The sequence below is a fragment of the Rhipicephalus microplus genome, chromosome 3, assembly GCF_043290135.1.
Source record: "Rhipicephalus microplus isolate Deutch F79 chromosome 3, USDA_Rmic, whole genome shotgun sequence".
Lineage (NCBI taxonomy): Eukaryota > Metazoa > Arthropoda > Arachnida > Ixodida > Ixodidae > Rhipicephalus > Rhipicephalus microplus.
The window spans coordinates 141681305-141753393 of NC_134702.1; the positions used below are offsets into that span (position 1 = coordinate 141681305).

Genomic DNA, 72089 nt, shown 5'->3' on the forward strand with positions numbered 1-72089 from the left:
TCGGCCGGGCATGGAGAGACGCCGCGGAAGGGCGAGGTGGAATGCTGGTGATTGACGGGTTGCTGTATCACCGAGAACAGGTACTGGGTCAACCGATCAAGCAGTTAGTTTTGCCGACCACCCGGTGGGCTGGTGTGCTCAGCCTGGCGCATGAGTCGTATTGGGGCGGACACCTGGGGTTTCGTAAGACGAAAGCGAGAATTAAACTTAGTTTTTTTTGGCCAGGTATAGAAAAGGACATTCGAGACTACTGCTATTGTTGTCACGCGTGCCAGATCAGGACTGACAGGAGGCAGACAGACAGAGTTCCCATAGCGCCCCTCGTAAGGCCCCGATACCCCTTTCAGAAAGTCAATATCGGCGTCATAGGACCAATTGAGCCGCCGACAACTCGCGGTCACTGCTACGCGTTGTGCATGATAGATCTCTGCCCCCGCTGGCCCGAGGTCATAGGTCTCAAGCCATTGACAGCTAAAGCTACCTGCGACGCAATGTTGGACATTTTCAGCCGCAGCGGGATACCAGAGGTAGTATGTTCAGATTGCGGGACCAATTTCACCGCCGCGCTGACCCGCGAATTTCTGGCGCGCCTCGGCTGTTCCCCTCGGTTTTCGACACCGGACCACCCAGAAAGCAACGGAGCGGTCGAACGGTGGAACAGAGTATTCAAAAACATGCTATTTCATGTGATATCTGAACAGGGGCGACAATGGGACAAGTTCGTGCCACTTCTACTGTGGGCATATAGAGAAGTTCCTCACGACACTACGGGCGTGTCCCCGTTCCAGATGATGTACGGCAGAAAACCCGTCGGTCCGCTCGCGATCCTACAGAGGGCTTGGACGGAAGAACAGGAAATGCCCGTGACAGTGGCAGACAAGCCGGTGGAGTATATGCGAAAACTAAAGCAACAGTTGGAGATAGCCGCGGAAGCTGCTAACGTGACCGCAACTAAACAGCAGAGGGCAAACGCGACGCAATACAACCTTCGTGCGAAAGAAAAGGAGTTTCATCTTGGGGAGCAGGTGCTTGTTTTTGATAGCAACCGTTTCAGTAAGATGCGACCGAAATGGGTAGGTCCGTGCAGGATTACAGGAAAGTACCGCCAACACTCTTATTACTTAGAGACGCCGGCGGGTAAGCGTATGCTAGTGCACGCCAACCACCTGCACCCGTACACGTGCGGTGTCGCTGGCATTGGTGTCATATTCCATGACGACCACGAGTTCGGGGAGGTAGAATACGTGCCGCGTCCTGTCACCTCGCACGACAGAGCATCTATCCTACCGGCGAGTAGCTTGGTTCATTTGCAGCCCCCTGAGAGAGTGTTAGTACGGGAGGTGTTTGTACGCCATGCGGCCTTTTTTATCAGAGAAGTGGAGATCGCGCAAGTCGGCGAACATAAGATAATGCTTATGCAAGGGGCCACGCCGAAACGTAGCCGCCCTTACCGCATGCCAGTGGCCTTGAAGGACGAGGTTTCAAAACAGATAGCGGAACTGCTCGAGCTTGGTTTAATATACCAGTGTGAAAGTCCTTTTGCTCACCCCCTTGTGTGCGTCCCAAAGAAAGATGGCACGGTGCGCCTGTGTGTCGATTACAGAAGCTTAAATGCCATAACCGAACCAGACGCATTCCCGATGGGATTCCCGCAAGAATTGATTATGAATGTAGGTCAGGCTAGTTATATAACTCTCATTGATCTTCGATGAGGCTACTGGCAAATTCCCTTAGCGGAGGGGTCGCAGCGCATGACCGCGTTCGTGTCGCACCTTGGTAAGTTTGCTTGGAGGGTAATGGCGTTTGGGCTCAGGAACGCGGCAGCCAGCTTTCAGCGGAGTATGAACCAGCTGTTAGCACCCCATGAGGCGTATGCCTGTGCCTACTTGGATGACACTGCGGTTTTCAGTGGGTCCCTACAGGAGCACGTCCGGCACCTCCACGTTGTGTTCTCCGCCCTAACGTCCGTAGGTCTACTAGGTAACATGGAAAAATGTCAGGTGACGTGTGCGTCTATCCGCTACCTCGGACATATTGTGGGATCGGGAAAGCACGGTCCGGACCCCAGCAAGCTCGCCGCTATTGAGGGGCCGCAAGTACCCCAGAATAAAAAAGAGTTAAGGAGTGTTCTAGGTCTGTGTTGGTATTACCGGGGTTACGTACCCAATTTTGCTGGCATTGCCAAGCCCCTTACCCAATTGACGGCTAAACATGCTCCTAACCACATCCCTTGGACGCCCGAGGCCGACGAGGCATTTGCAAAACTCAAGGGTGCCCTTTACACCGTTGTTGAATTAACCACTCCAGACGTTCACAAGCCGTTTTGGCTTTTTACGGACGCTTCTGCTATCGCTGTGGGAGCTTGTTTGGCCCAAATGGCCGATGACGGTACCGAGTGCCCGATTGCTTTTGCCAGTCATCGCTTCACGCCTGTCCAGATGAAATGGTCTACGATAGAGCGCGAGGCGTTTGGTGTCATTTGGGGACTCAAAAAGTTCGACACCTGGGTATTCGGGGCCAAAATCTTTGTCGTCTCCGACCACAATCTACTCGCGTACCTCACTCAAGCTTCGCCACAAGGGGCCGAATTGATACGTTGGGCATTGGCTTTGCAGCGCTACGACGTGGTAGTGCAACACAGAAAGGGTACAGCGCATGCTAATGTCGACGCGCTTTCCCGGCTGACAAACCAATGCTGGCAGGAGGTGCAGTAGCCTGAGAGCCCCGCAGCGGCGATCAGTGAAGGAGGGGGATCGAGTGTTATGTGCCACGGGACTAAGTGACGGATTTTTGGTGCAAACATGGAAATAACACTTCAGAATGGTGATGGAACTTTTGAACATCATACAACAGTGTGTGACAATCACCAAGTGTAGTGGTGTGAACTGCGTGTGGTGTCTGTTTGCTTTTACGTGCCAATATTTTTTGTTGCGTTTTTTTGGTATGTTGGGTGGGGCAACAGCGCCCGATTGTTCTGGGGCATGTGTTGCAGTGTGTGTCATGTTAATGAAAACTCTTGCAGAGTGTTCAAGGAATTGCCCACGGCAGGGAATGTCAGATGTTGCATGCATCATAAGCGTTTGGTGGAAAGGCGTGCGGAGCGAGCAGCTCTGGCATGTTTGGTCGGGTCTACTAAATACCGCGATTTAGCCACATGATGTTTTGAATAGACTCGCTATATTAAAAGAGCAGGGCAGCTCACTAAGTAGCTTTGTCATGTCAGCTGGCGCTGGAGACTGGTTTGTTTCATTGTTTTTTTTTTTAACACCGAGACCAAGTGGGGCTCTTTGCGCGCTTCCTTTGCAGGAGAGAATTTGCGCATGCTGCTGCCGGCCAGGTGCAGCGCAATCACTGTGTAGTGGGTGGGACAACCCAGCCGTTGGCTGCAGCTGTTAACCCGCCATACACCCACTGGTTGACCGCGGTCCATTTTTTTGTGGGTTTACTTCGGCAACACTGTAGGCAAGTTGTTGCGAAGTCTTGGATGGGGGGTGTAGGACCGTGGTAAGAATCGGTAGCGCGGCAGTTTTTGTGTGCTTTTATTTGCTTTGCGATGTAAGCTTGGGAGGGCATGCCAGTCGCGGGCAGCCAGCGTTGCTTGAGTGACAAGCGGTCGAAGCGCGACCGACCGGTTTTGCCGCGAGCGCAGACACGCGGCGCCAGCATATTACACTGCTTTGTTCAACGCCAGAGGGGGTCGAGTGTTTCCAGTTACTACTAACTCAAGGAAAAGAGAACCAACCGGGGCAACGAAAGGGGTGAGATTACAAACGTCGGTGTGACTGCCCCCTAATTGCCTCTCGCAACGGGCAGTCGGCGCATCAACGGGCCTCTTCCGAGACCCCGCGCACCGCGGTGACTCCTCGCATCGGTTCGGCGTATGGCCCGGCCACGTACTGTTTGCGCGCCTGCAGAATCGGCGGCGCGCGTTGCGAAAACTCTGAAGTCACCGACGACCTTTTCTGCCGGTCCGGCTTTGGTCCAGTAACTCTCAGAAGCGGGCTCGCGACACGGGAAATGGTGACGGCCGCTCGTTCGACGCCTGGGTTGCCTATTGTTGAATCGGGCATGTCTTCGACTGCGTCCTCGTTTATCTGGGCAAAGGAACTCTTAAGCAGAAATATGCGCGGTCAGCAAGCGGTTCTTCGTACGGCGCACAGAGGCAAGAGGATTATAGCCCCGTCGTCAAGAAATTGACGTGGTAGAGGGAAATCGCCCTACGGCCGCAATACCGAGTACGGCTAGCCCTGTCTAGATAATTGTGCGCCGCGAAGCTGGCCCTGGCCTCTATGCTTTTTCTAGTTATGTTTTATTTACGTTTTGGTTGTTGTGTTGCTTGGGGAGAGTGCATGAGTCGCACGTGCACGAACGCGGGATCCTCGTGGCGTTTTTTTTAATCTACCCAATGTACTGTCCAATCAAAGGACAAGCAAGTGACTATGTGCCGAGAGTGTGGTAAGGGCGGAGCGCCAGAAAGGGATAAGAAGAGGCTTCGTGGCTCCGCCGGGGGTTCTGAACCGAGCTTGCGGTGTGGAGGCACCATCGGCTTCGCTGAACCCCGTAGGGTCGCCCTACAGAAGTCGGTTCATTTCCAAGTTGTTTTTCTTTTCTTTTTTTGTAACATTGATGTCCATATTTTTGTAAAATCTGTAAATACAAGTTTTTCTCAACCATCTAGAACTTCTTCAGCGTTGCTTCTGCTTCATCGTCAAGCGACCAGCAGGCCAATAGCCGCTATTGGGATAGCGGCGTACGTTTCTTCTCCCCCTTTGCTACACCACCGCGGGTGGTGCGCCTCGGGTGCCGAGTGGGGAGAAGTGGTTTCTTCTACATCAAGGAGAAGAGAACCTGATTTTACTGTCGGCATTACAACCAGCTGAGAGCCAGGAGAACCGACTGTGCGGAATGCGCCACTGTTGAAGCAGAACTCAAGCAAGAGGCACCTGAGACCTCAAAAGAAAGACCCCAGAGCTCAGGTGCGCCAGATGCGGATAGCCAACCCGATATGGATGACAACCAAGTTGGAAATGACGTCAGCGGTGACAATCAGATAGCAATAAAGAGTCCGATTCTGGCGAAAATGTGTTACGTCGATCCATCAAAAGCCGACGCCAGCCGGATCACTACCAACCTTAAGGGGAATGAAGGCTGATGCATCGTCATTGGCGCATATATTGACACTGCACACAGTGTATGCGCATACCCTCCAGAGGCAATAAAAAGCCTCTCTCCCGATAAACCTTCTTCAGTGTTGTACGCTCGTGTCTGTAGTCTTCAGTTCTAGATGCAATTGTTGTCAATGGTGAGCAATAAACCACACAAATGAAAATAGGCATCTTTATTTTGCGTGTATTCATTTCAAGCTGTGTCGAGCTGATGCATTACCGGCAAACCTACCACCACATAGTTAGAGTTTAGTGCTGAAGATGTTTTTTGGCGTGTAATTAGCCATCGCAACGCCCAGAACTCCCACCGCAGCGGCCAGAAGTTTCGCTTTCTTGGCGCGCTTCCATTGTTCCATGATCGCTGCGCCCCTCGCTTCCACCACAACGGCCGGACTCCGAGCGGCCTTCGCCACCGCACGCAGCCACACCTGCATTGAGTGAACAAAGAGTTTCGGAAAAACGAAATTATTGGCAGAATTAAGATACGCGCGAACATTTGAAAGTACACCACCTTGTTCGTGTTTGCGAGAAGATTTGTGCATTATATGCATTAGCACCTACGCTGCACACATGAATGGACAATGCGAGTAGAAATACACATCTTGTGACAGTACTGCAGCAATGATGCTGTTGTAGTTTACTGCATTAAGGGCTGCCAGTTGCACAGAAGCCGTTGGGGGGTTCGAAGAAAGAGTGCTCTCTCTAGAAATGTCTCGCGGTGACAACCTCTACAATGTGTAATCAGTATTCTACGAGTGTAGATTGATGATCTATTTTTTTACCGCAATAAGCAGAAAATTCGAGAGACAAAGTTGATAGCTGTGGTTGACTATACTTTTTATTGTTCCTGCAGCCGTTGTTTCTCTTATGCTACTCATCAACAAAACTTCGGCTATGGCATGCTGTGACGATCAAATAATTAGGAGAAACATTGCAGTATGTGCCATCGTATAATTTTGACGAGCGTGAAAATTTTATCCTAGCCAAGTTCTGAGTACGCCGATGCTAGTAAATTTCACCCAAATGCAAATGCGACTGTCGCAGTCATGTTTTGAAAGTGCATCCTAGCACTTAGCAGAGCTATGCCTTACCCACTAAGCAATCAACGCGACATCGTACTACGTTATACCTAAACTCAGACCAAATATAGGTACACAGCGTTGCGATTGTCGTAGTCCCATTGGCATGACCATCTCCCAGTGTGGAGAATCCCGGCCTGCTGTACGGTGCTGTGCTAAGCCTGTCGCTTCTTTACAAAGCACAACCTAAATCGCAAACTGATTTTGCCACTTATATCCTTTAATCACCTGTGTATAACGAATCATATGAGATCGTCAGTACTACATTGTGCAACAAAGCCACTGGTACGAAATATCTGTATTACAATAAAAATATGTTCATTATGCTTGCAAGCAGTTGCAATTTCCTTGTATTCATCTTCTTAAACACGAATACTGTATTGCTTATCTTACGCATCATGGCCTTTAGATGGTCATAAGTAGAAGAAAATTCACTGATACCTTTACAACTTCTGGAAATAACTTATATCTAGCTACACTGATTTGTTATCTGAAAGAGTAAATATTGGATAATAAATCTTTGGGGACCAGTCGTTGATTGGATATAACAATGGAAATCAGCATGCATGCTCAAATAGACAGCAATGCGTACTGCTCGAAGAAAAATTCTGGCGCGGTAAGCAAACATAGTTGCATCGGAGTGAAAATTCCTTCTCTAACGAGTTATCCATATAGCGTGAAGTAAACATTATAAACAAGTTCATATAGGATCGTTATTACTGTAGCTTTCTGCATAATACGTGTCTATAGGACAAATCGTGACAAAAAAATGCCTTGCTTAGTTTGAGTCACAATATTGTTAATTTTTATTTATTCCTGCCAATATTACAAAGATCATAGAAAAAACATAATGCGATGCATTGAGGTCGCCATACCAACCTGCCACTAAGATGGCGCAGACCATGAAGGCAATCAGAAAGGTTTTGGCGTTCATTTTCACCTTGGAGAGTTTCTGTACGAAAAAGTATTCAATCATCAAACTCTGCAGAGCTGCAAATTTTTTACATGTCAGCGTTTTTTCGCGACCCTTTAGTCTCAAAATTCGAAATAAATTATGCCAAAATTATAGGTTATGCCAACTGCGTTATATGGATTTAATAGTATCAGGTGTGATGTTCATTTGAGAGGCATAAATGGGTGAACTAAATCAGGGGCAGCTTGTTTAAGTGGAAATTGTTTAACGAGCATGGTGTACAAAATATATTAAAACATAGTAATCTTGCAAATCAATTCTTCGTAATTTAGAGTACTTTTGAATGAAAACCTGAGGTATTGGAATTAGCATACACGTACTTTCGTTCCTGCTTTTTGAGGTGTTGTTCTACGGGCTTAATTTCGTATCGCTGACCTACATGTAAATCGACATTAGTTTTCGACAACAAAGATTCTTAGCGGTGTAGCACTGTTACAACAGCCTTTTGCGAATATGATTTGTTGTACTAAGCGCACAGATGTTGTGTATCGCTGCATGGGCACTGTGCTTGAAAAAGACTGGCGGATCTAACAATCACACCCAAGAATTTTCAAGGAATGAAACTATTTCACTTACTATCGGTCGCTTTCAAATCAGCAACAAAATCTTGTGGTCTTCCCGCTAACAGAATCGCCTTTTATACAACGTTGTCGAGCTAAAAATTAAAAAAAAAGATTAGAACGTCTTTATTTTACACAACGCTGTAATAAATTTCCACCTGCGAAACTGCCAGGATGGTATCTGAAAGTGCAATATATTCACTGAGCACCCGTATCTGAGGCATTATTAAGTGCTTCCTCTGGAATTGCGTCTGACAAAGCGAGGTGTTTGCAGGAATGATGTACTACTGCGGTGTGCACACTTATCTGCGTTGCTGTGAGAGATGTAAAAGTTGAAGCTAGAGGTCAGAGGATGCATTTTTCATTCTATACATGAATGTAAGCATAATGACTAATCCCAACAAGTTCGTAAATTTACTCCTTCTTTCCAGTGGCATAATTCATTGATGACTCAGGGTTATGTACAGATAATCGTTTTCTGTGCAATCCCACTGCGCTTGACGTGTGTCAAGAAAGCATAAACTATTAGCATCTGCTAAAAGCTTCAGTTTATTAAAGTATATTTCGAAGCCAAATAACTTTATAGAAAGCTTTTATTTTTTCTTGCGTTAGGTTCCCGTGCAGCTTCAATACACACAACACAAAAATTAAGAGCCGTGATTCCTTCACGAAGTCCAGGAGTGACCCATGACTACGGCCATATCTATTTACATGGTAATAAAAATGAGCATGCTCAAATATTTATTTATTCATTTATTTATTTATTTACTTATTCACGTTACCTTACAGGTTCCCGTAGGGACATTGAGTAAGGAAGGGGGGCGAGAAAAGAAAACACAAAATATAACAGAAGAAACAGAGTACAAAACATTACAATGTGGTAATACAACATAACTTACAGAGGAAGGGCATGCAAAATCAATATAGTTACAATGATGGTGTCTAATACAAAGTTGAATAAATGGCAGGTACTCAAAATAATACCAAAGTAGCCGATGTTGGAAGTGCAATTCGGGAACTGAAGCAACAATTAATGAGTGGTACTCATGGTTATTCACTATTTACCAAGTTATATATATGCATAGTGTAAAACAAACATTATAACCACGAGAATATTGCTTCATGTGCACTACAGCCTTCCGCATTTACCATGATGAAGCCATGATTAGGACCGTATGTATGTCCATTGCTAGAACATTAGCAGTCTGAGATGGTGAACGTCCACAGGCGAAGAAGCATAGACAAGCCGCTTGAAGCCCGGTTCACATGAAAATCTCGTCACGCACGACGTCAAACTCTTTCTTCCACACACGTGTGGCACATACTCGTATGCCAGGCCTATGCGCCACCGCAATTTTTTTTTAATTGACCACGCCGCCACTGCCAAGACGACATGCGACGCACTGATATTAGTGTTTTAGCTTAATCCGCACGAAGAAATGGGAAATAAAATACATCATCTTGCCGACGAATTTCTTCTGGATGTATTTCGCAGTGGCCTGTTCATTTCGGCGGCAGCTGATTGCTGAAGTGTGGTGACCAGTGCCCCCCCCCCACCTTTTTTTTATATTTTCTTCCTAAACGGCGTCATTTTTTGTTTCACGAAGTTTTCAGAAGCTTCAAGAGTAGTATACGCAACGCACTTCAACGAAACGAATCACACAAAACATCCAGACATCGGCTTTTGGCCGTACACTGGGGATGTCGTGAATAAGGTGACCAGACGTCTTGATTTAGACGGTACATCTCCCGGTTTTGCGGCTAGGATACCACCGTCCCACCAACCTGTTCACGTGATAGTGTTTTGTCCTTATTGCTGCCGAAAGCGGGTCGCACTGGCGGTCAGCAAACCCGGCCGCCACACCTCTTTGATATACTACACCATACATGGCCATGAGCTGCTGTATTCCTCTTTTTATTTCTTCATTTGTACCTCTCTTATTCTTTTTATTTCTGTCTTTCACACCCTCCGTGTATCTTTTTCTCGTTTTCCCGTGAACTAGCGCGCCTGGTCAGCCGTGGGGTTGGGGGAATCAGCTTCCGATTTGGGAATCGGAGTTGAAAATCCGCCTCGAAATTTTATTACACTTTATTTATTTCTTCTTCTCCTTTTCGCCTTTCTCTAGACTTGGCTGAGCAGTGTCCTTACCTTAGCTTTGAAAATAAGGGTGATAATAACCACAACACACAAGCACAAAGGAGACAGGAAAACGAGCAAGCTCTTATGATCTAGTTTTTTTTTTCGTGTTTGTGTGTTGTGAATTATGTGTTGCGTTTTTTTTACATACACAAACTTGCGCCGATTCGCCCATCTCCTTCTACTAGTTCTTTTTCGCGGCACTCCTCTCTTTACTAGGCTTTGCTCTTCAAGACCACCACCTGCAACGTCCCCGTAACCTTGCTCGCTACACTCTCTCTAATGTACTTGCCTTCCCTCGCACCGGCAATACTCGGCTGTGGGCGATACACGATCCAATTCGTGGCGATACACGCCTAATTTCTTACGTACACCTTACGGACATACTACTACAGTCCCTTTCACTGTTTGCAAACAGAGCTCTCTGAAGACATTCGGTTTTGTCCCTCAAAATTTGGCCGAATCGGTGGACACCAAGATCTTTAGAAATAGCCTGCTGGTTTTCTACAATTTTTTTCCTTATTTCACAAAATGTATTCGAATAAAGGTTCTTTCGAGCTACATAAAAAAATTAAGAAAGATTCTCTTGTACTTTATGCACGTTCCTTTTATGTGAAAAATGAAAGAGAGACCTTTTTTATCTTTGAAATGTATAATAACGATGTATAATAACGATAAGTATATTAACAAAGTTTATAATAACTTACGTGAAAAAAGAAAACAAAGTGAAGAGGTGAATTTCCAACAAAAAAAAACGCGTGAACTCTTTTTTTTCAGGGTGAGGGCCACTTCTGCTCCGACCCATTACGTGTTGGTGGCAATATCATTGCTATCGCAATGGTCTGGTGATTTGTGGCGTAGTGGGTACTCTGCAAGTGCCCTTGTAGTAGTTGCCCAAAGAGTTGCCGCTATAATTATCTTCATTTCTGTTTCTGACCAGATGTCTTCCTCCAACGATCGATTTCTTATCCAAAGAGTGTTTATGATATGTTTCATAACAGACGCTCTTACAGCATTCTCTCTAACTGGGCCGTGTTTTCCACACAGACCTGGAGGTCTTTTTCATCATCTGCTTCACTCTCACGACACGTGTGCCCATTTTGCCGGCGGGAACTACAATACCTATATTAGAGGACTCTGTCACGTGACTAAGGTCTCTAAACACCACGTAACAGATAATCACATGATAAAGTCATGTAACACTTGGTCACCTGATATATTCAAGCCAAGAACATGTATCAGCGTATTATGGCACTAAACACGCTAAAGCGAGTGAGGTGAGAAGTTTCTGCCAAAACCACGTGAAACTTGTGTAGTGTGGGGAATCGACCGAAACCGGAAAACAATAGCCAAGTCTAGTCATACTTAGTACTACTAACAAACAGTATTCTTCTCTAGCGAAAGCTTGGCATTATCAGCAAACACCTAAATATAGGTCGAGCACTATAGCACCGCTGTTGGCTCCAGCCTTCCGCCTCAAGTGAAGGCTGCGCACATTTTTCCGGAACGTTTTCTAAAACGCTGTCATTAACACGTTTATTGGAGTGCCACTCCTATAACAGTGTCATCTGGCTAGCGACACCCAGTTTTGTAAGTCGTGGTATGTGCAATAGAGGGTTTTTTAGCCGTGGCCATAGATGTCTCCATTCTCGTTGTCTCTCTCCAGTCATATTTGTCGCCACACCATTAATGACGACTGCCCCTACGTTCGTGGAACCCATATTATCATCATAAATTACCCTTCACGAGATACTTGTCTTCCATGAAAAGCTCCCTCCATTTAGAGGAAGAAGAAGATCGCTTGTTGGCCTGCAGGAGATTTTTAGTGCTGTTGCAGCGGCAAGCTGAAATTGTGAGTTCTATCTGTTTACTCTTGAGTGCCTTATTTCTGTATTCAAAATGCAGCCTATATACATACCACCCTAGAAGAGCTTTTCGTGAGCGCTTCACTGATTGAGTATGAGTGTAGCAGGAATGCAGCTGGTGTCAGGGTAGTCGCAGTAGGCCTTGCACAGAGATGAAGGAACACCATTTACTATGCAGGACCATAAATTCTTGTGGGATTACTACAGCTTAGGCAGACAAACAGCCGCAGCATTTCGAAATAATCCATTCGATGATTTATCACGAAAAGCAAAGAAACACGCAAAACAAACCAGTACTGCTGTCACTTTATTAACCCTTGGTCAGAGGCTTTATTTTTTTTCTAGCCTCGTTGGGGGTTGAATGGCCTAAATATTTTCATTTATGAACAACCCGCCCAGTATTTGTGTAGTCTTTCTGAGAACCATCATCCTCATTCGAAAAGCAAGGGATATGTTTTTACCCATTTACAGCTTGAGTGGAATGGTTACGCATCGCGCCAGTGTATAGCTTTTCGAAGTTAACGTGGAGTAGGTCAATCTTCAGTATCAGTTTCACAAGAGAGTAGTGCCGAATATACAGAAGTGTAAGTAAGATAGGGAAACACTTTGCATGTCGCATCAGGTTAAAAAATCTTTATTCAAACCTATTCAGTAATTATTCAAACAATGAGAAGGCATCTCCGGTGCCGTAATTCTAGACCAGTTCATGGAAGGCGATTATCTTACAAATAACTGAAGTAACCACGAATCCGTGGGGTCCAAAGGTAATAAATTTTCTTCCAATCACCAGAAAGTGGGAACATTATTGAAAAGATTCATCTCAAAGAAATGATACTTTTAATGCATCTTCGTTTTTTTTCTTGTGACTACATAAAGACTTCTAGACTTTTGTTCCACATCACCATGAATAATACCAGCTGATTTGGAACTCATTGCACAAAAGGAGTCCAGACATTCCCAAATAGTTATCACTATGAGTGATTGTTGTTCAGAAAAACCATTCAGCTGGCATATTAACTCGACATACTAACTTGGGAGGCAGGGAATGTGAATTAACAAATATAATTACTGCCATTGTTCAAGATCTGTGAAATCATAAAAAACAAAACCTATGATTTACTCAAAGCCCACCATAGGAACAGGAAGAGACTGCAGTCTTTTTAACAAATTAAAACATTGAGCAACACTTGTTTAAAAAAATATTTGAAGCAGACGATGTAGCTTGACATTCTTTCTGCATTGTTGAAATAGTGAGAGAAACTGTATCTTACTACGGCTTGTTTTGATGAACATTGCTATGAGCAAACAACACGAGATCTCCTGCCAAGCCGCGGCTGCTCACTGCACCCTTAATATACCTATAAGAGACCTTAATACAATAATGTTTTTTTCTGTTATATATATTCTGTTTGCTATAGCGAGTGAGCCATCTTTGCAAAATATATTCCGAAGATAATAGGATGTCATGGCTACAACTTCAACTCGGTGGTTACTCGTGTAGTTCCGTACTTAAACAACGCTTCCCATAAAAGAGATGCTTATGCTCGAGTAGAGTGATTACGGAAGCTGAGGGGGGCGGGGAATTATCTAATAACCCGAACCTGGCACTTTCTCGCAAACAAAGCATTCTAACGCGAGAGGCTCGGGAGATTCGAGTGATTACTTCACCAGTTCTACGAAGGCAATCAACTCACACTTGATATGCAATAGCACGCTATAGTCTAAACACACGAGTCTCACGAGTCACGTGCTGTGTGTTTTGCTTGGCACACCGCAGCGCATAATCACGTACGATGTTCGATTTATTTGTACGAGAGTTCGAGAAAAATGTAAAGGAAATCGGGTAGAAGTGCATGAATTCTGTCTCTAAGCGATGACATCACAAAGAAGGTGCAAAGGAATTGATGATTCGACGAAGCGTTCAAAAGACAAAGCTGTTCGTTCCCACTTTCTTTCGTGGGTGCTGCAAAAGGGGTGGCGCGCGTGTCTCGCTTCCGCGAACACGACAACCATGATTTCAATGCGCATGAACTTTGAAGCTACATCAAGTGTGACGGTACACTGCCTTCTATGCGTGCAGGCAACACACTTCCGTGGCTATGGATGTCACCGAAGCTTGCAAGAGCGACGAACGTGGCACGACTCGTGAGCCTCAAGTTCATTCATTGAGGCTCCACTCTGATCGACCGACAACTACTGACGGTTTTGCTTCATCGAGGCTGGGACGCCGCAGAGGCAGCCGTATCTGCAGCACCGCAGAAGGAGTCGAATCACCGGCCTCACAGAAAGCGCAAGACCATGCCAATGACGCACAGAAGGCCCTGTAAGCGTGAACGTAATGTGGAACGGGGAATAACGTACTTGATTAGATTTATTGCCTAAAGAAAGTCTCGCTCATTCTTTAAATGATAAAAGTGATGGTAATAAACAGTCACTGCTGTTTCTTGTGTTCAGAAAAGTACATACCTTCATAGCACATTGTGTAAGCTAGCAGGAAAGATAAATACGTTATCCCTCATACACATAAAGATACAAAATATGACGTTTGTTTAAGAAAGAGACAGTGACACACACGACACCAAGTACTTGTTTCTCGCGTTCAGAAAAGCACATAACTTCGTAGCACATTCCATAAGCTAGTAGAAGAGATGAATACGTTGTTTCTCATGCACTTGAAAATGCAGAAATATCACGTTTGTTTAGGAAAAAGACAATGACACACATTACACCGAGTGCTTAGTAATTTGGGATGGGATATTCGGTTATTTTAAAACTTAAGTAGGAGCGCAAAGTTGCCTCACCACGAAAATTTCGATAAGTTACAACATAATGTAGTTCCCGCAAGCGTTGTGGTTTCCTTTGTACTGAGAAACCGCGCATATGATTTAGAGTACAAGGGGAAGGTGATGTATTCAGAAGAATTGATTGCAATTCAAAGTACTAGGTACTCTACTATGTTTGCAGAAAAATTGCCTCATCAAGGAATATTTGTTCACGACTATGTGAAAACTTCTGCTGCATGCAGCCATCCTAACTCGAGTTTTTGTGAAAGAGTTAATGCAAGTTACATGCTGGCTTAGTGTGACATTTAAATCACACATCAATTCAGGTGACGGACTATTCATATGCAGATTCCATTAGTATCCTTAGCAACCACTTCGGCCACACGAGAATTATCGAGCAGGAGTATTTGGAAAACCTCAGAACCTTCAAGCCCATACGATGTTCCACTGACATGGCCGCCATGAGAAACCTCGCACATACTGTGACCATAGACGTGACAGGTTTCAAGGCTCTTGGACGATCGGAGCTTTCAGACGCCGCGATACTTCTTGACATTTTGACCAAGGTGATCCCCAATTGCGTTGTGGTGGAACACTACAAAAGGCAGAGCTCATAAGAAAAGCCCAACGAGACACAATCACCAGAGATTGAGCTACAGCAGCCGTTGGACCATCTGCGACTTGAGGTAGAAGACCGCGAGAAAGGGGCGCAACATGAGTCCAGTGTTCGCGACACACCTGAAGGAAGGCGTGTAAGGAGGCCCATGGGATGTCTACCATTTTGGTCTTGCACAGTGACTTCAAGATGACGGCGAAGAACACCAGGACTGCATCACAACCGCCCAGACTGCGACAGCATGAGAATGTTGCTGCTGCTAGGGTGAACGAGGCAAAGACAAGAAAAACAAGCGAACTCTTCTAAAGGGGCTGCAGGAGAACTTCGCAGAAGAGTCGGCATATTGGATCTTTGTGCCAACGGAAACTGAACATGTAAAGCACAAGTTTACCGAAGTGGACGCACTCAGATACATGAGCGTGGCACAAGCATCAGAAGCACCAATGGAAGAGCAAGCGCAGGAGGAAAACCGGATTGTCACAGAGAGACCTGGAATTAGTACAAATACTTGTGAAAGAGGAACATGTGCTTAGGACGTGGGAGCATCACAGTTCTTCACTGTCAGGCATCACCTCTTAAAAATGAGATAGTTTGGTCATGTTAACTAAGAATACCGAATCACTTTCAGCTGTTCAGGCCTCTACAAAAACTGTACCCTTTAAAGATCGCCACCTCAGGCCCTGGAGTGTGTTGAATATTAGAAGAAAAGAAGAACAATGATTGCACTAGCACGCGGGGCATGAGGTGCGAGACCGGACTGAACTGGATCGGCCAAGAAGAGACGCGTTTATACAACGGTGCTCTTGGCAATAAAGTCACTCTGTTTTCAATCCTTCCAACAAAGACGCTTCCTTTATTCTACAGTACGTTCCTGCAAGCATCGACTTGCAAGCTAGTGGTGTATTTAAAGCGCTGTATAGTGAGTGTTTAATAGTTTGTATGGAAAATTTCGGTTTGTTACACAGCTGTCATGATGTATTTCATTGCTGAGGTACAGAGCCATACACTTTCTAGTTTTATTCTTTTTACTTTTTATAGCTGAAGCTTCTAGTGAGATCCTGCTCGAAAATTCAACCTTATTTCATCGTGAGCACATTACATAAAAAAGCCCCTACATATGTTGCTAAATAAAAGGATTCTGCGTTTCAGTTATATATAAGCTGGCAATCTCAAATTTCCCCTGAACTCTATAGTAGTACAGCTCATTGTGCAGAAATGTCGTTGCTCCTGGCAAAGTACAGCGGCGCTTCATTCAAGTGTCTGCGAGCCATGATGATAAAAAGCCCGGTTAATTTTCTTCTTTGCAGTACACCCAAGCCCGATGATCAACCTCCTGTCATCGCCAGCGAGTAAGTGGGCTCAACCATAAGTGGCCAGGTTGAAAACATGCTGCGGACACACAATGAACGCACCATACTTACACTCAGCCTAGGTTAAAGTGCTTTGCAAAAAGAAGGCCTCTTTTAATAATCTCTCAATAGTCATGACTCCTTCGAGCGAATTCAGTCCGCCCCCCCCCCCCCCACAGGATTATTTTCCTTTACTGGCCACCTTCCTCAGTTTTTGTTTTACTTGCCATGTTATTGAATTTATGTTAACGTCCTCGGTGGAATCGCCCTAAGGAATCTGGCATCAGCAGCATAAAGAAAAAAACTATTATTTCATGTCTACGCTTGTTGCACACTAATGTAGTGCAGAACACTGGTGTTGAAATGATGCGAAGAAACTCGTAGTTTGTCCTTAGTACAAAATTTTACGTTGTCATATTCACAATAAAATGCTCGGAATGCTGTGGACTTAGATATCGCTTAAACCACAAAAAATGCTGGCACCACAATTTTCAATTTTTCCACTCACATTATTACAACCAACAAAACAGGCATATAAATTCGCAGCTTCTTCGTAACTCTCAAAGTTTTAGAGGTTTTCCAAAATTCTACTTCACTGTATTAGGTAGAATGGGGGCATGCTGTAGTATGCTAGTGTTTTCGCGTTTTCTGTGGGCACTATTATGTGATGTTGGATGAACTGTTGATATATTGTAATTACGTACACGGTTCACTATTTCAGTTATTATTTCCTTCAACTCTCTCAAAGTGATGTGACATAAACATGAGCCATTTTCTATGGCCAACCCACTCATTCGAAATTGTTGCCACTGGTGACTGTAGGGCTGAGAAACGCATCATATTTTCTTCAACAAATTTGAATAGGACGTGGTGGTTTGCAATCCAATTTGAATTGCTAGCAGTCACTTTGGCTATAGTGAAGGCAGTGCCGTTGCTTTTCTTAGAAGTAAACGTGCTGAGGTGTTACTTGTTTAGCCCCGAAGACAAACTGTTAACTGTTTTCTTCTTTCTTGCAGTACACCAAAGCCATACGAGCCGACTCCCATCCCCTCCAGCGAGTTAGTATGAGGCCACATACGTGGCTTGTCAGTAGAAATAGTATAGATAAGAGAGATAAATAAAGAGGAAAGGCAGGGAGGTTAACCAAGCTTGGCTCGGTTGGCTACCCTACTGTAGAAATGAAATGGTATTTCTGTAGCAGCTAACCGCGTATAATTTGACACTTTTGCAGGAACCGCACAAAGGAAACCGGTGCCAGCAGTGAAAAACATGAAAGGTAATTTCTGTGACGTCTATGCCCCTCTGCTGCCAGTGCCATGCAGCATATCAGGGCAAACATCATGCATGTACAACCGTAGCTTGTCTTTGATGTAAACATTGGCACCGTCCTGATTTGCACTGCGCGAGATGGAGTATGTTGAAGGTATTGCATGATTATTCAAGTAGAAGAATAATTAGCTTATATCATTCCTACCAAAGAAAGTATGCGTAAAGGACTCAGTTACGCATTGGAATAAAAACCGTAGGAGCTAACTCTAAACTTATAATATAACTCGAGGCAATCAATATACAACCAAGTGTAGCAGAAACAAATCGAGAACCGATTCGAGAAAACATATTGAAATTGATGAGTTCACACTAGAAAACGAGCTGTCAATTTTTCGAACATATACTCTAAGCATTAGTCAACAAGTGAATTCATTTGTGATTTTGCTGAGCTGATATTAGGACGTTTTTTGGAAGTATGCATTCATGCTTTAGTATATTGGGAGAGTGTTCTGCTGCATGCTAAAAAACCAGATTTCTTTCAATAACCTAACATGGCATACTTGCGAAGATGTGATGCAATATTTAATACTGAGGTACAAGGATTGCAACTTGAACGTGTATCTCCTTTTCATTTGCAAAGTAACAACTGATCTCCTTACCGAAACTTCAAGAGCACCCTTTTTATTCTACACTCTAACCAGGTTATATCGAACTCACGAAAAAATACAGTGATGAGTTCGATGTATTATATAATTCAAAATAGGACTTTCGAAGAACATGCCTCATTCGCGATGGCCCATTGGGCTTTCAGGTGGGCTTCTTAGCAATACATGAGAATAATAAAACGAAGCTCGCTTACATCAATTACTGGGGATTTTTCAGAACGTATGCAGTGGGGGAAGTGGGGTACATGCTGCCGTGAATAGTGGGTGACGAAGAATAAAACAGCGCTGCAGACTTGAGCAGATGGTAAGAAGAAACTTCGCTAACCATGAAAGGAGCCGCTTGACGGCTCGTAGCTCGCGGGAAGCCTGTGTGCTGCCTTGGCATATGCGGTGCCATGATTTTTGGATATCGTATACTGGCGACTTTCTTGGCATGCTGTAGGTCACGGCTATGCCAGGCTTCTTTTCTCCAAATTAGACTGCGTTTATTAACGACAGCATTGTAGAAAACAGCCAAGTTCTTCTCTTCTACGGCAGTGGTTTTGTTAAATAAGGTCGTTGAGAAGTGAATGCCTACTTCGCAAGAATGTCATGAGAGGTGATCATGAGAGGACTCACGCAACGGCCAAGGATAGTTTCTACTCACCCTGCGTGGTGGCCTCCTAAATACACCACTCACTCTTGCAAATTATGTAAAAATGTCTTCATCTTTAAGCAAGACCCACTTTCTTGGGGCTGATCACACTTTACGATGTTCGATATAACAATTGTTTCGATCATATGAGGTCAATGCAGTCGTAAGGTTTCCTATACACAAACGTCAAACGCCAGTCGTGATCGAAAATATTTTGACATAAAAGATAATTCCTTCGACCGGAGTTCGCTATACTTTGTTGTGCGCTATAGCCGCGTCCACTTCTGCCTAGAGCCCGGGGTCGAATATCCAGGGTTCAAAGGGTTCAAATGAACCTGGCCCTCCAGTTTTAGAGGGCCCCCCAAGGGCCAGAAGAAATGGCCGACTTCGTTGTTTTGTTCGAAAAAAACTAACCCTCCTGCTGGATCCCACAGGCAGAAACAGGTTATCTATTTCAATAATGAATATATATGCCTCCAAGATGTTTTTCGTTACATAACGTGCAAACTAGAAGTCACCTCACAGTCCTGCTGTGTGCGGTAAAAACGTTTTACTCGCCCATTACCATGCATCATGCAGAGGTAAGGAGCTGATCTAGCGGATGGACGCCCAGAGGAGCCTAACGAAGATTTTAGCAACTATATACAGTCCAACACGTAATACGAAGGCGCCTAGAGAGAGATTCCTCTGAGATATCGTTTGATGCGCAAAATGAAAATAACCGGTATGAAGCTGACGCCCAGGTATTCTATAGTATGCTTTCATTATAGTGTAAACAACGCAGCATAAATACTCTTATGGTGCAAAACTTCCCGATCCTGCAAGGAGTCCGAAGGAGTAATGTTATGATTCTTCGCTTCTGGCATTGCCCTTCCATCTTAATTCTTGATTAGTGGTTACATAGGGAAACTTAAGAGACCATCACTTGGTAAAGGTTGTGCACAGGAATTATCTACAACATATATCCCCTATTTGGTAGCCAGCAGACCGTCATCCAAATTGCTTGAGCTTAGTACAAAGGTGGGGATCTCCGGAGAGGGTTCGAATAAATATGGCTTGTGTTCTTTGCAGGTAAATAAAAAAAGCATCGTCTGAAGCATTACCCCAGATCACAAAGTGGGAAGAAAGGGAGCGGGGGGAGGGAGAGGGGCCGCCTTAATATTTTAACCAGGCCATTTGCACTGTTATTACGGCCTTGTCTAGAGCACTAGAGTACCAGGTTTTTCTCTGTGGGGCGGCGCGTTGTGGCACTTGCGGGCTCCGACTTGGTACGCCCAGGAGCATGCATGGCCTCATATACGTGAATCTGCGCATAATGTTTGAAACGAAAATGATGTTGCTAAGCACCTTTGTTTTCTCAGCGGTACATATAGCCCGAGGTTTTCACTTTGCATCTAACTGCGTATATTAAAACAGCCAGAAAGCGTGCGTGGTCTCTTCTTAAACAGCCAGGTGGGTGTTGTCAGCTCCAACACTTCATTCCGTAGACGCCACATGCGCCCGATTCTGAGTGTATCAGTGGTTAAACAAGGGTGCTCGACGTTGCCACACATACGTAGTAGGTGTGCCTGTGTTAGGGGCCCCGCATGCTCCTGAGCAAACCATCTCCGTACCCGTAACTACCACAAAGTGTCGCCCCACGGAGCAAGACCACCTGCTCTTCGTGCTCTACACAGATTTGGACGTGGTTGCACAAGCTATGAATCGCAAGATCAGAACTGTTGCTGCTCACAAAACAAGTACATGGGGTGCTACGCAGGAATGCCTGAGCTTACCCGGCAGACGAGTTCGCTCCGAGCTCGCTCGTGGTGGCCATGGCATGAGGACAGTGCGGAGCGCGGGATAGCAGTGTTGGTAAAAATGACTACGGAACACGCGTGGCGCATGGGCGTTGGAAAGATGCGGGTTTCTGCGGCAGTTATTAAAAAAACACCGCGTTCGATCACGTCAGCGGCGCCACTCAGTCAACATTTTAACAGTGCAGCGACGTCAGCGTCATTGTTGCGCTATCTTTTTGCCAACTCAACACGCACTTCCCCCAGGCGTGTTCGTGGGCGTTTGTCCTGTTTCAGATAAGTTCTTTCGTTCCACTTGTAGCATGTAAATTTCCACTCTCGAAGGCAGCAAGGCTGCATACAAAGCACTCTAGATCTGCTCGTTCCGCTTCTATTTATTATTTCAGATGAATATAAGGACAGGTGGTCACCAGGGCGCACACATCGTGGTGGAAACGCGGCTGTGATTATATACGTCGTGAGTTCGGTAAAATTGAATGCGAGACATCACGGCCGCGTGGTGATATCTCTTCTACTTCTGCGTGCGTTTGTGCATATTCTACGCGATAAAGCTGATACATTAATCGTGCCGCTCGACAGGAGCACTGCTGCTCGGCAAGAGCAAACGTGTTGGGCGTACCCGATCTTCACCACGGGCGTCTGTCAATCAGACTGATTGACGCGTGAACTCGGATACAAATTCGTTGATTTTGAAAAGGCCCGAGTTCAACTCGTGACTGTGATGGAGCCGGTGTGACTGTCAAGCGTATGATGCGGTGAACGCTACGCGGCAGCTTTGCATGTAATATAATTTGGTGAGCTTATACTACTTGTGCAAAGCTAGAGCAATTAAGGAGCTTGTCATAACCTAGATACTTGCAGTTTCTTGAGTTGGTCGTCTACTAATATGCGTGGTCGGCTTCGAAGTGAAGACCACATCAGCTCCGTCTTAATTTTAATGCACTAATTGACTGAGGCTTAACGACCATTACACTGAGCTGTCTTGTCTTAATAAGCTTCAATAAAACACAATTACCTCGGGCGCAATTTGCAAGGTCATGATCAGTATGGTACAATAGTACAATAGTATGGTACAAACGCAATCCTGATTAGCAGGATATTAATTGTCGTAATATTAGTGAATTTGAATTAGCATTGTTTTAGTTTGTGTACTAATGTCGTGTTAATTAGCATAGTTTAGTTAGCTCATCAACTAGCATGCTTTAGCTAGCCCGGTTATAGCTTTACATGGCTTCATAAGCACTTCATAAGCACTGTATTCATAAGATATGACTCAATTACCTCGACCTTACCATGACTTGATCTAGTTAGCTTGGTCATAGCATGTTCAGTCATAACTAGCGATGTATACTTTCCAACTAAAAAAATGACAGCATATCCACGTAGTAAATGATGATCAGTGGGGCGAAGCTTCGGAGGGTTTTATTGGTAAACCGTAAATCATTCATCTCTCTATCTGTCTGTCTGTCCGTCTGTCTGTCTGTCTGTCTGTCTGTCTGTCTGTCTGCCTGTCTGTCGGTCTGTCCGTCTGTCCGTCCGTCCGTCTGTCCGTCTGTCCGTCTGTTCGTCCGTCCGTCCGTCCGTCCATCCATCCATCCGTCCATCCACACCGGCCGAGTCAGTCATCGAAGTAGGTGGTCACGTACCACGAGCTAGGAGAAACAGACTCACGACTTTAGGAGCTTCGCCTCTATTGACCCATTCCAGGTTGGTAAACACAGGTAGGCCGATCTCGAGATTATGCGTCAAATTATAGCGACGTCCGCACGTAACTTCTGCCATAAGCGCTGAGGGCTGCGATGTGTGCCAATAAACAAAACCAAGTTGTGAGACGCAACTCACATCCAACAACGACGCAGCTCGTCGACATACCCTTTTTTTTTTCTCGTTGCTCGACTGAAAACACCACATGCACCATTGAAAACCCAGCAGAAACTGCTGTAGGCAGAGCGTCTTTTGCCTACCAAGACAGCGCCACCGCATTTTCGTGACGTAAGTCCGCTGGAATTTTTCTACAGCTATATAGCCGGCCACACGTGCTCGGGGGCTAGCGGGCTATGACGACACAGACGACGCGCATCAGCCGAGCAGCGCGCTAGAATGTACTGGCTGACCATAATCACGTGGCCTCGGATTTAGCTGCGGTTGCGATGTTGTAAGACGCTCGGATGGTGCTGATATCACAGGCCACCATGCTGATTATCCTAAAACACACTTAGTGCAGGCAATAAAATTTCAAAATAAATTGTAACACTCTGTGCCTCTAAAAATTCCATCACGAAATGTTTCTGACATTTGTATAGCATGGGTGCGATTCTGCACTCTGTGGAACGACAAACAAATGAAAGGAGATGCCTCTGGTTTGAAAACACCGACCAACTTAGTCGACAGCCTTTGACACGATCAATGGTTGCAACGTAACCAATGAAACGCAGCGCGCTGGTGGGTTGATTTGGCTTTTTCGTACCGGTGGCTCGTTCATAAGGGGGTGTCGCTAGAGTTTGGGAAGATCTCGAGTTTCGCGAATTCGGGTGAAGCTCGGCGGATCCTTCATAGAGCGCATGATTTTAGGTATTTGCAAATAGTTGGTAGTTGTCACGTGGATCCTGAGTTTTTTACACGGAAAGCCAGCATGCCGCTCCTAAATGATGCTCTTACTTACCAGCAATGCAGCGATCTCCGTGTAAGTGATTGTAGCAAAGAGTTGCTGTTGTTTTTCAGTGCACTGAAGCCCCGTGAAGACGTTCGCGTCCAATCCAGCGAGTATGTAGGTCTCCACAAGCGCGGTATGGGCTTATAACACATTGTTCGTAACTTCTAAGGATATATATGTTAACAGCCAAGCAACAAACGCAGTAGAGGTGCTGGTGCCAGCGATGTGAAGCTACAAATGTGGTTTCCACAATGACTACACTCGCTACGACATTAGAGCGATGGAACAGATCAAGACTGAATTGGTGGACTTGCTTGATTTTTCAGCGGGAATTTATTTCTGGACAATACATCTTGCTATGTGTGGCTTGTACGACTTTTGCTTATCAGCAATTTTTTTCGCAACTGAACTCTTGGTAAATGATTGCTGTCTCCCACCATCATTCTTACCACACGTAAATTCAAGAGAGAAACTGTAAGTTCCACATAAACTTCGATTGAAATGAATACCGGACGTTTTCAATTCGCTCAGCAGCCATTCAACTTGGCATTTAGTGGATAGGTGATGTGTGTTGCCATAATACGTTTTGAGAAGAAAGTTATATCGTAAAAAGGCAAGTGGTTAATGGATCGATTCATTCAACAGGTCAGGTTTTCTCAAAAACCTCGAAATATGCAGCTAAACAAAACAAGCTAAACAGAAACTGTTTGAAAAACACAGCACCTCTAACCTCATTTATTGATGGCACTGCTATCGTCTTGTGCTCTCACATGTAGCTTATACCATCGCAGGGGCTGCTCTCGTTGCTGAGAAAAGAAATCACTCTTTTTGGATGCATCTAGATTGAAGCTGATCGTTTGACGTTTTATGTGAGGTACACCGTACTGCACCAATTTTACACGTAGCAGTGCCTTCACATAACAGTAATGTTCTGCGTAAGCCAAAGTGACATATATATTTGCAGAACACAGAAGGCCCGTGAACAACCTCGTCTCATTTCCGCAGTATGAGTATGCTCGGCTTTGTACACAGGGTCATGTTCAAATTAGTGTGCCCTCGTTCAAACATGGCCATCTTGAATGTTTTACAGGAATCCCATGAAGCATGCTGCTACCAACGCTGATAAGCAAGAAAGGTAATTGCCGTAAAATCCACACTTGCGTCGTTAGAGTGGGAAGACTAACGAGGTACGGATGGCCAATTCACAGCTGTTTAGCTTGTAATCGGTGTACAGTAGCTAAAGCAGTGGCAAACGTACCTCTAATATGCAACTTGCAACGCATTCGAAGTGTTGCGTGATTCATCTCTGTAAAGTTCTGTGTATTCATTACATTAATTATGGTATAAGTATAGATCACACGCATAAATGACAGGTTCAATTTTAGAACAGATTCCAGTTGCATCGCAAAGAAAGAAAGGGGGGGGGGGGGGATTGGGGCATTCTTGGCTGCACCTTTAGGAGCAGAACGCAATAGTGAGAGCCTGTCCCAGAGCGTGCTTCGACAACTTAGTGCATAGTTTCTGCTCTGTAACGTTATTCGAGAAGTTTCAATTAGAGATTTCTACGATGTATTTGATGAAGTTGACAGTGGCTTATCTCAACAAATCTATCGCATATCACTGCATTACGCGTAGTTGGTAGCACCCTTTGAACCACCAGCGAATATGCGCGTGAAATCTTGAGCTTGATATGGCCCCACTACGTGGTAAAGAGCGAATACACTCAGTAACGTGTGTTCCTTTTGCAACGGGTTACACGTTTACTTGAGCAGTCAAAAATACACCATACGAAGGTACTTCATTTCATCGCACACTCTAGTCATGCGAAACAATGAAAGATGCGCTTGTGATTGCATGACAAAGTAGGGCTGTAAACAATGTATACCTAGTATATGAGCCAACTGAGAGCGTGTGTCCATATGACGTCGCGTGAACCGGCTGCTAACGTCCCGAGATAACCAAAAACTCCGAAAACGCTGCGAGGAAGCTTGTACATTTAGCTGGCTTCTAGAAATGAATCATTCAAGATTAAAGTATTCGTGTCAACTCCGGACCCACAGAATTTATGCCACCACCGTACTTCGATACAATACTTTTGCACGTCACAGCCCATCCCAGACTTACACGCATCTCTGGCGCTAAAAAGACAGCATACTTACGTTTTTTTTATGTGCGTATTGTGCAATGAGATGACAAGAGCAATCAAGCATTCCTTTTTTTATGCGACACGTTTGTATTTTATTGGTATACCTAGGTCTATTCTTGTGAACATTTAACTGAGAGATATAACCATGGTGTCGCTCATCTCTTTCTCATCGCGCAGTGAGTCGTCGAGCGTGATAGATGTGCTTAACACGTCACCCCCAAGGACTCCTTCTCCAAGAAACAAATCCCGCAACAGCTCAAGCCTGTTTCGCCGCAAGACCACAGAGAGCACTTCGCTTACAGGAATACGCGGCTGGTGGAGATGGTAAGACAAGGTTGTTTTTAAATGCAGAGCATTTATTAGCGAACTTCGGCGACTTATAGCATATCTATGTCTATCTATCTAGCGGCCTACGACATTTAGCTGGACTGGCTGTTTCAATAACGGTTTAGATACCAAATTTGGTATGGCGTAACAGGACTGTACGGAGAAAATATATGACTAGACATAACATGAAAATTGTGATATATGTGTCATGAATGTCATGATTTACATTTCAGGATTCTGCAGCTCTTGCGATGGTTTCGTTCACATTGCATGTTTCAAAACTGGTATGACATGGCATGATTGCATGGCAAACACAAGCGAGAGACCCTAACATGAAAATCATGACATGCGTGTCATGTAACAACATGACTACGTATCACGCTCTTGATGCGCTCGCGACTGTTTCGCTAGCTTCACTTTTACTGAAATTGTTATTACGGGACGTGAATGGATAACGAAGGTATAATACTGGTGCAAACATGCGAAACCTTTGATGCGTGTCATGTAACAACATGACTACATGCTACCTCCATGACGCGCTCGCAGACGTTTCACTAGCTTTTCATGTACCAAACGCGGTATTACGCGACGCGAACGAACGACATATGTCAATGACATCCAATCATGATAATCCCGACAGGCGGGTCATGTTGCAACATAAATACATAAAACGCTGATGATGTGCTCGCGGCCGTTTCGCTAGCTTGGCATATGCCAAATTTGGTGTTACGTGACGTCGATGGATGACAAAATATACGACTGGTGCAAACATGATAATGCTGACACGCGTGTCATGTAAGGACATGACAACATACAACGCTTATAGCGTGTTCGCGGCCGTTTCGCTAGCTCCACAAATATTAAATTTGGTATCACGTTGGGTGAATAGATGATGAAGGTAAACGACACATCTAAACATTAAAATCGTGACACGAAAGTCATGTACAGCATCATTTACTTCCCCCTTGTAATGTTGTGCTCATTTTAAAGTGACATATTAACATTTCTCACTCGTGCTTCGCATATCATTTATCCCCCTTGTAACGTTGTGCTGATTTTATTTATTTATTTATTCTAAATACCTTACAGGCCCACTTAAGGGCATTAAGTAAGGGGGGCATCAGTATACAAACGAAATAACAATAAAGGAGAAAAGCAGATGAAAAAATATATACATATATAAAAGATTACAAAAATCAAGGTGCAACAGCGTTATACAATACTAGAGTGCAACGAAATGAGGTTGTCACCAAAAATTTCACGGTTACAAATGAATACAACATGATCCGGAAGGCCGTTCCAATATGCAATGGCTCGAGGTAGTGATGATAAGTTAAATACCTGCGTGTGACCATCAATGCGCATAAAACTACGGGCATTGTGAATGAGCTGGGAAGTGCGCGCAGGAGAATAAAGTGGCAAACTGTGAATTCCGTTACTATAAATGTACCTATGAAACAGACACAAAAGAGCAATATTGCGGCGTATTTCTAGTGACTGAAATGCAAGGTCTTGTTTTATTAGGGTAATACTTGAATGATAGTCGTAGTTTCCGGAGATGAATCTCGCTGCCCTATTCTGGATGGCTTCCAACATACGTACCAAGTAATCTTGATATGGTGACCATGTGGATGATGCATTCTCTAGCTGTGGGCGAACGTAATATATGATAATGCGCGTACGTTAGAAGGAGCGTTGCGCAAGTTTCTGCGGAGATATCCGAGAGATTGAGATGCTTTCGATGAGACAGCTGCTATATGCGTAGTCCAGGATAGATCCGATGTAAGTAAGGTGAACGCCTAAATATTTGTAAGATGGTGTAGCTGACACAACGGCGTTATTAATCTTATAGTGAAATGCTGAATTGTTATGCTTTCGAGTGAACGAGATTAACTTGCATTTAGAGGCGTTAAGGGACATTTGCAAAGTTTCGCACCACCAGAAGGTTAATTAGGTCAAGGTCATTTTGGAGAGCGGAATGATCATTAAAACATTTAATGTTGCGGTATATGGCGCAATCATCAGCGAACAACCTAACTGTGGATTAAAGGTTATCGGGCAAATCATTAGTGTATATAAGAAAAAGTAACGGACCTATTACACTGCCTTGGGGAACACCGGATGTGACGTCGCAAAGGTTAGATGAAACGTCGTTGATCACCGTAAGTTGCTGACGCGTTGAGAGGAAGCTTCGTAGCCAAGACAGGATTATTGAATCAATACGGAGTGTGGCCAATTTAGACATTAAACGACATGAGGGACAGTATCGAATGCTTTGGCGAAATCAAGGAAGAGGCAATCAGTTTGTTCGTTAGCGTTCATATTAAAGTGAAGGTCAGTCGTGAATTCGAATAACTGAATTTTAAACTGACATATCAACATTTCTTCCTCGTGCTTCGCATATCATTTATCCCCACTCTATGTGGGATCTGCCAACTTTTTCCACAACATAACTATCAAAGTATGCCCGGCAGAAGCATCGTCATGAAACACTTGGAAACTATTGGTGACCTTGACGTATTACTCGACCCATAACGAGCAATTTTGGGGCAGTTGCTCTTGCAGAACAGACGAATCGAACTTTGGGAGAGTTGGTTATTCATTGTCGATGGCATTTTACGATAAAAAAAACTCAGCTAACAAGAAAGAGAGAACAGACAGGTGCGGACTAGCAACTTAAGTCTATTTTCAGAAAATCCCACATACGAAGCAAATGAAGAAACACGTGGTCATGATTAAAAGTTGGCGGTTAGATCTAACCGCTCAAAAACTGGACATATCAGGGCAGGTTTCAGCCTTCATATGCCAAAAACGGTCCTAGCACGGAACATTCCATGGAATTCCTAAGAAAATGTTCAGTAATTGTGCGCTTGGATGTTACCGTGATCAAGCCACACGAAATGTTTCTGCAGGGCTTCAAACGCGAAATAGTGGAGAGAAGCAAGACTATAGGAAAATAGGCTTTCAGAACTCTTCGGTGACAAAGCTGGATCCCGGAGGACATGCCTGTGCTGAGGACGGTTTGAGACTAGATTCCGCATCACTGAGTTTCTCTGAAAATCTATCTGGCCTACGCTTCCCTAAAGGAGAGGGTTGAAGCACCACTTGGGAAAATAGTTTTCGCTAAGACTGTCGCTTGAGTGAGTTAATTCACGATTCCTTAGCCTGATTTATGAGCGCAAAAAAGACGGGACATTTAGAAAGACACACACACACAGCGCTGTAATGCCGAACTTCTGCGGGAAGCTGCTTCATGCGAATGTGAAAGGCTAGACTACGTGCTCGACACAGAAGTAGAACATCGCTGTGTGTATGTGTGTCTTTCTAAATGTCCCGTCTTTTTCGCTCTGATAAATCAGTTTAATAAAAAAATTTTGCTTGGTGAGTCCTCATTCCAAAAAACACATTTAAAGAACCTTAAGTTAGGTCCCAAGTCTTGCATTGAGCCAACTCCAACTTCTGCAGATATCTCCGCCTTGGCACGCTCTGTGTCTAACAGTGTTCCTGAATGTGAAAGCTCAAGCAGCATTACTGAGGGAGCAAAGGTCGGCACCAAGTTCAAAGGAAAGCCCGGCATGAAATATAAGCTGAATCGTTTAGCTGCTTTAACGGCCACTAGAGGAATCAGGCTTTTGGTCTCAGATAAAGGTGTGATGCAAGAAGGCACCTTGTCGGAAAAGGGGATCCAAGTCGTTAACAAGAACATAAGGTGAGTCATGAACAAGTCAACCGACTTCGAGAAAGAGGTTCTTATATTATGGCACTCGAAGGAGCTAAAACAATTATGCTCTGGGGTCAAGAGTAAGGAAGGGGAAGTTTTGAAGCTCTTCTTCACAGTTAAAACACACGAGAGAGCTGACCCCTTTCGAGTGATTCTTTCGAAACGCAGCCCCTGGCAGTACTCAATGTCCGGTTTTTGTAGAAGAATCTTTCTCCGCTAAACATCGAGGACCCCTTCCATGTGAAGAACTCTGGAGAAGTGATTCTGTTCCTACCGGCCACAACTTTCTCACACTCATCTGTGTTTTGTGTAGATGTAGATGACTTATTCTATTATATGCAACATGATGAACAAATGTTCCAAGAGGAGTGTGCCATTTCTGTTGGGGCCTTTCTATAAACATTAGCCATGCATTTGGACTCAACTACGGTTGCCTGAAAGGGTGATAGTTACCAGCAGAGATTGGGCGTAAGCATAGGTTATGGGTTGCGCACGTATCATACTTATTCTGGGCAAGCTAGGCGGCCACCTTGCATTAGGTCAGAATGGCTTTGTGTTGAAGGGAATGCGGTATGTGGGTGAATATCTTGTCTTCGTTGAGGACAGTGGCAGCGCCATTACTATAGGGACAAAGTTCTCAGTGTCTTCAAAAAGAAACGTGGTTCAAGCTTCACTTTCGAGGTTCCTAGGGACCGATGGATCTAGTTCCTCGACTTAAAAATCACGATTGCACATACCTGCTGGATTTACTTTCCGATGCCCGAAAAGCATCTTTGGGAACTGAAGTCCAATTCTGGACTTCAGGTCCCTCCAATCTAAGTTGGTCGAGGATGGGATGGCCACATCTTAACTGGTATCCGTCTTGCGTAAGTTTTCCCAACATCAAATAAAAAATACCTTTTTCCATCAAGTCAATCGACTAGAATAGTTCAGTTATCCCTGTGAAACATTGGTCGTTTTCAGTGAACGAGTATTGTGGAAGTTAGCGACTGAAGGAAAGGGTTACGCTATGAGGAAGGCTCAAGGTAAGGATAGACTGGTCGTTATTATTCTTTATGTGCACGTTTTTTCTCACCACACGAAAATAGTGGAGAGTAGCTTTAGAAATTGGCGTAACATTTTCTGCCAGGAACAAGCTAAGTCCCATTTGCATAGTGGTTAAAAGGAAAGTGGAGGGTGGACAGAAAAAAACTGAAATGAGTGTGAAGCCAAACACCGGGACAAGTTTGTTTAGTGTGAAAAGGGGATGGCCTATAGCATTTCGCAGTTATGTGAGAAGCGTTAGATCGATCAAACCGGGCGCTGTAAGAGACCGAATAACCGACCACAGAAATTTTCTGAAAGGGCTGCCTCCGTATGTTTTCTGCCTGCATTGTAAAGAACGTAGATGCAGTGCTTTCCTAAATGAAACAGAAGAGCTATCGAGGCTCGTTGATAAAACCGGGCGAGACATGGTTAATGTTTTTTTTGTTCATAAGTTCGTTGTCGCATGTGTGGCGAGGCCGTGGACCTGCATAAACTCGAAATACATTATTTAACCGGCGACTTGTAATCTTAACCGCATGTCTTTGCCTTTACTTCATATGTGTGTTTTTTCTGATATAAACTGCACTCGCTGGTGTGCGCCTGTCAGTGTTCTCTTCGTTCTTGTCCACGTTTATTTTTTAGTTTTACGCAAATAGCCATCCACTCCTGCAGAATCGACTATGCAGCAAAAAGATGCACTTAAGTCCACGAGTTGAAGTTCAAGACCATCTTAATTATACTGTGAATTTCGCCGTGCCATCATAAAGATATAATTTCAGTTGTCAATACGCAGCCAGGGACTCGGAATCCATACTGACATCATTTCTTTCAGCCTAAGTATGCGTCTGAGAGAACAAAAATATATGCCCTGTGGGGTCGTACTCACAGTGCTACATATCTACGTCATCTTGTACTGTGCCTGAAAAGCGGTTCCTGACAATTGGTGATATAGGGCATGCAATGTTCCATAGAAAATAGTCACTGGTTTTGGCATGTTTTGTGAAATATTTTCAATATAAAGTGGTGATTTCATTAGTGGAAAAAATAATGATGCAGAGAAAAGTAACGACCTATTATCGCAAGCAATATTTTCTAAACATCGAAGGAAATGAGACGAATGGAAGTGTTTGTTGCGATGAGTTCAAACCACTTAAGAGGCCTAATGTGGCTTACGTCTACTTAGGAGGTGTCATCATATTACTCTCTCAATGACCATAACATCTAAGCCGAGGCTGCTCCTCGCATTCATGGGAATCATTTTTGTAGGAAACAGACAGAGCTTTTCATACCGGAAAAAAGACTTGTTGACGAAAAGTTTTGTGAAATTCTTATGTCATATCTCGTAAGTAAATAAGTACGTGCTCATAGGCATTCTAACCAAGAGGAACTCTCTGCATTTGGGACAATGCGCACGTTCTATTGAAACAGTGACAATTCTTGTTTCGGGAGACAGTGACAAAGGGATGTTTTGTGCTTTATTAATGCAGGATGTGGGGAGAATCTGAAGACAAGTCCCGTGGAGTGAGTTACCTGATTCGAATATACGAGCGGTACGTGTGCACGCATTAGCGTATATATGTGCCACCATTAATTTCAATAGCTGGACTTGGAAGTTAAGAAGTCGCCCGCATCGCAAACATTGTGCGTGTGCATTTCATGAAGTCAGAGTTCTCGTAGTTAAAACAAAAAAGCAGAGGAAAATACAAGGTGAATTTCTGCGGGCAATTTCTTACTGCTGTCTAAGCACCGTACGTATTGATATGGGAAATTCATTTCTTCCTACAGCTGCTAATTCTTAGCACCGGTAAGTGAAAGTTGGCGCCACTGTAGCCTGCAGAACACGGCAGTCGGTTCCGCTGAAACTGCTTCTTTCACATTGACACAACCGTCATTGCTTGTGCAGAAAATGAAAACAGTTCACGGAACACGGGAGCGTGTAGATAAAAGCTAATTCGCGCCATTCGCCCTACGTCGGCGGCGATCGACAGCACTGAAGTGCAAGAGATGTATCCCTCCCTTAATCTGCGGCTTGTCTGTTTCTGATGCGGCAATGATAACTTTCATATTGAGCTTTTCAACACCTCGTGCTCTTTGACATCCGCCTCAGTGTGAATCTCCTTGGACAGCAGTCTCTGAGTAATGCAGTTATCTGTCGCAATCATTGTGATGTAGTGACACCTGGCTAACGGAACTAGCGAGGCACGCCATGATAGCTTTGATCCTGCTATCAAAGTATTAAGGTGCCAGTCATACGGCAGATCAGCACTTCGCGTGAAACCTGCTAACGATGCGCTGCGCCACAGTATACAATTGGAAGACCTGTGATTAACAACATCTGTTTCTGGCCTTGTGCCGTGGTCAGCAGTAGATGACGCACCGCTAGGTGGTGCGGACAGGCAGTTTGGCATGGGATCGGTGATTCGTAAACTTTTGTGGTTGATTGTCCGTGCAAGAGACTTCAAAAGAACTATGATGTTCTCTTCTGAATACTCGTAAGATTACCATATTTCAACGACATATACATATATACTATTCCAATTGTACTTACTGTTACTGTTATGAATGTATTGGTATGTCGTGAATTCACGAAATCGAATTTCTTGCTTATATGGCAACTCCAGTGATTAATACTCGCTCTCGCTATTTTTCTAAAAGGAGCGATCTAGTATTTGTGTTCGACAGTTTTAAACAGTGTTATATTTATTTAAACACACATAGCAAAATTTCATGCCAATACAAAATTTCATGCAAATGCCGTTTCTTTGATATTTACAATGCCTTTCATGAATACTGAAGGAAATAATGACTTTGTTTAGATTTATACACTGCAAATTAAAAACCCGGATGTCATAGGTTTCACAACCGCAAGTAATTCAAGGTTGAAGTTTCATTTTTAAACTTGGTGCCTTTATCCCCGTGCATGACGCCACGAATTTCTGAATGAACAAATTTAAATTGATTCATATAATGAGTGTACCGTCCCAGAACGACCATATTATTATAAGAGACGCAATAGTGGAGGGCTCTGAAAATTTTGATCACCTATTTTTTATATTCGGAACATTGGCTCAATCAAACTTTTATGAAACCTGGTACGCTAAGTATCTACCACCCACAGATGACAACTTACTCCATGTTTATCGACTGAAAGGTACGTATTACCCACTTGACTGCTTCGAAATATTTTACATCGTGGTGACTGGTGCGGGAATCACAAAGCGGCGTCTCTACCCGCATTTTTGGTTTTCGCGCGTTTTCTTTCTTACCAAGCGTCGTGTCGCGGTAAGAGGGATGTTTTCGGGATCGGGAAATTGTAGTTTACTAATAGGTGAAAGATTGTTTTTTTATGCGAAGCAGTTTTTTGACTATGCTGTGTAAAGCGCGAGACAGATGTTGCGATTTCCCGCGCAATGTGGCGTGCGGCGCCACGAGGCGGCAGCCGGAGTGGTGACATTTCATGACGGTTCGTGATCATCGGATCGCACCGCCGCGTAGCCGGTCCGGTGAGCATCGAACCGGCCATCATCTCGTCCGCGCTCCCTCTCTGCTTCTGTCGGCAAGATAAAGCCGCGAGCCTCTCGCGGCGTTGACAACGTGAAAAGCACGCCGCCGCTTGCCGCACGATCGTGCCGACAGGCGCGATGCCGTCGCGCATGGTTCTCGCCAGTGGGCGCGTACCTCTCTTGGCTGTCGCCAGCGTTGAGAGGGTTAGTGAAGCCGATTGAGTTCGCAAATGACGACTTCAACACCGACGAGGCACGAGCCAGGGAGGCCGAACGCAAGCGTCGGCAGTCGGCAGTGTAAGGCCAGCGACACTGACAAGGTGCACGAGTCAAGAACGGCGATCGAGTTCGATAATACAAACAGCGCGCTGGTAACAGTGATGAGACCCGAGCCAAGCAAGCCGAGCGGAATCGCCTTCAATGCGTCCCACCTCCCGTGTCTTTGCGTTTCAAACAAACGTTTAGTAAACGCTACAGCTCGTTTCGCTTCAAGCCGTTCTTCCAGCACCGGCGTCGACGCCCGTATCAGCCGCCGGGTCAACGGCGTGCGCACCACTGCTGCTTCGCGTCCCATCATAAGTCCCTTCGGGGAGACGGTCCTCATATTTACTTTAGTGACCCTTCACGTAATTTCGTCTGGCCTATATAACTAGTTTATGTTACCGGGTTATATTACTTTATTCGTGGCGCTCTATCATGGGGTATACTGTTGAACACAGCGGCTTTAAGTCTTGTGGTTTTGGTAGCATACAGTGTAATCATATTATCTAAATAAAAACCGCCCTTGCCTTGAGCACGTCAACGTGTCATCGCCACATATCTGCCAATCATTTCAACACTGGCCCTGCATATCCTGATAGACGAGTACAAGGCAATGCGTAAGCAGTGCACTGCTGTTTTCCATGACGAGAATCAACGCACACGTGAGGTTGTGGAGGCTGTTGAAATGCAGATTCATGCCAACAGCTGCGTGAGCATGACCTTAGTTTCGTCGACAGAGAAGGAAATGGCCCTTCTTCAAGGGGCCTTACATTTAGGGAAGTGGTTAGTTGAGCGCTGGCACACTGCCAGCGCTCAACTAACCAGTTTTAGTTTTGTCGTGCATATAAACCTAGATGAATCACCATGATAATAAATTCACTGGTAACATTGCATGCGCCTGTGTCTATTTCTTCCTTCGTTCAGAAAATTTGCACAAGAAGTATTTCATCATTGATGTCCAACAACAACGTGTTAGAACCATTGTTAGAGATAACTGCCTTGTTTTTAATGATATAGGTCATATATTCGTTACCAATAAGAAGCGGTAAATTTAGAGTGGGAACATTCCCATAGACAGCAGTTTGATTAGTTAGTCAAGCACCGACTATGTATTGAAGAGGGAAGGGGGGTGTTGTTCTGTTATTTGCCATTAAACTTTTTTTAATACGTATGCATTTTGTGCCGCCCCCGCCTCGCCACCGTAGGAGGTTGGAGTGTTAAGGGTCCTCTAGTGCCGATTGAAAAATAAAACTCTAGTTATTACAAATAGTGTGATTGTAGTGTTGTTACGCATGGGTCCAAGGTCGTTCACTTCGTTTCCATGTGCAGCGAACGTGCCGAGAAAGTGTGCCAAGTGATGTACGCCGCCTTGTTCGCACTGTTCTTGACGCTGTTTGCGTACTTCGTGGTCTACGCATTGAGCACGGGCACCATCGTTCGCGTACGCACCGAGATGGGACTCGTGAGCGGGGAACTGCGCTGGGTACTGGAAAACAACGTTTTTCACTATCTGGGCCTACCGTACGCCTCGAAGCCCGCCAGGTTTCAACGCGCCATTCCCGCCGACCGGCGGCGGCTCAACCATGTCGTCGCGCAGTTCCCAGGCGTCCGGTGTGTGTCATATATTCTTCGATATCTGGTATAGTGACTGCGGTCTGTGTTTACTCTAAATTGCACTCGATATAACAAATGCGAAACTGGGCAAGCCCTGAAGGAACATTGTTACACTATCGGCGATGTTGCATCCCCTAACAAGTGTCATCAGCTTGAAATTTTTTGTATACTCAAAGAAAGTTATACATGCAGAGCCTTTACGGTGCTTGACATTCAAAATACATTTTATGAAAGGTTAAAATGAGGAGATTTACAGTTGCAATGACTTTTAATATGGTTGACACTTCTTTCTTTAAAAAACTGGACAGCCTTGATTCTGAGGAAAAAAAAAGTGGTGCATATATGCTCTACTGTCTTTATATTCCGGCATGAAAAGTTTTTCACATGTGTACCACTATCATCTCGCGGTATAAAATTAACAAAAAGTTATCAGGGATAGTAATAATATGTGTAAGGTGGCTATTTACTTTTAGAGTTCTTTCTTGTATGCGATGAGTAGTGAAACTGGAGCATAGTATGTGCTGCAGAGTAAAAGTTGGTCATGCCTAGCACATGCGGAAGTGACCTGTGACAGTCACACATCAGCCAACGCGAGCTCGCGGCAACAGTATTCAGCTGCATGCCCCTAAATCAGGGAGTGATTTACACACTTTTAAAGATAGAATCCACTCTACATTAAAAATCAGAATACTGCATATAAATCAATCTAGTTCAGATAGTTGTCCTGAACTATAGTCAAAAATATGCCTCACAAGTGTTTCTCGATGAAAAACCCCAAAATATGTGCAGCGAAACTCTATTTCTGAATAGCAAGTGAGCCACGGGGCTCACTGTGGTAAACGTGGAAAACAGGACACTTCCCAGGTATGTTGAAGGAATGTTTTCAAGGCGCTCATTTAGGCTAAGAGGTAGAAAGCGAGTATAAATCAAGGCATGCACTCAATAAAATGTGCGGTCCATGTGACGTATCGTATATCGTAGCAACGTTAGAACTCATAATTATAGCCTTCTTTAATACCTCGTTTGCTGATACAACCTGAAAGAGTGGCTCCAGTTCGGGCCGTTTTTTATTTTGAGTGTTTAAAATGCAGTGAAAAAGTGGTGCGCATTTGCACCGGTTTCCAACAAAGGGTAACCGGAGGGCTTTGCGAATATCAAGAAACGGTAAGATGCACTCACCTTACTTACCAAAATACTGACGGGGATATGTTTAGCCACTTCCTTATACGAAGAGCACCATGAAGTCTTTGTTCCTGGAGCTTCGATTGATCGATTTGTTTAAAATATACCCGCCATGTAAAACACAGAGCGTACAAACATAGACTCGATAAAAACGTCGAGACACGACAAACGCCAAAAACAGGTGGTCAGCATTTGGGAGATCCTCAGGGCTTTTTGTGTCCCATTTTCATGCCTTGTCTTTTAGAATGTATAGTTCTCGGTTATTATACACATCTTATATTTTCTTCTATCTATGCAAATTCGATTAGTGGTCCCTAATAGCGTATTTGACAGTATGAATAGAAAACGTTATTGACTGTTGACTCCAGGTGCGTCCAAGTACGCATGTGCAATCCTTGAGGTGCCATCCTGAATAACTTGCAATAATAAAATTGGGTATATAACCTTTGAACAATTAGCCAGAGTAATTGAACTCTCAATATGTTAGTTTGATATGACCAATCTTATCACAAATTTTCTAATAGATGTTAAGTACACTCTCCACTAGAGTTCGCAACCGTTAATTATTATTATTATTTGTAATTGCATTCGTGTAATACTTAGAGGTAGCGTGGTTTAACAAAGGCGTAATGTGATGTTCATGAGTTGGTTCTGGTAATTAGGTTGGCAGTTTTAATTAGACCACGGAATATTTAATTACTTCTATTTACTTGGTGCCAAGTTTACGTTTACATTAGCTATCGAAGGATGTGGAGGTGTAGTACGCTGCTCTCTGATCTTCGCTACCTAATGTGTTACCTATGACGGGTGGGCGGAGCATCCTATTCCGCGACTAGTGAACTAATTAAGCCTTTCAAAGGAACCCTAATGCGTTGCCCATCGCGGGTACACACGCATACAGAGCGTTTTATTTACCGCATCGGCCGCATCCGCAAGACTCAGCTGTGAAGCGCTAAACGACACCCAACGCTATATTTAGGAGCAAGGGAACACGTATTTAGGTGCACTGGGCAGTGAAGCCAGATTTCTAGGGATACTGCATATTGGCCGTCCCTGGCACTACTTATTCGCCTGCACTCTTTAGCAACGAATAGTCCCTAGTTCGGGGCTCTGAATCATTTTATGGGCACCAGGGCATTCGTATTTGTGCCAGATAAGTCTACGTTAGCACCACTTTCAGTAGCTGCATTTCATGCTTCATTTCTTTAGCGGTGTGCATCGCTTCACTGCGTGAGCCATGCTGTTGCTCTTAGCTACGGCGCTTCAGTCGGTTTCTATAGAGCTTTGAGGAAATGAAGAAGCTTGTTTTCACCTTATCAACTCACTCGTATCACCTTTCAAGTAAATCATTAGAGAACAAGCTAAGTTTATATTTGTAGTGCACAGCCTGCGCAATTACGGTGATGTTTCAAACCGCCCCTACAAAAAAATTTAGGTTTCGTTAAATACGGAAAACTTAAAATGTTAGCAACCGAGCGATAACTGCTGTCGTCTACTGAGATCATCCCTCCTGGAATCGCAGCCACTCTAATCTTGACCCTAAAGTGTTTCTTCAAGATTATTAAAATTGCGTGTAGCGAAAAGCTCGACCATGTGGCAGTGCGATCCATCACGTCTAGACTTCAGTTCGAATCATGCTTACCACTGGATTTAGTTCGTAGTTCTCGTGACCAAAGTGTTCGAAAGGAGACATCACTGTACACCTACAAAAAAAGAAAATTAGTGCAAGTGAGAGACATACATAACCATGTCGCTAATCGCCACGTTTACATTTTAGAGGCGAAACAGCTCTTTGACTAGCCTGCGTAACGCTGTCCCTCCGTCCATAACACTCCATTCGCCGTGTACGAGCGGCGCCAAGTAGCTCGCGTCCTCTTTGCAGTGCCCGGTGACGTCTCTCTCCTACGCAGGTCGCGCTGTTGCCGCGTGTCAGCTCTATCTCGCTTCACTCTCTCCTCCTCTCTCAACACTCGCGACCATTCCTCACGTGGGCATCCTCTCATCCGGACCAGCTCTCTCCATCACTCTGGGAGAAGAAGCCGCGAGCCAGCGAGAAGAAGCCGCGAGCGCGCACCTCGAGAATCTCGCGGCGCCAACAATGTGGACAACGCACCACTGCTTGCCGCGCGTTTGCACCGACGGGCGAGACGCTGTCGCGGCATGCTTACCACTAGTGTCACATACTTTTCCCGGATTTCGCCGGTGTAGCGAGGGTTAGCGAAGCCGATCGCGTTCCTAAATGGTGACGTCAACACCGATGAGGTGCAAGCCAAGGAAGCCAAAGGCAAGCGTTGGTAGTGGAAGACCAGCGACACCAACGAGGCGCGAGTCAAGAACACTGATCGCGTTCGAGAATACAGACGGCGCGCGGGTAACACCAACGAGACGCGAGCTAAAGAAGCTGAGCAAAAGCGTCTTCAGAAACGCGTCCCGCCTCTCGTGTCTTTGCGTTTAAAACAAATGTTTACTCGAGTAAACGCTTCACTGAGTTTGGCTTTAAACCGTTGTTCCAGCACAAGCGTCGACGCCCATTTGAACCGGATAAATGCCATGCGCATCTCTGCTGCTTCGCATCCCAACAGGGTTTCCTTTGGGGAGGTGGTCGATAGTTTTGGGCCGTATTCTTGCCTAATGATCTATGTTGAGCCACAACCTGGTTTGGTGATTTGAACGCGTAATAACATACGCATATTGCACTGTGCACAGGTGCATGCAAGTGGTGGAAAATGGCTCAAACATCACGTGGCCGAAGCCCCAAATATTTGGAGAAGTACCGAAGTCTTGGTATAGCGAGGACTGCCTGTACCTGAATATATGGAGCCCTGTCCCACCATGTGACTACACGAACGACGTTTGCCATGCTTCAGCTCCTGTCGTTGTCGTGCTTTTCAGCGTGGGTTTCGGGCAAGGAGGCGCTGACTGGTACGACGGTGCTATTCTCGCAAGTCTGGGTGGCGTGGTTGTCGTAGCACCGAATTTCCGGCTCGGACCCCTCGCCGTGCCATTGAAAGGTAAACAACGATCCCCTAATGCTAGCTGTTTTTTGTGAGAGTGGTATTTTCGTCCCCCCACCCGCCCCCTCCCTGCGCTCTCAAAAAAAGGGAGCGTTGACAGCCAGCTAAGGTAGCATAATGATTGTCAAGAATCAGTTATGTAGAAGGCCTCTTCATCAAAAGCATAACAGTACTTTAGATGAACAAGCATTGCGTTTAGGGGATAGAAATAGCATTCGGAGGAGGGATGAAGGGGGCATTTCTTTGATCTGCCAGGAGGGCACATGTAGTCAAGTATCATTTTGTTCTGTGTATGCCATTGCAAAAAATAATTCCGGAGGGCGTGGGCAGGAAGCACGCACCTCGTTTACCACCCCCTAGGTACGCTACCGATTGTGTTGCTCAGCAAATGAGAAACGGATCCAGCTCAATGAACTTGAGTACTTTCGCTCATTACGCTAGCGTGCCGGAGAGTGCGAGAGGGTAGGCGAGAAACTGTTTCGAGATAACTTGTCCTACTCGCGAAATGTGACTTCCGATGCTGAACCACGGGGAGCCTCTAGAGGAGAACGACAGTTATAGGCAAGTGTAGGGTAACCGGAGAAAAGTCTGTACCTGGACCGTAAAACACCAGGGAGCGTCCGGAGGGTGTTCATACTTATATTGCGGCATGAAATACAATAAAAAGACAACGATCTGTGTGCCTTGATTGGTTAGAACACTGACTGCAATTTTACTGTATAATCAGCCTTCCTATATATTGTCAGCTACCTTTAACAGATGTTTTTATAGGTCTCGAAGGACAAAATTTTCCTCAAAAACAGGAGTATACCACAATGTTTGTAAATTTCGAAGGCTGGTGCGATCACAATGTGGAGTGTTTATTGAACTGCAATACATATATTGGAAGCGTTCTTAATCAGCAGCATAGAAAATTCTTTCGTGGGAAATCGTTTCTTATATAAATAACAGTGTCTAGAAATCTAAAACATCGACACAAGCAAATATTCACAACTAGACTTTAAAACTTCATCAAGAGACATAACATGAGGCATGCGCGTTTGTTGTCGAGCGTGAGATACTTTGAAAATAACACAGCAAATCATTAAACGTTATTTGATCGACAAATAGAGCGTCAGCCACGGAGCATAATAAAGTTTCATTCAAAAGCACCGAGAACTCACTAAAGTCCGGAACTTGCATGGTTCCGAAGGCTAGGTGCTATTGTTTTGTGGCTGAAATTCGGAAACTAACAAAGGACGCCAAAAAAATACAGATTTATATTCATCTGATGAGGAGATAGACGCGTCAATATAAGGAAGCAATGCGACCTACCAAAGAAACTACCTGACATGTCTCGTTTGGCCAAGGTACTGCGAGTGGCAACTAATATCATGTGTTTATATTCGCGGGTTAAGTGCAATTCACTGAAAAAGTGAGAAAAAGATTGTGCAAGTTGGTGTCAGGGAGACGTGAAGCACCATAGAAAACTGGCTGCTTTTGCTGTTCGGAAGGTGCCCAGATGTTGCTAAAGCGATCACCTACGTTGTGATGGCCTAATATTCACAGTTTAATTTTTTTTCCAGATTTTTGACAACGTTTACGCGTGTCATTGATTTAGTCATTGTTGAACTAAAATTCAATTACGTGGAATTTATAGTCGAGTATTAATAGTTGTACTGAAAGTTTTCGCATCTAAAGTTAATGGTAATATAGAACACCGCCATCAGGATGTGGACATGTTTGCCCATCATACTACCGAGCTGACTAGAATATTGCAAATCTGCACTATGGTAAAAAGTATGTGTAGGTAAAATCGGGTAAAGTGTAAAAGCCAAGTGAGTCTACGTCTTTTGCAATGGGTTGCATAAAGGAAACAGCAATTTGTGGGGGATGCCTTTCACAGAGGATCAGCCGCAAGAAGTGCCTTTGCTGTCGCTGTCAGACCAGATGCTTGCAATAAAGTGGACGTGGCACAACATCAAGTATTTTGGCGGCAACACTACCGAGATAAGCTTGCTGGGTGCTGGAGGAGGAGCGTGGACTGTTGGAGAGATGGTGCTTTCAAACCGCGAAAACGTTCGCGACATCATCAAGCGAGTCCTACTTCATGGTGGTTCACCGCTGCAAAGGTGAGTGAGACATAGTCGCGGAACAGCCAGCTGCAAAAACATTCCAAGTACGTTAAATCTTAGCAACGGCGGTAGCTTAACATTTTTCAAAATGGACAGACGGAACTCGGTGTGCACTAGTTGTGTGGTAGCTTGGCTCATGATACTAACGTCATACTTTTGTAGTTTCATCTGTACATTTAGCTTCTAGCGAGTGAGGGAGGAGACGTGAGACGACGTAGTGAAGGCTGCCGACGAGGCCGCGCCAATCTCGCAAATTCGTAGAGCTGAAGTGGAGTGGCGGCGGCTGCCGGCGTCCGATACGCTGCAGACGCGTAAACGCCTTCTGTTCTCACGCAGCTCGAGCTAGTATCAGCGGTGCGTGGGTCAAGAAATGATGATGATGATGATCATGATGATGATGATGATCATGATCATGATGATGGTGGTAGTGGTGGTGGTGGTGGTGGTGGCGGCGGCACCACAAGCATCCTTTTAGGTTAACTGGTAATTTTAAGAGATTTACACACGGCATTGAGGCAACTTTAAATCATGACAGCTGTGATGTGATTTCTCCTCATGGACTCGCACGTCACCTAATTTTTTATTGAAATTTATTTTATAAACGTCACCAGTAGGTTCGGGGTTCGCTCGTTAGAAGTGGTGGCACGACAACTGTCGCCCACAGGTAGTTGGGCCCGGATCCAGGTTATCAATAGGCATGGTTTTCAATGAAATATCGAAGGGATGAAGTGATAGCACTGCACAAAGAGAGAATCTTCCAGGAGCACGACAAAAACCCCATCAATTGTTGCAAATATTGTCCCAATTACAAAGTACAGGTGACAGTTCAGCGAGTTTGCCGAAAAAAATCTTGGTTTCTTGTGTATCGCAACTCTGAATTGTGCAATACGAAATAGCTAACCAAGTCTCTTCATCTGTCAATAAAGGTACGCTCCATTTCGGGCCTACCTCGTCGAGAAGGCAATTGGATGCGGTCCAGCATCGGCCGAATGCCTCGATACGGCTGACACCTCGAAGTTGCTAGATCTGGCCTCACAGCGTCTCCTTGGACCACCGGCCACGATTCTCGCAGCAGAACCGAAGCACGACGATGGCATCGACGTTCTCGTCGGCTACGTGGCCGGTCAAGGAAGGCGGCTGGCTTCGGACTTCTTTCACGACATCGCCAGAGACGTCAGCAGTCGTACTTCCAATGTACGGAGCACGCTGTCTTGAGTTCAACATAGAAAACGTTTCCAAGTAGAGAAGGTTGGAAAATAGACACCCCTGCACGTGCATGTCCAACGACTAGATTCCGAAGGGCCCTGAGGTTTTACATGTATGGCTAAGGCCTCTTAGAAGAACACTCAATTGAGACGAAAATTTCGAGAATTTTTTTTATTATGACCATTGGCTGCTAATAATAGGTTACACAATAAGAAATAAAAATTGGGGTATGACAAGGAAGCCTATTTCGAGAGAACAATATCGGATGGGATATATGCCACCCACACTGTTGCCAGGGGCTAGAACACCAGGCCCGTGCTCTTCTCCCCCCCCCCCCCCCACCGAAGTTTTTTTTTTCACCATGACATACCGAGCAAAAAATTCCTATTTCATGAGGGTGCCCCCCCTGCAGCCTTGTGGCAGTTTCTTACCCCCCTCCTTCCCCCGAAAAACATTTCTGCCAACGCCCCTGTATGCCACTAAACCTTGGTGAGGAGGATGACAAAATTGACTGATTTTCAAAACCTTTCAACATTATGATGCTTTCGCGGGATCACCACAAGCCCCGTAGAGGCAAGGTATGGCAACGTCACAAGTTTCGGACGCCGAAACTCACTACAGGCTCAGCGTTTTTCTCAAATTGCATGTTTAACAGAAGCCACCACCGCACCCCCACCATATAAAGGTGCGGGTGCGGTAGTGGCTTCCGTTACACATGTTTTCAAAATCAGCTGTAGCTGATTTTGAAAGTCTGCTTTTCTGCAATTAGTCAACGCTTTGTGGTGTGGCATTGCGTAAATTCCAAGAGGTGCTGGAAATTGTTGTGGACGGAGGCAGGTGTTGAGAAGTACGAACACTCAATAGGCCGAATTCCTTCGTATAAGCGATAATGAAACATCCGAATATTGCTGTAAGTGGACTGTATTCCCAATTAAAACACAGATAAGTTGACGGTGCAGCAGCTTTCCATTGCTCTAACGATATCTTGTGAAAATTGGTATCGTTATAAGTTGATTGATTGATATGTGGGGTTTAACGTCCCAAAACGACCTAATGATTATAAGAGACACTGTAGTAGAGGACTCCGGAAATATTGACTACCTGGAGTTCTTTGACGTGCACCCAAATCTGAGCACACGGGCCTACAGCGTTTCCGCCTCCTTCGGAAATGCAACCGCCGCAGCCGACATTAGATCCCTTGGCCTGCGGGTCAGCAACCGAATATCTTAGCCAGCCAACGCGGCGGGGCGGTATTGTTGTGAATTCATAAGTGGAACGCCTATTTGCAGAATCCGACAGGTGTTTTGGCTACACAACGTGTCACAATTCGAATTTTCTACTGGCATACGTTGCGGCACATCAGTTCACTACCTAACACTGGGGCATGCATCTTTCGAAGTCTTTCGATTGATTGCTTATCATTTACTTATTACTGAGTGAAGTCATACCAATGGCATGACAATGTGATGAATTTTGCCGTGAATGTTAATTATTTTAGTAGCGGTTCGGCCTCCACCATAAATCCACCTAAGCCTTCTGGGTGGCAAGAGTTCATACAGCAACGGAGCCACGGCGATGCTTGAGCCTTAGCATGAAACTGTTTCGAAACAAAATCCTATACGGATGTGATGAAATGCGAGTAATTGCACTGACACATGCAATATTTCGTGTTAACAAGGTCGCTGCTTGTGCGCGTTGCTACAACACACTTGAAAATGAAGATATTTTAGTGCGCAATATGCCTGAAGAAAAGTAGAAGGCACAGTAGGACAGAGCCTAGCAGAAGTTTAAAATTTCACTATTCGAGGCAGCATGAGAGTTAGGAAAGAAATGGTCTTTCAAAGGCCGACGCAATAAAAATCTCTCTGGCAGAAGTAGTAACCACAGGCAACACCATCAGGAAAGTGCGAAGTTGCGTTGCTGCGTATATTATTTTACAGATGCATAGCGTTTGTAGGATAGTATACGCTGCTACGCATGCACATCATTTCGCAGTAATATACGCCACATCTCGCTGATTACAATGCAGTGGGCACACCGTTACTTCACGTCATATATTTCATTTTGGACAGATCACATTGAGCAATATTGTACGCGCAGTCATTGTTTTTCTCAGCTGGTGTTGACACCGAGAAGCGATGCTCATTGCTAACGGGTCAGAAGATGGTACGAAGAGGGCCAGATAAAGTAATAACGACGCTGTACAGTTCAAAGGCAGAGCTCAACTGTTCAAAGTATTTTCCAGCCTAATGTGTAAACTATATGTCTACCCACGTGCACTCAAGGGTAAATATCTCCAGGCAAGAGCAAGGGCACTCACTCGAGGGGTCTCTGCAAAGTAGCTTTTCTACTAGATGCGAAGCAGCTCTTTGACTAGCCTGTCTAACGTTGTCGCTTTGTGCGCCCCGCCCTCCCCAGGCCGCATGTTTTGGGGTGGTGCCAAGTAGATCACACCTTCCCTCGCAGAGTGCGCTCGTTAACCTCGCTTTCTCCCTCGACTGTCGCCACTCGCCGCGTGTCATCTCGCTCGCTTGGCCCTTTCTACCGCTCGCTACTTTTGAGCACACATTAAGCGAACAGTCTTTATCTGCAATTATACTTAGGCAAAACCCAAACCACCCCGCTTGCCTTTGCTTTTAGTACAAACGTCGCTCTTGGGCACGGTGTATGTAACTTACACCGTGCAATTCGCCGCATGCTGTAAGCAACAAAAAAATCATTATTCTTCTAACGCTGAGTTCTCAAGTGTGAAGCGCCAGTATTCAAGCTATGCAATGCATTCACATTTCCTCACGTTTCCCTTCGAGGTAGGGGGGCCGCATTTTTGACAATATTTAAAAAAAACAAATTTTGCTCATATTCTTAGTTATATGTTGGCCACGTAAAACATTCCCTCACGAAGAATGTTGCAGTTTTACAGAAGGGCAGTTCAGGCATACACCTACAACCTTCTGCCCAATTCCGCAACTGTAAACATAGAGATACATTGATTTCCTAGCACAAGAACTTCTTTTTCCGGCTTCAATTAGGAAGTGTCCTTTTTATTGTAGTAGAATGAAAAGATGACTGCTACATGCCTATTGCAACTTGCTTCGATCCAATCAGGAGCAATAGAGAATATTTACAATAGTGTGAGTTATATATACGCTTTATAAAATGCAACGTGAGAAAGTGTGTCAACATTTCCAAGCACCCTTGTGTGTATCTCTTTTTTTTTTTAACTTGCGCGCTTAGTGCTACCGCACGTATTCAATCACTTTTACTTTGTTAATTCATTTTTGCGTGACATGGTTGCACTCACGGTGTCACTCTGCTACTCCACGCAGGAAGACACGCTTACAATGCTCCAGGAATACTTCAATTTCACGGGCCTTGCTGCAATCTTCGACACGCGGCACAGGAACACTGTCCAAAGCAGCGATATTTGGCCCAAATTTCTGGAGAACCTTCTGATCCATTGCCCTATTGAGCTCCTCGGCTACCTGTTCCGTGCCACGCACTCCACGATATACGGCTTTGTCTACGATGACGATGTAAGTGAAGTTTATAATTGACGCCACACTTGAGGATTTGAGACTTTAGAGTGGCGGGAAGGGTCATTTTAAGAGCATAATAAATAGCAAATATTGCTACAACCGGAATTGTGGCTGTATTTAGTGAGTCTTGCGCCAACTGAAAGCACTATCAGTGTTCACAAAGACGCCTTACGCTGTTCTTGTAGGCGGGAGGAAATTAAAGCCAGTCAATATGAAACATAAATATAGCGAAGTGCAAGTGCAAGACACGTGATCACTTGCGGATACATAGTATTACCGCGAAGCATTTTGTTGCTTGTTTCGTGCATGCCGGCTAGCAGCCTTATCTCCTTTGGTGATACGACATTGTCCTAATTTATCTGGCATGATCGCGGTCATGTGCACGTAGCTGTTTCGGGGGCTTGTTTTGAGTGGTCCACGTTGCCTGGAAATACAGTGCACTATCTATCACCCGACGCTCTTGGAATGCATAATTAGCCGCCACCGAAACCGACGCGTGAAGTTTCTTCATACCGTCGCAAGTCCGCCTATTAAACGTGTCCTCTCCCTTTCTAAAGACCCTCCCAGTTTCCCTCTTCCGGGCCGTCACTAGTACAGACGTTTGGTGGAGGTGCTGGGTATGCCTAAGAGTAATTCTACAATGGCCACCGCAGCGAACAAGGACACGAAATTCGCGCATACTCGAAACAGCCGCTATCTCCGAAACTTGCCGCCTGAGCTGGGACTGCTACCAGATCCCAGGTGACCGCGAAATTGAGCTTTCACATCCATCATGAGTGACGCGCCTACACCCACCACTGTTACTTTGCAACAGCCTCGTGTTCCCCCAACTTTCCATGGTTACGCCGCTAAAGACTCGGAAGAACTGTTGGACCGATTCGAGCGCGGGGCTACAATCAACAGGTGGGATGAAGAAATGAAATCGCAATACGTTTACTTTCTGCTAGACTGCTCTGCCAAAACGTGGTACGAAAACAACGAGACCACACTGATCACGCAGGATATTTTAGGGAATGAGGTGCTCAAGACTATCACCAGCGTCATGCGAAAAAAAAGGGCACAGCTGCTTCTTGAATCAATGACCCAACAACCCAATGAGACTGTAAACATGTATGTCGAAAAAAATTAAACGGCTGTTTTCACCGAGCAGACGAAAACATGAGGGAAGACAAAAAAATGGGTACCTAATGCGAAGAGTGAAAGAATCGCTTCTTTTAGACGGCCTCATAAGAAGCCCCCCCCCCCCCCCCCCCCCAAAGAGTTACTGAATATACCGAAGAAGCGTGCACCATTGAAAGTACCTTCGATGCCACAACTCGGCAAATCAACCGAGTTGTGTCGTTGAAACAAATCAATCTAAAAATCTTAGGGACTTTTCCTGGATCAACAGCATTTTCTAAAGGACGATCAATAGACGCCAAAAAAAATGCTACAAAGGCAAGGTGCAACGCAGGAGCCAGAGTTTTAGATATGTGGACGATTTCCTCGTGATTTTAACTTCAATTAACCCTCTAATGCACTCTAGAGAGGTAGATTTGGTTTTAAACCTGTTCTGACAACACGGAAAAAGCTTGATTTTTATGCATGAACTGCCCATTGACGCAAGCTTGCAGTTTTTTAGATATTAACCTGACTCTGGGCGAGGGTCATGTCTGTTGGTAGTTCAGCCATAGAATGAGAAAATGACTTCTTTCTTATGATTCTGCACATTCTAAGATGGTGAAGAGGTCTACAGCTGCTATATGTTTTCGTTCTGCGCTGTCCAAGTCATGCCAGCACACAGTGTTTGATAGTTTTTCCATTCAGGTATCGCGGCTCACTGCAGCCCGGTTTCCTTATTCGGTCTTACTCAGTGTGTCTGAAACATTGCTTCAGAGGCTGAAGGGGTAACGCTGAAGGCCAGAGCCATTGCAAGGACACAGGAAAAGACCGCATGTTGTACCACACATGCACAAAATCTCCCACAACCTGAAAAAGGTTGCAAATCGGCACCATGTGTCAGTGGTCTTCTCTGCTCTAAATAAGCTTTCAAGGCTCTGTGCCCGCATTTCTTCAAAAGGTGCCAAGGTGGTGTGTGATAAGAAGCACGTAAAGCTGTTCCTGCGTTGGGCTGTGGGCACTGTTTATGAAATTCCCCTGAGCGGTGGCAAGGTCTATATAGGCCAGACGGGGTGCTGTACAAATGACCGTCTAAGGGAGCATGCCTTATCAATTAGGAATGGAACAGGGTCTCATTTGCCCTTTTACTGTGCTTCGTGTGGCTGCACGCCGCAGTTCGATCGCACGCGAATACTTGGAAGGAGCCAGGATGTGCTGGCGTGGGAGTTACTCGAACCCTTTCACTTAATGAAGAAAGTTGACTCGGGCGTCAGTGTGCCTTCAGTTGTGTTACATAACAGTAAATTCCAACTGTTGGATCTAGATATACTTTAGTTGGGTGCTACGAAGTGCCTGTCAGTCCTTTTTTCCTGGTTTTTCCTCGCATTTTTGGCGCAGGCTTGGGTCTGTTTGGTTTTTTTGACGTCTTTACATTAGGCATATCTGTTTGTTGCTGGTTCCCAGATATCATGTTTGCAATTATCGGTTATTACATCATAAAATTGTTCATGACTGCACGTGCGGTGAATGAAATGGTCTGCGCATGTCCTCCAAGGGCCTATATGTTATGAATGCTTCGTGAAAATAAACTTAGTTGTGAGTTGACGCTCTTTCTGTCTCGTCTTTTTTTTTTTCTCTTGGTCAACCTTGCGCCACGTATTTCAGCCTAATACGTACCAACTTGCCCAACATAACGTACTATTAAGGGGACAAAGTTGTCATGGAAAATTAGATAGAGGGAAAAGGAATCATTTATGGAACAATCATTCAAGGCACGTTCACACTTGAGAAGTGAAGAGAAACGGAAACGCCAGAGTGGCCGGAAAACCACGACAGCGCACGTCACAGATGTTCACAATAGTTCTGTCTGGCCCATCCAGCCGCCACTCACTGCCTGTGATATCTAGACAATTTATTCGTTTTTGCATGCTTTCAGGAAACTAAAATTTGTACGGAATTTTAGTTGTTCACGCAAGGTAGTGAAAAGAAACAGCTCGCACCTTTTGAAACATTGTTTCGGAAGACAAGCCAGCAGAAACAACATGAGCGAACGCACCGGCCGCGGCGGCGGCGGATTCGATTGGCTGTACACAAAAGTGAGGTGGGACATGATGGGGCATGCCGACTCGCTGCCACTGCACCGTCTGATTTCAGAATTCTCAGCGATCGTAATCAAAACCAGGCTCTCGATGAATACACCCTCATTTACGCCACCGAGCTTCGTCGTGCTGCATGGGTAGTTTTCGATTTGAGCCGATGCGAGCCGATGCCCGTGCCGCAATGTTGAATCTGCGGCCGGCTGGTTTGGTCACATGGTTTGATATAGCGCAGCCAAGGCTGTGAAGCGGAAACCGGGTCCGGTTTCATGTCACGGGAGAATCGGTCATGGAGCGATTCTAATGCACCGGCCGAGCGGCGTGGTTTTCCAGCCGCTTGTGCGGCTAAACGAGCCATTTTCCGGAATTTTTCACCAGTTTCGCTCTCTCCGAGGCCAAGTTTGAACGCGCCCTTAGTGGCGTATTTGTAAACAGCTTCCTGAACGACCTCCTGCAGGGCATCTACGTCTTTCACTGGCAGATGTCGCTTGGTGCATTACGAGTGCTCGCTCCAGAATTTTGGTGGCAGCTCCGGATCTCCCAGACATTAATTGTTGCTTCTGATTTACGGAACGTTTCTGATAGCCCAAGTCAATCTTCTTGCAGGAAAAGGATCCCCATACATTGTCTATCAACAAATGGTACCTTGAGTCCTGATGAGTTGCAGGCATATAGATATGTCTTCTCTTATTCATCTTTATGGAACCCTTCTAATTAAGGACTAACGAATAATAATTGATTGGTATTGTCTTTATGAGGCTGCCTAGAATTTTCTTACTAATTCAAATTTTCCCATTTCCCAACGTAATCATTAAATCTCAGCTATATAATACATTTTGATTCATCCATAACTAACTAAGCATCTTATATCTAACCATTTACTTTATGTTGTCATGATTACTGTTCCCCAAGCAATATAGTTTGATAGTTCACTCAGCCATCACTTTGAACGAACACCCTAACCCCAAAACGGGCTTATTGAAATGAACTAAAGCTTGGTCAGCCACAAGCTCCGCTGTTCGTCTCGCATTGCAGCAATAATATAAGCTGCCCGCATTTATTTGGATCTGTGGAAGAACTCTTTTTTTAGAAAATCACGGAATATATGAGCATGCAACTTATATTGTTGTTTCGCTTCATCCCGGCCCACTTATCAGCGTGGCATCTGTTTTCAGTGCTGCCCTGTAGCAGGCGTCGGCTGCCTTTTGGGGCGCACAGCCGAATTGCACGAAGCTTACATGTGGTGGGGGCGCACGGCAAATAGGGGTGGGATGTAAAGAACTCTAATAAAAACTATGTTTATTTTCTTGAGGCATGCCGAAAGGTTGTTATTACTCGCAACAATAAGTTGCAAGCAAAACCCCACCTGAAGCCTTGTCAACATTGAACAAGGAATTGACAAAGGGGAGAAGTGAGGGTTTTTATGTTGTGCCAGGCGTCGCATGTTACTGTCCTGATGGCCGCATGCGGCCCGCTTGCCGCAGGTCACCGAAGTAAGGCCTAAATAGCACACCTATTCAGTTTGTATCCGCTACCGTCGCAGACACGGAATCTGTTTTATCAGCAAAAGTCCCAAACACAAGAAATTCTGTTTTCTCTCATTTTAAGTTCCCCGTGAGAGTGCCCTTATCCTAGGGGACTTCGTACAGCTAAATTACAAATTGTGTTCAGTGCTTTCAACTTGGTACCCAAATAATAGCACATCATTGTCGCGAAATAATGCAAAATGACAATCCTAGATATTTACACGCGTTGTCATCCACATTTCAATAACAACGTGTGAGCAGTACTTCAGTGATGTCGGTCAAGAATGGTGGTTGGAGTTGCTTAGTGAGGAGCAAAGACAAAGAGAGTTAGAGGACGTATACAATGATACAAACCTCGATAAAAAGCCTTTAAACATACAACATTCTCAACAATTGTCCGAACATTATGAAAAGGCTCAATGATTATTGTGCTAGCCTAAAGGAAAATTTTCGTCACAATCGCTATATTTGTCTACTGTTGTTGCTTATTCTCCAGAATTTATTTCCAAGTGATGTGGTGGAGATCCCTTTTCCCGACTTGGACATGCTGTTTGGCGTGCCACTAATATCCTCAGACCCACCCTACCCCGAACGCATGAAAGAAATGAGCCTCGCATATATGAAGGTGTGGTCCACCTTCATAAAAAAGGGATAAGTTGTTTTCTTATTCACATCTTTACTCAGACCCTTGTCATTATGATGTATTTATAAAGAGCTACCTTCACTATCTTATCTACACTAGGAAACATGTAAATTAAAGGGACAGAGAAGCTCGAAATGTCGTTGTCTAACGAGATGCGCCGTAGTCACTGAAGCCTACTGCAGTGAGCATTTCTTTCTGGCATTCACCGCACATTTTGTACATCCCATTGTCTTTATGGGTATACAAAACAGTTTGTTCGCACAAAATAGCAGGAGAATATGTGGTAGTGAATAAATCACTACAATTCCCGCAAACGTTGTCTGCTGCTCTACTCCTGAAATAGTGTTTTGAGTTGTCCTAAGAACGCGCACGTGGCCTATGGAAGTCTATTATCTCACAGTGCAGAAGCCTCTGCCCATTTTGAATTTTCGAATAAACATTCAACCATATAGTTTCTTAATATACACTAGAGGGAACTATGGCGCTAGTGTCTATGGGAGCTGCAACGCATGGCACTTCAGCGAGCAGGGGAATGATGGGTAGTACACACACTTGTCTAATTTTCGTACTTCTGTCCTGCTTCTGGCTCCGTGCGTGTTCGTGTAGCTTGGAGCTGTTTTTTCATGAAAACAAAAATTAGCGAATGTTCACCGTTTGCGCTTCACAACCTTATTCTTTTAGGCTTACCATGTCGAACCAAGTCACTAAGTTCCAACGGGTTTGTTCTTTCTGTCAAAACAAGACCGTAACCAGCAATGAACAAAGCCGTAAGTACAAAGACTAGGCAAATGTGCGTACTACTCATCATTTCCATGGTCGCTGAACGATCGCAGCGCCAGAGTGCCCTCTTGTTAATTTAATTTATTTATTTATTTATTTATTCATCTATTTATTTACTATTTATTAATTTTAGGAAACTCTATGCCTTCAACAAGGGACAGTCACGGTGACTTGAACGTGGATACTTGAAAAACAAGCACCGAGATGACGCAGAGTACACAGAAAAAAAAAGACAGAGAAAGAGCACAGTTATGTGTCTTTTGTGTGTTTCTTCATTGTAGTCATGCTGTTCTTTTTTTTTCAGGAATGTACCAATATTCAATTGTCCTTTTTCTTCCTCACTGCATGGTAACATGTTTCATGTGTCCACTAGATTATCTGTCCATTAGGAACCCATATTTAGGAGAGGCAAATTCAATTCACTTCAAATAAATTTTGTTGGTATTTACATACTGAAGGGTTGCGTTGCGTGAAGGGCTACATGATTTGGCCCCGTAACCAAAATTAATGAGTAAGTACGAAAGGCGTACAAGTGAAGAGCATCTACAGCTGTAAATTCTCGTTTCAACTTCACATTTTGATTCACAGACCTCACACAGTGCACAAAAACCTGTGTGCTTTTTTAGGGGGCTTTCCGAGCAAATATGCAAATAAAATCGTTATTGTTCCAAGTTCCTACCATCGATTATTCCGGGTTGGACTAATTGACACATTCTTCAAATGACCAGTGTATTTTAATAGCAAAACGTTTCAATTTTAAGGCGTCCACTGCGGTAGTGTAGGGGTTAACGTGCTCAGCTGCTGATCCAAAGGTCACGAGTTCGATTACGGCCGTAGCGGTCGCATTTCAATGAAGGTTTAATGGTAGGGGTCAATGTACTCTGCGATCAGCCGATGTCAGCCAGATAAAGAACGCCAGATGGTCAAAATTTCCGGAGTCCTCAAGTACAACTCTCTGATAATCATGGGGTGGTTTTAGGACGTAAAACCTTATATAATATTATCACTTCTGAGGGCGCAGCAACAGCTGGCAGCACTTATTGCGTGACATGTATTGCGTTAGTGATAGCTGTTTTAATTAGCTATCTGGTGTGACTGTAGAATGAAAATTGTTTTATTAAGATTTGTTATGAGCTTCTAACCTGCATCATCCTGCAACCGAGCAACTTCTCCCATATGTCACCCTGATCTTTCGCAGGAGACTGCCGAGCGTAAATGGCAATCCTTGGCCCGTGATGATCGAGGACTCGTGGTGGACAGCAATCTCGGTCACCATCAAGGGCGGCATGAAGCTGTCGGCCCCACCTAGGTTTGTCCACAAGACTTGCGAGAAAATTGACGCTCTCCTGCTGGGGAGCATCAGACATCCGGACTCTGATTCCAGTGAATTTGCCACGGAGGAAACCCCCTGATAGTTTCAATCATTCTGAATTAGTTTTCTTACCGATGCATCTGAAATATATTCACAATCAGATCAGTAATATTTATTTGTTTGTTTATTTATTTATTTATTTATATGCCCTAAAGGCCCAATTCGGCATTACATAGGGGGGATTTAATCGAATACATTCATTTCAAGTAATATGAACAGAAAACGGAATACCCAAAAGTAAACAATAAAAGGAAACAGCGAGTAAATCGAATCATAGCTTCGAGTCAAATACGTTCACCATCATTATTCGAATACATATTTATTAGCACAATAATAATGAAAACACCTATGAAAATTACATGGAAGAACCCTGAATAAGTATCGGGAGCAAAAACAGCAGACGAAACGAGGGCAATCAGACAGAGGTCAGCCATGTTTTTCACAATGCAAATAGTCCTGAAGCATGGAGTTAAATTTGGAAGGATCTCTTATTTCTGCGATGTTAGGTAGAAGAGAATTCCACTCGGTTATGCATAATGATAATGGCGAATTTCGAAACTTCTTAGTCCTAGCGAAAATGGGGGCCACCTTGTGGGCATGATCGAGGTAGGTTGAAGTATTAGGGGCTGGGAAGATATGAGACTGGGCGAAGGATGAGTTGCTGTGATAAAGTGAGTGAAAGAACGATAGTCGAGTATGTCGCCTGTGCATGGCAAGTGTGGTAAGGCTAAGGTCCAATTTTAGTAAAGAAACACTTATGTAACTTGAGTAGGATGATGAGATGAACCGAGGAGCTTTATGCTGTACTGTTTCGAGCGTGTGAGTAAGACCGATTTGGTGAAGATGCCATATGATTGAAGCCATATGATTCCAGGGATCGCCGAACCAATGAATTGAAAGCGCGCAGTCTTGTGTCCTTATTAGTGAAATGCAAGCGACGTTTAAGGAGGCGGAGTTTCTTAAGAGCCATATTATTGGTATACTCTATGTGAGCAGTCCAGCTTAGATCTGAAGTGAGTAATACACCCAGATTCCTAAATGACGTGACTTTTTCTATTATCGAATCGTTTATTTTATAATAGCTATAGCCTGCAGAAGCGATATTGGTAAACATGTGCTTGGTTTTTGCGACATTAGTTTCCATTTGCCATTTGCTGCATCATTCCCCTAACCTGGTAAGATCCTCTTTTTCCTATAAACAACGCAATCATCCGCGAAAAGACAAATTGATGAACTTATGTTATATGCAATGTCATTAATGTATACTAAAAAGAGAAGAGGACCCAGCACACTGCCTTGTGGTACAACAGATGTTACTCGGGTAGGATGAGATATGCAGTTGTTAAGTTTAACTGACTGAGACCTGTTGTTTATAAACTCTTGAATCCATGCAGTCGTTTTCTGGTCGAGGCAGAGGTGACGTATTTTTCACATTAGCCGGTTATGAGGAACACGATCAAAAGCCTTACAAAAGTCTATGAAAAGTGCGTCGATGCGCTTTTTTGCACTTTCGTTCTTACTCTCGTGTTTTGATGTCACAAGGTTGCTATTTAAATAGCTGGCATTACATTCAGTGCTTTTAGGCAAAAACCAATGAACATGCCTTCACGGCTATTGATCCATGCAGACCTGAATAAGGCCCGCGTGAGCACGTTATTACTCTCAAGCGTGACGTGTCTTGCGAACAAGACCAAACGCCCACAAGGCAGCAAAATACAGTAGTGTCAAAGATAACATCAAAGAACGTATATATATATATATATATATATATATATATATATATATATATATATATATATATATATATATATATATATGTGTGTGTGTGTGTGTGTGTGTGTGTGTGTGTGTGTGTGTGTGTGTGTGTGGAAAAATAATAGCCAGGCCTTAAATAACCTGCCTTAATTTTTGGCCAAAAAATTCTCAGTTGAACAAGCTAGTGAACCTTGTATTTCCCTGCAAAGATTTCAGCATAAAGAAGCAGTAATATTCTAAGACTAGGTAACGTTATACAAAGACAACTATTCCGGCATACATTACACCTTGTACCAGCCATAGATTTCGATTTCCGTAATGAGCTGGATACCTACATATGGTTGTTTCAATGTAAAGAAGTGAATTACTGCTGTTGGTGCTGACTATATTATTTTTTTTATAATCAGGTAAGCTACTTTTTTTAGAAAGAAGCAATCAGACTGTATTTTATATTGGTATATTTAAAATCATTTAGTTTGCCACTACGTTTTCTCACAGCTCCGACCTCGTAGTGATATTTTGCTGAAATATAATGCTAACATTGATTTCCTTACAGCAGGAGCACTAAATCAGTGATCACACAGTCGGCGCATATTATCGTCCGATTAAAGAGAAATAATTTTTAAGATTTTTGTTGTTGTGTTCGGTTTACATTTCTTGATCAATCACGTAATTCGATATCTCACTTTTGCGTGAAAAATACGCATGATTCACCCATGTAAACTGCAACGATTTTAGTTCTTTCTTGTAGCGCGATCATTTAGATTTTTTTCACTTGCAGTTGAAGGTCGCCAATGACAAACTTACGGCAAGATTATTGCTGAAACGTGTGAATAGTTGTCATTTGCAATAAAATCTTGCGTACATGTTTGGATATTGATGTCGGACACGATATCAATATCGTACTTATGTGATGTACTTTGCAGAAATTATATACGCTAGCGCTTTCATTTGATTAGCATTTTCTTGGCAGTTGGAAAAAAATTTACTCACATCCTGAATGCCTAAAATGTCTACCAAAAAAAGGTGGTTTGCATGACTTAGCCCAGCTCATATGCAAACGGGAATGGGCCATCATTGCATTTTGAGAAGGCTGTTTGAGGTGCAGAGAAGTTTTCTAGGAATGCGAAGTTCGGAGAACACATGCTGCCAGGCCCTCCAAAACGCCGTGGTGCTGAAATCTTCAAAGGTTGGTCTCGCTGGCTGATTGGTATGCAGCCATGGACTGCTCAACCAAATCCTCTAAACGTAGTAGGGCATCCCAATCCTTCTAGGTCTTTCGGTTCTCTTGGGTTCACGGAGGAGGATTCAACGGGCACTGTGAAAGGATAAGTGGATAGCGAAAGTGTGAGATACATGGCACAGAGTACTGGCTGAGTTGATGAAAAGTGCGATGGAATGAGAGGAGAGAGAAGAGTTTCAGTTTGTAGCTGGTATCAGAGAGTTGCCTCCTGTAGGTAGCTAGTGAATTGTGTAGTGGAAGACATAGCTGACGCACTGCCTTATAGGCCTGAGTAAGCTGGTAGAATGTGTGCACGCTGATTTTGTTATCATATGAAAAGTGGATATAATATAAAGGCAAATGCCTTGCTGCTTTGTATTATTTTTAAACAGAACGGTTGGAAAAACAATAAATTCCTTATATCACCTTATTATGAAGATAAACACATTTTTTAGCAGTGTACACCCACTAAGAAACAATCGATGAACAACTCGCAGTGTAATTGATAAATCATTATGCGGACTTCGGAAAAAACTTCAAAAGTACGTTCCCTTATGCAGAAAAGGTACTATTTAGGTGTTCGGTAGGAATAAAGTTATGTTTCTATATTCAAATGGTTCCCCAAGCCACATATGCAAGGAAAAGTGGTACAGCAAAGCAAACATTTTATCTTTGATACTCGCTTTAATTAAAATTGCTGCAAAAGAAGTTTGACAAATAAATAAAAGATGGTTCTAAACAGAGAAAATTGATTTACTGCATTTCCAGTGGATGAAAAATTTGTACGTAATGGGTTTCGACATGATTTTTAAAATATTGGGTACACGACTCGGGCATTGCGAAAAACGTCATGCTAGTGCCGTCATACTACATTACAGAATTTTGTGTCGTGCGAGTGAATACTAAATTCGAAGCAATTCTAAACAACTGCAGGCAGTTCGACCATTTCTCTATCTATCTATCTATGTATTTATCTATCATTCTCTCTATCTATCCGCCTACATCTGGGCGCTCTCGTGTTCACCGCTTCAACTTGGGGTATACCAATATTAGTATGGGAAAGTAAGATGGTTTGACAAATACGAGTGGCTGCTCGTGAAATGAATAACGTAAATATTCCGTCACGTACGTTGTCAAAACATTTGCTCCAAATACGCGGGGCACGAACTTGAATACCACGATCCGTGGTATGCGCCAAGTTGGCACGAAGAGACATTGACAATTTGAATGCATGACTGCTAAGACAAAATTACGTCAGCACTGTTGACCCAAGGAATGTAATTATTATATATCAGGACCCCAACAGTCATCGACACCAAGCATTCTCCGTGGCAATCAAGTATTCTACGATGGAGCCATGCCAGGTCTCGGAAGCCGTTTGGGAAGAGACCCTATGCGGGTGTAATACTGTTGCGGCGTGAAGTAGGGCTCTCTAGCTTTATATCCATTACATATGTATGTAGCGTAAGGCAAAGAGACGTGAAGGCAGCTGACGTGACCATTCTGATCTCGTAATTTCATTAGAAACTGCTGGTTCGGAGTGGCGGCAGGAACTCCAAGAGCATGAGCTCGTCCCTTGGCTCGCGCCTCGACATGTCAGCATGAGGTGCGCGAGAGGCGCGGTGCGTTCATTGGAAAATAGTGATGTGGATGATTTGCGTTGATAATGAGGCTATAGCTTACAGAACGCGTTTTCATGCGCCTCACATATATTCAGCCTGCTCTTAACCCACACTACCTCGGGCCCTCTCCTGCACTGGAAGAACGCCCGTCGACATTTATTGCGGATGTTCACAGTGAACCTGACACCATTGCCCTGGAGCAACCGATCCAGCCTACTGTTAGACTACTCTCCCAGTTGCATGTTTCAATCCAGTTCCACATGTCTCGGTTTCAGACGGTGCGAGCAGAGTTTCCTGGCAGCGCTGATCTAGTTCACTGACCATACATCTCTCTAGAGGGTGAAGCTCTGTACTACCATCAAAATTGACTGGATCGCATGGTGAAGGTAGACGAGGTCAGGCGATTTCTCTAGTGGCGTAGCAGCAAGGCTCGTACGAAGGGTGCAGACAAAGAAGCAAGAGGTTGTTATGTTTAGGCTAGGCTGCTAAAATTATGCGTCGAGTCGTTTTCTTATGTGTGCTACTCCTATGATACAGGCATCTCGTCTAGTCAGCCCAAACACAAGCTGGGTCATCACGTCCGTTATAGGCTACGTTGCTTTCTGCCAATGTGGCCTACAACACCGCGCATGACACAATATCAAGTCGGCGCTTCTGGCTAGCGCTCTCACAGCTCACTGCTAAACACCACGATGACCCCGACGCTTGCTTTCAATGAGCAAACCTTCTCGTCTTTCTCGGTATTCTCATTTACTGGTATAAACTTGCATGCTTCGATTCAAATCAGATTATTTGGCAATGTTTCAAAGGCGAGCATCTTTGTCCACCCAATTCACTTGAGGAACGACTTTCTGTGCGCTATAGGATGGCCTTTGAGTTTAGCTATTTCTCAGCGCCGAAGAATTTACATTATAGGCTGCCACTTCAGTGCCGAACGGAAGCATTTGTGAATGTTTTTTTTTCATTCCCGCAGAACATCGAGCGCCGTAAACGCTGTTCGATTAACAACGTCCAGTCCGCAGACCAAGGCACCCTCTCAGACACGCTGAACAGTCCATTCCCCCATGTTCCTCGGGCAGTTCCTAGATTTTGGTCTGAAATTGATTAGGCGTTTTATTTTCTATTACACCCAAGGTTGCCGCTTTCACCTTAAAGGAGATTTATTTTTGTTGCAACACATCCCTAACAAAAAACCACGAATGGTGGGCATAGTGAAACCACTGTCGACCTTTGTAGTGGATTAATGTAGTGGTTAGAGGGTTGATGAATAGTGGATTAGCTGTAGATGATGGATAAATATTGATGCTGGATGGGGGTGTGATAGCGGTTCAATCGATGTTGGTTGACTAGTAGACAGTGCCTTCGCTGGTCCGATTGTAAACGTTAGATTACGTGGGTAAAAATTCCGCTGTTTTAAAAGCATGTGGCAAGTACAGAAGTGCCTGGCATATTTCGGAATGAAATATTTTTCTTTCTCTTTCTGTTACATTAAACACCATATCGCCCTGTTATAAAAAGCACACAAGTGAAGCACAGAACCCAAAGTGTTTGCTTCTGTTCTAATTGTTTTGTCAGGCCAAGCAGGCACAACCATACCCTTTTTTACAGAGCAACAAGTAGCCTGGTTCAATGAATATTTCATTCACTTTTCAACATTTTTCGTGTTTTGCTTATCCTTTTTGTCTATAACCTTTTTCTTTAGAAAACCTTGCTCACTGCAGCACAGTTGTTCCTCTGTGGCTCTAAATGAAGGGATTACAAAGAGATATGCATTTTCTAGGCAACTTGAAAAACATTTAAAAACCATCATTAGAAAACTTGAAATTATTGGATTACGTAATATTGCAGAAGCGACAGATTACGCAACACGCTTTGCCATCACTCAAGCACTGCCGACAAGCTGTTTCACTGACGACGCTGACTTTTTCTTGTATGAAGTCATTCTTCATCACTGTGCTTCGCGGCAGCTGCTTACTGATCGAGGGAGGTACTTCCTTTCACGTGTTGTGGATGACATTCTCCACGCCTGCTCCACTGAGGACAAGCTTACCACCGCTTATCATTCACAGACAAACGGATCGACCGAGCGTCTGAACCGAACGCTGACGCAGATGCTGTCAATGTACGTTTCGCCAGATCACCGTGACTGGGGCAAAGCACTCCCCTTTGTCACCTTTGCGTACAACTCTTCACGGCACGACACAACTAGTTGTTCGCCATTTTATTTGCTATATGGCTGACATGCAGCGTTACCATTTGACACGCTCCTTCCTTCGGCTGCCCCCTTGTCTACGGAGTACGCCAGCGATGTCGTTTCTCGAGCCCATGCAGCTCATCAGCTTGCCCATGATGGGCTGCACTTGTCGCAAGAGCACCAAAACGACCGTTATGACAGTCGCCACCAAAGGGTGCACTTCCCGCCGGGGTGTCTGGTACTTCTCTGGACACCAAACTGCCAAGTTGCCTTATCAGAGAAGCTACTACCACACTACCATGACCCCTACTAAGTGTTACGACAACTCATTGACGTGAACTACGAGAACACACGCCTAAACAACGCCTCTTCAGCCTCCTCACTCCAGACGGACAATGTCTACGTTTTCAGACTCAAACCCTATCACCCTGCTAGTTCGTCATCGCCGTACCAAGCGCCGTGACGGCGCTTTCGCCCCGGGGGAGTGATGTTACGGTGCACTATCGACAGGAGCAAGCGTAGCACTTTGCGAAGAGGACGAAGACGCCTGCGCGTGAGACGCTTGCGCGAGAAGCAAGTCAGCCATCTTATTCGGCTGCCGATTCTCTGTCTACGCTATACTACTAACTTAGATCTCGCCCCGTCAAAATATGGCTTACGTACACTGTCCTCTTCGTGCATTGAAATACATATATTGAGTCTTTTTTGGGGGCATAACACGTTGTTTGACTAGTTGGGTTATAGATGCAGCAGTCACATTTCATCTGGGTGAGGGCAACAGTCGGAACTTAGATATAAACACACACAAGAAGCACATCGTGTGCGCTTTAAGCTTTTCATGTATGTGTTTCTATATTTACACTTGTCGCGTAGTTTAAATGTGTCTTTGATAATACAGTATAATCTCACTACAAATCACTACAACGAATCACTGTTACTGGCCATTGTTGTCTATTTTTTGCGAGCTGCGGTAAACAAAATAGTGTCGGCATTTCGTGCCGGCATGGCACAGTGACTGACCCTCGTGAAAACAGTCCGGCAGACAAAAGCGGGTTAGGTCTGTAGTCAAATAACCTTGCCCTCGCAAAACAAACATATGATGCACTAGCCCTAGCCGATCAAGAAAAAGAACATAACAAAACCACAGCCTAAGCTTTCGCACATTACAGCGGAAAATGAAATTCACAGTGAACAATACCGGAAGCCGACCAACAGGATACACAGCTTACCAGATTGACCTCGCGCTGCACTGCTGCTGCCCCTCACCCTTGCCCCAAACTTCCCCACGAAGCCCACCTTCCACGTTTTGTGATCCTTCAAGGCGGATTCTGAACGAATTCCCGTCCTTGCCTAAATGAAAACTTATCAGTGCACAAGAGTGCTAGCTTAACCAGTATTGATTATTGCTTCATCATATCACAAAAAATAAGTTTTAAGGAAACATCGGCCAGTGCAACTTATTTCGCCCCATCTATTCCCAGTCCCATGCTTTGTGCTACAGCACTGAAATTGCTACAGCACAACTGGGTTGTTCTAGCATTTTTTTGCTTTAGTAATTTTAACCTAAGTGATGGTTGTTAAATAGCTGAGTATAATGAGCATATTTCTTCCAAAATTTTTTCTCTGCTTTAATTTTCATGGAGGCTCGTGCATTCATCACACATATAGGAGCACCTTGAAGCAGTAGAGATTAGGCTTTTCACATACGTTGAGTGGTAGCAGGTTCAACACAACTGCAAAAACGTTCAGCACCATTGCATTTATTATCACTTGGCCATAAAGCAATAAAAATGCATACCATGCAGAGAGTAGCACTTACAGTCACCTGCTTTTCTGAAGAAAATCTGCTGGCCGAGTGCACTTGCGACGTCCATCAGTCTTTAAGTAGTGTGACAACCAGTATCGGCTGAAAATCCCGTTTGCTGGTATTGGTTGTTCTAGAAAGATGTGTGGAGGTCCCGATGTGCACAGCCTGTCGTGTTGATTCTCCAGATCCCAGAGTGCATTGTAAGAAACCAATTCGATGCTGTTCACTGATGATGTGCGGAATCATTTGTAGATGCTGTATTTCGAGAAGATAGCGTTTATCTCCAGCAAAGCAATCGTACTTTGAAAGCTGGCCGCTGCTCACCACTCAGCACATCACACTCACTGAAGAAGTTGTGGATAAGTCATTGAACGCAACATAAAACCCACAAAAACGGCCCGCACAATTTCAGCCGCATCTGCACAAACAAAATCACTGCGCCAAAATCATGTAGCAGCACGGCGCTATGATAGGAAAGAAAAATTTGGAAGGAAAAAAGCGACGACCCTGGTAGTCATGGCCTCAGCGGCCAAACCATTTTCACTTACGACGCTGTCGAACTTGGCGTCAATGGTACAGTATTATACCCGACCCCCCCCCCCCCCCCCTCCTACTATTCTCTTGATGCTTTCTACCATTCGCGTGATAGTGGGCTTACACTATCCACTACTTTGCTGCTACTATTCACCATCGTCCACTCTGCTTTACACCTTGTCCATCTAAAGTACACCATGCCGTCTACCACTGTCCACTATCAACGCCACAATCTCCAGTATATACAGTATTATATTCACGTGATCTAAAATAATTTTCATTAACCAATATGGTAGTTTTACCAATAATAACGAAACTAATAAGTATTTCATTCTGTGGATATCATGGTCTCATGCGCTCGCGGGAGAGGGCAAAAGTTCTTAGGCCATTATCCTACGTATTTTTCTAGAAGCGTGGTCTGAAAACTCTTGACCAGGACTGTAGATTCGCTGCACTTATGAGCATGTGGTCAGCAGCATACTGTCCTCCCCGTCATCTTATCTTGACCTCTCCTCGTATAAAAACTGTTGCCTGTATCATCAACATTATGTTACCAAACATTAATATCTATGCGCACTATACTTATCGGCATCAACCCAATCTTCAATGTTGTACGTCCCCCTGTCTTTGTGAAAGAAAAAAAAACATTCGCGTATAGTCACGTGTTAATGTTGCAAAAAGTTGCACGAAAATGTGTAATAAAAACGTGGTTTGGCTACATTCTTAGTTTTCTTCATTGATATCATCACACGCTAAATGACACGGGCTATTATAATGTAACGTAGGAATGACCCATCATGAATTTTATTCCGTTTATTAGATGCGAAGCAGCTCTTCCACTAGCCTCTGTAACGCTGTACCTACATACGAGTGTTAATACCCTCCCCTAGCAGTGCGCGCTGACGTCACTCTCTATCTCGCCTGTTGCGCGCTCGCTCTGCTAACGTGGCCACCGCTAGCAACACCATGGCTTCCAAGATGGCGGGTGCACGGTGGTCTCTCGGAGGCCATGCGCATCCGCTCACAGACACGAAAGAGATGCTTTGCTTCGTCTGCTACATTGCTTGACCGCGCCATTCCGTAGCAGCCAAGCGCCGTTATTGCTTGTCTGTGGTACACCAAAATTGGCACGCTTGTGCTCGCCTGCGCCGCTTCGATTCGATGCACGGCCTTTCCACCACAGAGCGCTACCACACTGAGCCGTGTACACTGTAACAGTGGATGCCACTGCAGATGAGATATCATCACCTGGCGAGGTCACACTGGCCGTTGACGGCTCCTTCAGCAAATAAAAAACGCCCCACCTGTCCTTAGGCGGCCTAAGGAGCAGTAAGACAATCTTTATGGGCAGAGCGAGCAGGGGGTTACGTCGCTCAAGCAGCAACTGCAAATTTTGATCATAAGTACGCGGACTCGAATGCTATCTCAACGAACACCCGCCAATGGCTCGTATACTCTTGTAACCTGCTGTGCCCTTATAGCTTACATTAGGTTGAGACGACAAGCAGCACGACAACCGCTTCGTTTCCTTGAGCAGCCATATTTCCTGGCTCAAGCAATTTCTATAGTTGCGTGAGATCGGATCCAAAAGAATTGGCTGCTAGCCTTGCTGCATGTAACATCTACACTTCTTGCTGTCGCACTTATTGCTTTGTTTTTGCTGCGAACTATCGTGATTCCTCAGGAGGCCTGCGAATTGAGGTTATTGTATCATTAGTATTTGATATTTATTCCTGCAGTGGCGGCCTTTGCTCTGACTTTCAAGTAACTCAGATATCATATGGCACAAAGACGCGAGTCTGCTTGCCTGTGGGGCGTGTTGGCAGGCGTTAATTGGTAATCGTCAAGCTCTATAATCAACGGTGACTTCGCGAGAACAGAGAACAAGGTGCAGGACAAGTGCCTTGTCTGATGTTCTTGAAAAGTCTTTGTTACTTCTAGCGCTCCACCATCATGATGTTAGTTTTTCATTCTGTAAGGAGGCAATTTTATAACACAAAGAAAAGAATAAATTTCAATTTTATGAAAACAACTACAAGTCACCTTACCTCTTATTTATGTTAGGTACCGTTCTTCCATTCCATAGGTTTCATACCGCCGATTTTGATAATAGAACACTGGGGCTTCTAAATTACCTAAAATTATATTGGCTAAGAGGAAGCAAGTTTCGAAGTTGGTACAGCTTGTCAAATCTGTGAAATGTAGTAAGTTGCATATAGCTTTATCAGCAAACAGATGCCTCAGCGACATATTTTTCTGCCTAATTACTACAACAGTGGAATATATATATTGTCAAATAACTATCTGGCGTCTCGTCGTAGGCGCTAATTTCCTTAAATGTCATCTAGCAGCTGAGGTATTTTCGCTATGCTGCATCTTCACAATGCCGCCCATCCTTTGTTAGGAGCAGCATAAAGCAGGCTTCTATCACGGTCACCCCTGAGTCGCTAAGCTTCGACCTACATGTAGTAGATATGTGCATGATTTGGAGGAACGAAAACGGGAGCTGACACATCATGTTAAATTGAAGACTTCGCTTTAGAAAACTTCGCGAGAAAGCGTGGATGAAGAAATAAGCACTATAAATAACTAAAATTGCCGATTAATATTGCCAGAGCGTAAATTAATTTTCTCCTGCTTAAGTATCCTATTTCAATGACACATATAACAATGGGTTGCCCTGCCTGTTGGCTTCCAAACGAAGCCATCCAAAATTTCAGAAACTACAGCATCTGTGGTTGGGCGAGAGTTAAAAACCACTGTCATAACGAGCTTTGTAATTATAAAGTTGATAGTACTTGTTTGAACACAGATACGTCATTGTATAAAACAAATAAAGTGTGCCTCAACAATACAAGCATTATAGTCTCCTTGTATTCATACTTTTTGCGATGCAGAATGCAATATACATGTTTTATGGGATGAACAAATGTATGAACCTTCAGCTGGGCGTCTAACTGACAACTATAATAGGTGCTTATTTTTCATTCAGGAATTTATTATTTCATATTACCAACTCAATGGTTTCTTAATGGAAAAACACTCTGCTAGATGTCATGCAATCGACTAGCGAAGCATTCGGCGAAGAAAAGGCTGTACCACATCTGCGTTTTGTGCCACGAGGTACGTCAAGTAGACCGACACCTCTGTGTGAAATGTATGACGCAATAACGAAGAAGGCGGAAGCGTACAAAGCGGACACAGCACTCATCAGTGTCCCCTCTCCACTCTTCCGTCTTCGTCATTTTTGCGCCGTATTCAAACATGCTGGATTACAACTAGCCCAGCTTTGACTACTTTAGCAATATGTCTGTTTAAATTGTGTAGTTGCGTGCATACCATATGTTTGTCACGCTCAACTTGGCGCCTAATGAGTAGTTTATCCTACGCAGTAACATCTACACTCTTATTAGAGCGAGGACGTCACTTTTGAAGAAATGAATCAGACGATATGCGGTGCGATCAAGTGAATATCTTTACCAGCGCTCGTTCATGCATTTCTCTGGGGTGGAGAAACGAGTGAACAGAAGTTGCTGAGTCCTAGGAATACGTATTTAAAGTTTATTACAATTTTATCAAAGTAGATAGCCAAAACTGCAGTCATATTTGTCACAACCCAAGGTTGCTTTCAAAGTTGGATGTCGTGGGCCAAGCTCGAGGTTGCAATTTCATTCCCGGCCTCGTGAGCCGCGTTTAGATAAAGGCAACATACAAAGAACGCGCATGCCGTTGTATTTGGGTACACTCTAAAAATTATCAGCTCATCAAACTTTTCGTATTCCGCATAACATATTATGGCATGAGCCATGGTTCGGTGGCATGCGTCGCCAAATGGGACTAAGGGAAAGTGTATCATTATGTACTCGACAAACAAACCAATTTATTTTTCTGACTTACCTGCTGATCGTGTTAGTCAGACACCCCTGTCCTCGTATGGTAACTTTTGGGTCAGTTGCCTAGGATTAGAGACGTACTCGAGAACGCTAACAAGTAGGCGTGTCTAGATATATAGATAGATAGGTATAGACAGATATATGGATAGATAGATATAGACAGACAGATATATGGATAGATAGATATAGACAGACAGATATATAGATAGATAGATATAGACAGACAGATATATGGATAGATAGATATAGACAGACAGATATATGGATATAGACAGACAGATAGATGGATATAGACAGACAGATAGATGGATATAGACAGACAGATAGATGGATATAGACAGACAGATATATGGATATAGACAGACAGATATATGGATAGATGGATATAGACAGACAGATAGATGGATATAGACAGACAGATAGATGGATATAGACAGACAGATAGATGGATATAGACAGACAGATAGATGGATATAGACAGACAGATAGATGGATATAGACAGACAGATAGATGGATACAGACAGACAGATAGATGGATATAGACAGACAGATATATGAATATAGACAGACAGATAGATATAGACAGACAGATAGATATAGACAGACAGATAGATATAGACAGTCAGATAGATAGATAGATAGATAGATAGATAGATAGATAGATAGATAGATAGATAGATAGATAGATAGATAGATAGATAGATAGATAGATAGATAGATAGATAGATAGATAGATAGATAGATAGATAGATAGATAGATAGATAGCAACGTGAGAAGTGGTATTCGTTCACGCAGAAACGTTTCGCACACTTCATATCTCCGCAAAATAGACAATGAATTTGAGGGATAATATTTCCCTGAACGTTGTTGCTTGCGTAGGGAACCGTTGACCGATGCGCAGGGAAACGTAGGCGGCTGTGTAGCTAAGGGGTGGGACATCGGGCCCGTGCCCTCTTCTCTCCCCCACCATCTGTTTTTTCTTGCCATAGCATATTGGTCCCAAAATGACACCTGACCACATCTGACTATCTGGCCGCAACTTCAGATCACTGATCATGGTGGTGGCCCCCCGAAAAAGTTTCTGCCAACGCCTCTGACGAAGGGTAATTAATGATTGTTGCTAACTCATAGGCAGTAGTATCCTAGTGTGTATGTTAGTGTGTGCACTCAGAAACATGAGCTAGTAGACAGCACTCTAACTGCTTGAAGTCCCCTGTGTCATTGTGCTATTTTGTGCGCTCAGAGCGACGGTGAACTACATGTAGCATCAATGTTTTCTTCTGTTATTTGAAAAGGTTCTATGGTTTGTGTAACTACCTCCGCTCTTCTTGCCTGCATGTGGTTATCGTATGCGAATAGACCAGGTAGGTTTTATTTCAATTACTTTCCTGAACCATGCAGACTGCATGGGTGCTTCTATAGACTCTAATTGTTCGAAATATTGTTCCGAAGAACAAAAGAGAAAAAACACTCCATCAAGAGTAATATGTGGGATATGGCGGGCGTTCATAAAAGCAGAACAGACGCAAATTAGTGGCTGATTGCTTGAAGCTCAGGAATTATCTGTTAAGACTATTTATTTTCGTATAGTCTCAGCATGCACCCTGAAAATTAACGTTGATGAATTGCAGCTGATCAGTTTCCATCCCGTATACACCTCAAAAAAAGTTTAGGAGAAGATCATTGTGAACATGTTCATTCCGAATTGTGCAGTCAAATACAAGGTCGTTCTTGCTACCTTTGTGCTACAACGCAGGAAACGACAGTTTCCTAATAGAATAGAGTATAAAGTTGGGCATGTTGGTAAGACATACTTAATCGACGTAGCGCGTTTTCAAACATAGGACAAGGAAAGGGACAGAAGGGAGCGCTTACTTCCAACAAAACTTTATTTCGAGGAGCGTACATATATATGCTCATGAAATTCAAAAACAACAGACAAACAGATTAAAAACCCTCTATTGCCATGCGCTAAAAACTTATGATCGCAAAAACGACGATTCTTTTTAACAAAGACCGAGAGAAAGATTGCTGACGCAGTTCAGCCCTAATCTACTGATCCTTTCTGCTTCAATAATCTCCCTTGTCACTTTATTTCTGTTTTTTCCTATGAATGGAAGTGATTGTCTCACAGAACGCTTGTGCCCGTGTCTCAGTGTTTTCAATTTGTTTTCCTGGAAATCCTGGGAGCTGCCGCTCCCTCCTTCGCGGTGATGCTTCAGGACACACCTGAGAATGTTCCAGGCGTGCAACCGTTACGCCGGACTTCGTCGTCCAGGAAGCGTAGCAACGCGCCGAGCGACACCGACAGTGAGGCAACCGATTTGTATTCGGATGGCTTTGAGTCATCGGATGATGACTTCACGGTCGTCATGAATCGATCTACAAAACGAAGACTGCTGCGGACAGCATCGTCGGCAAGTGTTTCCACCGTTAAGACTGCACCACAGCGGTGGCCGCACACCATGCTGTTTATGCCCAAAGACCCTGCATATAACTTGCGACTCCTCAACAGGCAAGTTCTTTCTGTGCTTCTCGAGGAAACCGCGCCGAATGAGATCAGAGACGTGAGGATCAATGCACGAAAGAATGTCTTTGCTGTAGACGTTATGCACCGTAGCGCACTGCAAAGCCTTCGGCACATAACAGAAATCGGCAACGTGAAAGTTCGGCCAATGGTCGCTACAGGTTGTAATGACACTGTAGGCGTCATTTATGATGTGGATCTTTCCATTTCAGCTAATTACCTGCCAATACTAATAAAGCCAGCGACTGAAGGCACCCGCATTACGCACATTACCAGACTCGGCCACTCACGCTGCTTGAGGCTTGTGTTCGAGGGAGACAGCCTTCCCTCGTATGTAAAAGTTGGCCATGTTCGCCACTCAGTGCGTCCTCACATACCGAAGCCACTGCAATGCTACAAGTGCTTCAAGATGGGACACGTAAAAGGTGTCTGTGAGAACAAAGTTGTGTGTCCGCGTTGCGCTGAGTCTCACTCAAAAGACGCTGCAGTGCCACCATACTACGATGCCCAAACTGCCAAGGCGCTCATGAGGCCTCATCCAAAGATTGCCCGCGGGTGCGAAACGAGCACGCGGTACTCAGGCGTATGGTGCGGGACAATTCAACGCACAGGCAAGCTGCCGCTACACTACGCCGACGACGGCGTCGTGGGCGAAGACCATCACGGAAAAACGCCTCTACCGATAGAGAGATGTCATACTCTATCAAAGAGGCTGACCCACAAACACCAAGCTCACTGAAGACGCATACTGCCAAACAGAAGAAAGGGACAGCAGTCGCGCCTTCCGAACAGTGGCCCTCTCTTCCACGACGTCAACCTACTTTGGAGCTGCATCAAATCCCGCCGCCCTCGACGACCCCTCAAACCAGTGATGCGATGAATGAAGATCAAGTGATAAGCTTGCTGCAATCGCTGACGAGCACCATGCGTGTCCTACTGAGTAATATGAAGACTTCTGCTGCGCAGACCGCACTGCATGTGCTGGACACCCTGAGTCCGGTGCTTGCAGCTCTAAGGTAAAATCATGGCCGGCGAGGCACCGTCGTTTCGAGCGGAAGTCAAGAATGCATCTGTCTATCAGTGGAACGCCAGAGGACTGAAGTCGCGCATGTCGGACTTTAGACAATTTGTATTTGTGAACCGCTTCCCCATTATCGTGATTTGTGAACCCAACCTGTGTGCTTCAATCAAGCTGTCAGGATATGAGTGCTTTATGTCCTCCACTCACAGAGCCTGCAGCAAAGTTATTGTATTCATGCGCCATGACCTCACTTACGTTCACCACAGAGTCTCGCCTGATGAAGGGAATCAGTATGTGTGCCTTACTGTGAAGAAGGATCAGGTTGCTTTTACGATTATCTGAGCTTACTTATCTTCATCAAGCCGCCTTGACTGCGAGCGCTTACGCGGTATTCTGACATCGACTCCAAGGCCATGGGTGATCACTGGCGACTTCAATGCCCACCATTTCCTATGGGGAAGCTCTAGGGACAACTCTAGAGGAAGAAAATTGGTGTCCTTAGCCTCGCAGTACGAACTCTGCGTTTGTAACGATGGAAGCCCTACATATTTACGCGGATCAGCCTATAGCATCTGCCTGGACCTTACATTGGTTTCTTGCTCACTTACCAGGAAAGTGCACTGGTTTTTGGATCTGACAACGCGGGGCAGCGACCATATACCAACTTACCTGTGTATAGAAGGTTTCACCAGCTCCAAGTCCTCAAGAGGCCTCAAGTACACCGATTGGCCGAAATTCAAAATGTTAATGGAAGACTGCTGTACCGACGGCTCATCATATAACCTAGAGGACTCGATAAAGGA

At 44.4% G+C, this 72089-nt stretch overlaps 2 protein-coding genes across 3 annotated transcripts; one reads left to right on the forward strand and one right to left on the reverse strand.

Moving 5' to 3' along the window:
- Positions 1–5323: 5323 nt before the first annotated feature.
- LOC119185431 (uncharacterized) lies at positions 5324–21067 on the reverse strand. Of its 2 annotated transcripts, XM_075890338.1 has the most exons (3): positions 20871–21066; positions 7124–7196; positions 5324–5593 (listed from the first exon to the last, which is right to left on the reverse strand). In XM_075890338.1, exons 1-3 carry the CDS (start codon positions 20979–20981, stop codon positions 5445–5447), a joined length of 333 nt encoding a protein of 110 aa, XP_075746453.1. In that variant the 5' UTR covers positions 20982–21066; the 3' UTR covers positions 5324–5444. The 2 variants fall into 2 exon arrangements, with proteins under 2 accessions (XP_075746453.1, XP_075746454.1); XM_075890339.1 differs by lacking the exon at positions 7124–7196 and having other exon boundaries at positions 20871–21067.
- Positions 21068–25835: 4768 nt separating this feature from the next.
- Positions 25836–54749, forward strand: LOC119185222 (acetylcholinesterase). The gene is made up of 9 exons (XM_075888069.1): positions 25836–25866; positions 29483–29726; positions 35858–36139; positions 40031–40335; positions 42224–42449; positions 43379–43646; positions 46985–47191; positions 52411–52544; positions 54536–54749. Exons 1-9 carry the CDS (start codon positions 25836–25838, stop codon positions 54747–54749), a joined length of 1911 nt encoding a protein of 636 aa, XP_075744184.1.
- The last annotated feature ends 17340 nt before the right edge of the window (positions 54750–72089 follow it).

Bases quoted from the DNA above. Each gene is read 5' to 3' on its own strand.
- LOC119185431 (XM_075890338.1), bottom strand. From the start codon at position 20,981: ATGCGCCACGCGTGTTCCGTAGTCATTTTTACCAACACTGCTATCCCG. The intron at 7,197-20,870 runs GTAAGCTCAGGC...TTTTTCGTACAG, and splicing joins GGAGCGAACTCGTCTGCCGG to AAACTCTCCAAGGTGAAAAT. The intron at 5,594-7,123 runs GTTGGTATGGCG...CACTCAATGCAG, and splicing joins CTGCGCCATCTTAGTGGCAG to GTGTGGCTGCGTGCGGTGGC.
- LOC119185222 (XM_075888069.1), top strand. From the start codon at position 25,836: ATGGTGTCGCTCATCTCTTTCTCATCGCGCA. The intron at 29,727-35,857 runs GTGAGTCATGAA...TTCCATGTGCAG, and splicing joins GTCGTTAACAAGAACATAAG to CGAACGTGCCGAGAAAGTGT. The intron at 42,450-43,378 runs GTGAGTGAGACA...CTGTCAATAAAG, and splicing joins GGTGGTTCACCGCTGCAAAG to GTACGCTCCATTTCGGGCCT.